The sequence below is a fragment of the Carlito syrichta genome, unplaced genomic scaffold (assembly GCF_000164805.1).
Source record: "Carlito syrichta isolate Samal-C Ts95f unplaced genomic scaffold, Tarsius_syrichta-2.0.1 Scaffold135122, whole genome shotgun sequence".
Classification (NCBI taxonomy): domain Eukaryota; kingdom Metazoa; phylum Chordata; class Mammalia; order Primates; family Tarsiidae; genus Carlito; species Carlito syrichta.
This window is the reverse complement of record NW_007079218.1, coordinates 33,854-104,781: the sequence shown is the minus strand read 5'-3', so window position 1 is coordinate 104,781 and position 70,928 is coordinate 33,854. Positions and strand designations below refer to the sequence as shown.

General features: G+C 50.6%; 1 protein-coding gene across 1 annotated transcript; it reads right to left on the bottom strand.

The window, feature by feature from the left end:
• Positions 1-11,275: 11,275 nt before the first annotated feature.
• On the bottom strand, positions 11,276-58,886 carry LOC103250798 (tetratricopeptide repeat protein 28). The gene is made up of 12 exons (XM_008049385.2): positions 58,846-58,886; positions 53,843-53,983; positions 39,696-39,840; positions 28,975-29,154; positions 26,360-27,080; positions 23,358-23,482; positions 21,424-21,655; positions 20,718-20,794; positions 19,149-19,172; positions 17,948-18,077; positions 14,804-14,911; positions 11,276-13,500 (listed from the first exon to the last, which is right to left on the bottom strand). Exons 1-12 carry the CDS (start codon positions 58,884-58,886, stop codon positions 11,867-11,869), a joined length of 3,558 nt encoding a protein of 1,185 aa, XP_008047576.2. The 3' UTR covers positions 11,276-11,866.
• Between the last annotated feature and the right edge of the window lie 12,042 nt (positions 58,887-70,928).

Genomic DNA, 70,928 nt, shown 5'->3' with positions numbered 1-70,928 from the left:
CCGTATGAAGAGCAGGCTGTGATTTTGGGGTCCGCAGCCCCCGGGGTGAGAGCCAGAGACCCACTGCAGTTCTCCTTTGCAGAGGGTTTCACAGACCAGGTTGCCCCATTGCCATCTTGCTGGAAGTCCCTGAATTTCATATGAAGCTTTATAGTTTCAACTTTTACATCTAGGCTTATGATCCATCTTTAACTGATTTTTGAGTTTGGTTTGGGACAGTTGTCAAGATTTATCTTTTTCCAAGAGATACATAGTTGTTTTAGTACTGTTTGTTGAAAATGTTGTCTTTGGAACCCTTTATTGAAAATCAGTTGACCATATATATTTAAGCTCTATTCTCCATTTATTTCTGGGCTTTGTTCTGTCCATCAATATGTTTATTTATGTTCCAGAACCACATAGTATTACGTACTGTAGTTTTTCAAGTTTGTTTTGACTTGTCTGGATTCTTTGCATTTTCAAATAAATTTTCAATTTAACTTGTCAGCTTCTAATAAAAAGTCTGCTGACACTTGCCTCTGAGTGTCAGCCTCCTTTCCAATCCGTGACATGTGAATAATAAACTTTACTTCTTGCTGCTTTTTTTTAAAAGTCTCGTATTTTTTTCTTGCTAATATTTTGATTGCAATTGTATTGAATTTGGAGATAAATTTGGAGAGAATAGCTTAACCATATTGTGTTTTATTCATGAACATGGTATATCTCTCCATTTCTGTATGTCTTCTCTAACTTCTCAGCAGTGTTTTAGAGTTTTCAGTGTAGAAGTCTTGCATGTCTTTCGTTAAATTTATTTCTAAGTATTATATATATTTTCATTAACTTTATTGAGGTATAATTTATGTAGTTATTTACAAATCCTCCCCTTTAAGTATATAGTTCAATGTGTTTTAATTCTCTTATGTTTATTGATGTAATGGTACACAGAATTGGTTTAGATTTCATTTTCCAATGTTTGTTGTTAGTATATAGAAATATAATTGCATTTACTTTTGGTTGTGATGTCTCTTTCTTACATTTCTTTTGATCTTGAACAGTACATATTCCCTGTTTTTTCCTTTATGGCATTTGCTTGTTGAAGCATTCCAGCCAGTGGTCCTGTTGTCGTCATCTGTAACGTGGGCCCTAGGCACATGTGCTATATCGATCTATATTGATATAAATAAAAGTAAAATTAAAATTGACCACACTAACCCACTAGCCCCATTTCATTAGCTCAGTAGCCACATGTACCCAGTGGCAACTATGTTGAGCAAGTTTTCATCACTGCAAACAGTTCCACAGAAAAGCAAAGTGTGGTGTAGTGGGGTGGCCCCAACTTCCAGTTTTGTCTTCCTGTTTTCTCATGATGCTGTATAACTTATTTTAATAATCCTTGTATTCATAGATAATTGGAAGTTATGTGCATATATCTGAAGGCCTAATTAGATGCAGATTAAACTTTTGTTTCAAGACCATTTCTTAGTGTTGCTATATCCTTCGTATTGTGTTGCAAAGAACTAAGAATCGACCACTGGGTTTTGTACCTTGGATGTAGCTATTGATCTTATGTTGGGGACAAAACTCTGATTGGAGGGAGTGGTTTAAGAGAGAAGGGGAAGAGCAGAGTCTGAGACACCCAGTGGACCTATAGGGACTTTGTCCTGCAAGGAGAAGCGAGAAATAGAGTATCAGCTGGTGGGGATACGGTGCTGAATTGAAGAGTTAGTGCCTGTTAGTGTGCTGTTGGGAACGGTTCCTCTGAGGGGGAGAGCCTGACCATGCAGGAGTGGAAGGAGAGAGTTTGTCGTGCACTGTTCTTCGGCAGGAGCGAGAGAGAGAGAGTCTGGGCGCGTGGCCATGGAGCGGGGCCGGCCGGCTCCACAGCGCTAACAGGAGGCAAGGCGGGACGCGGTGGGTGGGATGATACTCGCGTGTCTCTGTGTGTGTCGCGTCACACCGTCCACGGCTCTGAGGACGGCGCTGGCCCTGCATACATGGCTGCAGATGTCCACATCCGTGTGCTCATTTATGTCTCAGATAAAGCTCTTCTTCCTTTGCTGTCGTTTCTGTCTTCAGTCTGCTGGACTCATTTCTGACGTGGTTCTAGTATGCCATCGTTTCGAACATCTATGATAAGGCCAATAAATTGCGAAAGGAAAAAGAGTCTCACTTTTGTTGCCCCAAGTGGTAAGTCACTAAGCCTAGACCTTCAGGGTGGTCTGCAACTTGGCTGCTTTGGGCTTCCTTGGTCCCTGCCCTAGTGTCTCTGCATCAGTTCTCGCTTCCTTTCTGCTTCTCCTCGCCCTGCTTGCTGGTCGTTTCAGCACCTCTGTCACTCTGGCCTGCACATGGCCACACTGGCCCACTGGCCTCAGTCTACACGCTCACCTTTTGGCTCTTGCATCAGCTTCAAGGCCCGATCTTAGTCTCGATTGATTGAATGAGAAAGGAAATTGGCCAATTCACAAGGCCTTTTTCTGATGTCTTTTTTTTTTTTTTTTTGAGTTGAAGTCTCACTCTGTCACCCAGGCTGGGCGGCACAGTCATGGCTCATCGTAGCCTCAACCTTGTGATCCTTCTACCTCAGCCTCCCAAATAGTTGGGACTACAGGCATGTACCACCACACCTGCCCAGCTAATTTTTTGATTGTGGAGACGAGGACTCGCTATGTTGCCCAGGCTGGTCTCCAACTCCTGGACTTAAGCCCTCCTCCCGCCTTGGCCTCCCAAAGTGCTGGGATTATAGGCGTGAGCACCAGGCCTGGCCCTTTTCCTGAGGTCTGACCTCCCCCAGATTTGACTGGCCAGCCTTGCAACCTTGACCTTGCTGTTGCCCATCCAGCCGCAACCGGGAGGGTAGAGTCCTCCAGTAGAAAACACAACTGCCTGGTCTCAGCCCTCAGGGCTGGGCCAAGGCAATTCTTAGGAGGGGTGGGGACACAGTGGCTGGCATTTTCATGTATCAAGCTGTTATGTGTATCACAGGAGACAGTGGCATCTAAGTGAAGTGCATAAGCTTTATTTTATGTGCTTTCTAACACTTATTTTAACCTTGCTTGTTTATTTTTTATTGGCTACATTCTGTTTATCACAACATAAACTCTCAGCAAATGTTTGTGGACTGAACGACTTGAAATGATAGATAAGAATTGCCTTTTTTCTTGATCACTTATCAATTTTATTTTATTTTGCATTTTTGATTCTACAAGAAAATATCTATTTCAAAAAGCTCAGCAGAGGAACAACAACAAAAAATCAGACTTTTGGCAAAATGCGGCCAGGTGAATCCGAATTCAAATTCATATAGCTGTCCCAGTTAATGAAAGGGTAGACTTTGAGTTCTGCTCCTGGGAGTCAAAGTTATTTTAGAATTTAAAAATTTTTTATTTAACATAAGTATATTGGGAATATTTATGTGCTTAAGAATATTATTATTCCCTAAAGCCCAAATGCACAACTGCTACAAATTTAATAAATATCTTGAGATTGGATAAGATTCATTTGCGAAGCAAAATGTGTCCTTTATGCCGACGTGTCCTTTTAATGTATCTGGAGCCAGATGTTTGGCCTCATTTGCTGGAGTGAATGCTGCCTTAGCCTGTTGGTTCCCTGCTGTTCACTGTCATTTAGGAGCAACAGAGGCTGGGAGCCGCACGCTCTCTGGGAAGGCAGAAGTAAGCCTTTACGCTGAGAAAGGTGCTCGGCTGCATCCCCTGTCCAGAACATCTGAGCTTAAAAACAATTCAGTGACTTTAAGTGTTAGAACCTAAAAGTAGCCACAGTGGCCAAGAGCAGTCTCCCTTGTGCCTGTCTTTTGTGATAGCTATCGGCTGAGGTCCTGAAGCACATAATAAAATCTTCATTAAGGGCCATTCTCTACTTCTAAGCGAGCATCAAAAAAACATGTATTCTGTAACTGAATATACAAATTTTTAGGTGGTAACAGAGAACATGACTTGTGTTTCCTGAGGTAGCGGGGGGCACACTATTGTGCTTATAAGTTTCTTGCATTATGCTTCCTTAAATTTGCACACTTTTCTTTTCTTTTCTTTGGAGACAGGGTCTCACTCTGTCACCCAGGCTGGAGTGCAATGGTGTGATCCTGGCTCACCTCAACCCCAACCTTCTGGGCTCAGGGGATCCTCCCACCTTAGCCTTCTGAGTAACTGGGACTACTTGTGTGCACCACCATGCCTGGCTAAGTTTTGCATTTTTTGTAGAGATGAGGTTTCACTGTGTTGCCTAGGTTGGTCTCTAACTCCTGGGCTCAAGCGATCCTCCCACATCGGCCTCCCAGAGTGCTGGGATTACAGGCCTGAGCCACTGCACTCAGCCCACACTTTCATTTAACCTATAGATTATTGTACTAAAGCAAACATCACTTTCACAGTATTCGCAGGGTATAGTATAGTGCTTATATGGTCTCTTTAAGAAATGACAGAACTACTCAGAAATCCCTTTTTCATTGACATACCTATTTCGTTGTTCTTATAACAGGAGTATAATAAATTATGTTTCTTGTCTAACAGCACGTAAACCATCAACTCATCCACTCTAGTTCTCAGGGTGGTGATATTCTCCCTGGCTTAATGCTTACTGGTTTTCCATATGTGAATGTGTTTATAGATGCCCTTTTAGGATCAGAGCTTAGGCCCCTGAGGAATACCAGTTGTGTATACATTGGCAAAGGCTCATTAGCTCCCAAGTTGCTAACCATAGATCTGCTTTCAGTGTGTGTTTTCTTTGTTTTAAAAATAGAGATTTACTGTGTGTGGTGATGTGCACCTGTAGTCTCGGCTACTTGGGAGGCTGAAGTGGGGAGGGAGGTTGAGGCCAACCTGTGCAACATAGCTAGACCCCACCTCTAAAACTAAATAAAATACAGAGATTTAATGGCCATTGCTTTATTTAGGATTTTTATGTCCAGGTCTATACATGAAATGGGCCTAGAATTTTCTTATACTCTCTATTGGTTTTAGAATTAGGAATAGTATCATGAAATGATTTGGATACCATTTGTTATTTTTATATTTTCTTAACAATTTAAAAAGATAAGGAATTGAGTGGACCCTAAAAGTTTGATGAAATACATGTAGAACCATCTGGGCCTGTTACTTTTTGGTGAATTGGGTAAGAGCAAGGTTATGAGTGCCATTTTAGTTTATGTTTATTTCCTCCTTACATCAATTTTGGCGTTTTATCTTTTCTTCAGAACTTTTAATACATTCTCTAAAAGTTTGTGCATCTAACTTGTCATTATATAGTTGCTAACACCCCTGTTCATTTGTTCTTAAGTTCATCATGGAATACCTTGGCTGTATGGCCTGAGCTGTGCGTTGCAATGCCTGGGGCATCAGTGTCTCCCAAGCTGTCTCCCACGCTGTCCTGTCCAGCGGGTCCTCCTCCTGGCACAAGGCCAGCGGTCCCTGCCTCTCCGTGCCTCCACCGTGCACGTGTGCCTGAGCCACGGAAGGCTTTATGTCACATTTTTACTGTATTGGCATAAAACGGTCCATAGCGTTTTCTGACTTTTCAAGCTTTGCGGCATCCTTAGTTACACCCCTTTTCTTTCCTTCCTCCTGCTTACCCTCCTCCGCGCGTGCGCACACATCAGCCCTCCCAGAAATCCGTCCTTTCTTGGCCTTCTGTCTTCCTTTGCTTCTGCCTTTTCTTATCCTTCTTCCTTTTTTCCTCTGGGCTTATTCTTCTTTTTCTAACTTTGCGAATCGGTCACCGAGCTCAGTAAGCGCTTTTTATTCTTTCCTAACATACGCCGGGAAAATACTATCATGGCATTGGCTGCGTAGGACCGGTGCCCTTTCTGGTTGGTTAGGGTTCTTACAATTACATAATTTGAACGTTATCCTTGAATATAAAAATTTAAAGCTGTAAAAAAAAGATAAAAAATTTAATGCTCTACTTTTTAAAAATGTGTGTTCCACTAGTTTTTATGGATTATAATTTTATTCTTAAGCTATCATATAATTTATAAATTTCCTCAAAGTTGCAATTAAGCATAAATAAAACCAACTATGTATTTTATTTTATTGGGTGAAAGTGCAATTGTTTGTAGTCCACTGTGCAAATTCTATGCTCGTATAGAACAAATAAGAAGCACCTGTCGTTGCTGAAAGTAAGCCAGGAACTCCCCAGGTGACTCTGGGAGCACCCACCAATGCTGACGCAGTGTTTTCTCATTTATACCATGAGTTCTTCCATGGCTTGTGTGCTGTTTGGTGCATCTTAAAATGAGTGAGTGGCAACTTTTTGCTTATTTCCTTGTTACTGATGTCTTAGTATTGTCTTCTGATCATGAGAACCAATGACACCCATTCTCCGATACTTGCTGAGACTTGCTCTGTGGCCCACACGAGGTCTCTTTTCACAAATATTCCGTGTGTGCATGTGAAGACTCGGATTCACTGCTGGAGACTGGTTTTCTAGAACTCCATTTCATAAGCCTATTTGCTGAATTGCTTAAACCCACCGTCTGTGTTATAATTTTCTGTCTGCCTCATCCATCAATTATTGAGAGCGGTGGGTTAAACTCTACCACTCTGATAGTATCAATCTCCAGACTTGCGGTTCTGTCCATTTCCTTTTTATGAATTTTGAGGCTATAAAGTTAGCTGCGTACAAGTTTAGAATTTTAAATTTTTCTAAGTTTACCATTGGGAAATGGATCTTCTTTGTATTAGTGCCTTTTATTTTACTATCTAGTTTGCTAGTCCTTTTACTATCAGCCATTTGGGGCCCAGATGCTTTGGTGGTGTTTAGCTTTGGTGGTTTTTTTCAAATGGCATCCAGATTTTTAAGGAGCACGTGGCTTGTTGCCATCATGTGTTAATCTGCTTTTTAATTGTTTGATTCACTTGTATTTATAATGATTACTGGTATTTTTCCTTCATCTTAGTTTATATTTTTCCTACTTTTAATGGTTTTTATCGTTTCTTTTTCTATGCCTTTAGCTCAACCAAGGTTTTTAATAATTTATTTCTCTTTCATTAACTAGTTTGGAATTTAGCCATTTACTTCTATTTGTATGTGAATATACATACAGGTATTTATTTTTAAGATAATCTACCCTTTCTTCCCAAACTTACAGCACTTTTTCTCTTTTTTAGGGCAGTCTCACTCTGTCGCCCATCCTGGAGTGCAGTGGTACAGTCATAGCTCACTGTAGCCTCCAGCTCCTGGGCTCAAAAGATCCTCCTGCCCTGGCCCCCTGACTTGCTAGGACTATAGGCTTGAGCCACCTCACCTGGCCCCACACTGACAGCACTTTAACACCCTTGCTTTGCATATTATTGTCTAGCTTGTTGTTGCTACTGTGTTTTGAGTCAGGGTCGCACGCTGTCACCCAGGCTGGAGTACAGTGGTGCGTTTGTGGCTCATGCAGCCTTAATATCCTAGGCTTAAGTGATCCTTCAGCCCCAGCCTCCTAAGGAGCTGGGACTAGAGGCAGGAGTCACTGCGCCTGGCCAATTATTTTTATGTTTTACAGAGACAAGGTCTCTGCCTCAGCCTCCCAACGTGCTGGGGTTACAGGCATGAGCCACTGTGCCTGACCTTGCCTAGTGTTTTTTACCCAAACGAGACATCACCCTTGTGCAGTTGATGTGTGCTGACTTATTCGCTTTCACCCGGTTCCTCACTGCTCCTTCATGCTGCTCTCACTTTCACATATAGACCTGTTTTCCTTCTCTCTGAAATACTGACTTGGCTGTTCATTTACATATAGGGATCTAGCAGTGATGAACTGTTCTTTCTAAACACTTGGTTAACTTTCCAGCCCTCCAATGATGATTTAGTCATCCAAATAGCCCCCAGGCCCCGAGTGCCTCATGCCCAGAGAGGTGTGGACCGGTGCTGCTGTGCATGCTGTTTGCTCTCTGCCTGGCAGATGTGAGGCTGCATCCTCATACAGATGAGGATGGAGCTCCAGACGAAGACGCATGCTCAGGAATGGCACATGGCCACTCTGTGTATTGCAGAGAAACCTGCACAGTGTGTAGCGTGCACAGAAAGTAACTCATCAAATACAGCACTTAAAACCGAGGGAACTCATGCTTTAATAGACACTGAAATCACAAAGGAAGGCCAAGTGCCTTAGCAGTCTCGATAAAAATATGAAGTTCTTTTTACATGGTAAATTTCATAATATAAAAAGTTTAATGCCATCTGGAAACTGTGTAATTTACCCAAAAAAAGTCCACATAGGCCAAAGATGGCGACCACTGCAGGTAAGGAACGTGACTGCCAGTGGGGAAGGCGCTGCAGAGGGGGCTGCGGGTTCCTGACAGGGAACAGCTCTGAAGACTCTGGCACAACAAGGGTCCCGTTCACATACCACGTGTACACTTATTTTAGCTAAAACAACAAACAGGTGATGAAAATTATACAGTTTCCACTCTGCCTACTTACTAAAAGCAAACCAGATTATTGCATGGTCTTTTTCCAACCTGAACTGAAATGATCAAGGCTACAGTTCTCCTGGGGGTCTGCAGGGGGGTGGCAGGTGGGGAAGCAGCAGGAGAGACGCGGGCCAGGGACTTGCTGCCATGCTCACCTGCTAGAGAGTCGCTGGGACAGGACAGCATGGTGGCACCTCATCTCCTGCTGAAACTCAGCAGGCATCAGTGTGGACCATGAATTTTTAAAAGTGGGATGGAGGTGAGAACACTTTCATTTTGCTGCACTTCACTGTGCATCAAAATGTGAGCTTTAGTAGCTAATTTTCTCTTGGTATTTTGACTTAGCAAAAGTCATCAGTCGTTGAGTGGTTCACGGGTGAGAATTAAGACAGCCTACTCCCTTGTGGTGTGGTCACGCCAAGGTTTCTAAGGCAGGGAGGTTGTACTGCTCGTCTTCAGTGTGTCTGCGTCTGCTGGAGCAGCACAGGGCAAGGCATTTCCGCCTCCTGAGCTAAAACGAAGTATGCCCAATGCTTTCTGCGAATGGTAAGCAAAAAATCGTTTTGTAAATCTACCCACCTCCATGGAGTCCTCCTAAGCAGGCAGAGGGCTGGGGGCTGTCGGAAATCACTTGCTGCCATCCACTGGCCCCCGTGCGCTCAGGGCACACTGGTCAGTCTGTCCATTACCTGACACTCTTCCCAGACTGTAGCAACAAAACCACTATTCCCTCTGTCTTCTGTCGTCTGTACCAGGCAGTCATCCAACTTTATTGAAAGGCCAGGTATCAGGCATTTTAGGCTGTGTGAGCCAAGAGGCAAAGCAAGAATATTATACAGGAACTTAAATAACCATTCTAAGAGGTTACTTAGCTTATGGCCACAAAAGACAGACAGCTGACCAGATCCACCTCAAGGGTCACAGTTGTCAACTGGTCTGTACACAGAAATCTCTGTGAATTGTACAATCTCCCATAATTTTAAGTGCATTCCTTTTTCGGTGCAGCTCCCCAAAGTCACTTTTATTTTACATCCGTGTCACTCATAAACACCAAAACTGATAGTCCACATAAAGCAGCAGTGACCTTACAGTGATCTTTAGCTTGGCCCTATCACTTTATCACCTTTGTTTTCCCTTCATTGAAGCTTGTATCTAGAACATAAAAAACCCCACATATACCATTTGGCTCTTGAATGTGAAACCTAAAATAATAAAGTACATAGGACTAAAACCAGGTGAGAGTCCATGAGTCCTCTTAGCTGGCTTGGCAGCCACAGAAAGCGGTCCGGGTGGTGGAGGTGTTCGCTAGAGGTGGGCAAATAGGGTCACCCCCTCCTCCTCGCGGACGGGGGTACAGACCCCAGGCCTTTACTCCAGGGGTCCTTGGCACTTGGGAAAGAGACTGCAAGAGTGCTGCTGAGAAAGGGACAGCCTAACTGTCTGCATATGGGTTCAGATATCTGAGGTTTACTCTTATTGTTGAGGATCTGATTTTGCTATCTAAATACAAAATTCTATAAATTTGGTTTTATTTGCTACATGGGTATTTTATTACCATTTTTTCCCTACTAATATAAAGACATCCTCATAAGCTTATCTCTTTATAAAGTACTTCTTTTTCAGTGTGGGGATCAGGGTTAGAATGTGACATCCTTATTGGTGAAATGAAAAACCTCTATGTTGTAGCTCAAGGGAATAACAAAAATTGGATAAATATTATCCTTTCTTCTTTTCAGAGGAGTACACTGAGGAACAGGGGAGAAGATCAGTGCATACAGATAAGGGGAGATCCTGCCCCAGAGTCAGACTCCACCTGGGGTCCTGATGGTAGCGTTCCTCCTGCCAGGCCCCTCGAGTCCACTCCATGTGTTGCTGATGTCTGGGCCAGGTGGCTGCCACCTTTGTGTGATTAAACCCTTGCAGTGGTAGGATTTTAACTTTAGAGTTACCTAAAAGATATTCATTTAAATTTTCCAGCTAAACTTAGGATTAAGATGATTTTCAGCATTTCATTTCTTTATTGAAATAAATTAATGGTTACCCCTAACTAGACTATTCCTCTGTCTCGTCCAAAGCTGGCAACAATGTGAGCATCCTGGCCTCGCTGTGGGGAAAGTCCGCCTTCATCTTCTATGATAAATATCTGTTATTCGGCAATCATGTGGCTGTCTATCGCAGGAGAAGGCCCCCTGCTTCTCCAGGACACAAGGCTTCGGCTGTGGGGGGCTTGTCCTTGAGGCGCAGACGTGCGAGGAGGCTGGCCACGGCAGATGTGAGGGTCGAGTGCAGCTCACAGAGATGGGGTGCTGAGGTTGTGGGGAGCTGGCAATGGATTTAGAGAGGTCTTAGGGGCCTGGAGCTGGGAACAGAGAATGACGTTAAGCAACTAATACAAGGGAGGGAGTAGGAGCTGGAAGGCTAGATTCTGGTTAAATCTAGTTAGCCATGGGATTGTTTTTCTTTTTTTTTCTTTTTTTTGTTTTTTGCTTATAAGGAAACTGAGTGATTTCAACTTTTCCCTCCAAACTTGATAAGTACTTATTGATGACTGTTCAAAATTTGACATTTTAAAAAACATTTTGAGCTTTTAAAAATAATAGCTATAAATGCAAAGTACTATTAATAATAAAACCAAGTTGTTTATCCATGTACAAAAAAGGTCACTAATGTTTTAAAAGCACAAAGTTGCATTTTAAATCACAATTGCATAGTTCTAAAATGCCTGGATAAGAGTTCCATTGATTTTCCTAAGAAAATTCAAGTTCAGTTGACAGAGGGGCCCGAGGACGTCTGCAGGGCTCGATGGAGCCGAGCAGAGTTCCGCATGGAAGCGCTGCCTCAGCATGAAGTATTGCATTGTTGCTGTGATGTTACACGATCGCGAGACCAGAATTACTATAACTTAATTACAAATCATTGGCATTTTAAAAACCATTATTCTGTTTTTGGCTAATATCACACTTTCATGTAGAATTCAACTTAGAGAGATTTTATATATCCCACCCCCAACCAGCATCTGAAAAACCTTTAAAAAAGCGCTATTTGTATTTCTGTGTATAAAAGGTACTGCATATACACCTCTTAGCAAAATATGTGCTCCCGCTCCTCTCCCCACCCCAGAACCATGACCATTTTTGTACAAAATCCTGTTGAAGAATCGTATCAAAGATGAGAAGCAGAGAGTTCAAAGGTAAACATTTGGTGAAGTGTGTGGAAAATCACACGAGCCTCTTGCACCAATCCCACAGAAGTCCTGGCTTTTGGAGAATCTGGCCGGGAGGCCAGAAAAGCCACCAGTGTGTGGTGGTGGCCTTTGGATGTGGAAGTGCCCTTTGTCCAGAGAGCACACTGTTATGAGGTGCTGCTGGGGGTTGTGGGGGGTGACTGCACTCAGACAAGGGAAGAGGCTGACATGAACACTGAAACCCTGTCTGTGGGCTGCTGTGCTCTGAGTCAATGGGCATAAAAAGGCTTCAGCATTTGGAAGAAGGAAAAAATCTTCCTGGGGACAGGAACTTGTAGCCATTTCCAGAGGGAAGTCTCAAAGGGCGTGTGGGGGCTGCAGCAGGAGGGCTGGCGGGCAGTGGCAGTGTGCTCAGTGTGGTAGTCTCCGTGCGCCAGTGTCCGTTGGGAGGGGCTTTTTGTGGTGCTTCGCCGTGTTGCGGCAAAGACAGCTCCTTGAGTTCAAGCTTATCTACTCCCTCCTCCTTCTTGTTGTGCCGTGGTGACAGATTTAACAGACTGAGGACATCTCTTTTGGAAGTCATCGTTCCGGGGGTCCCGTGGAAGATCTTCATTGGTCCCGAGGAATGCTGGGGCGTGCTCTGCCAGAACATCTTCAGGTTGTGGACGGCCTGCACTTTTTCGTCAATGGCTGCCATTTTCAGTTTGTCTATGTCTGGAGCATCAGCAGGGCTCGAGCGAGTGGAGCCAGCTGAGGAGTAGGATAGAGCTGGGGATGGTGCACTACCAGCAGGAGACTGATGCCCTGAGCTTGGGGACATGTTTCTCGGAGATTTGGAAATGTGAGCACTGTAAGGAGAGCTGGGGTACTTCAGTTTAAAGAGAGGCTGATCCATCAGGGAAGTCTGGGAGTCAGAGCCAGGCGATGGCCGGCCGCTGTGCTGGCTCGGGCTGTCTTCTTTGATGGACATCTCTGAGGTGGTGGGGCTGCTGTATCCAGAACTCACCTTGGGTAGGGATGAGCTCCTGGCTGGGGGCTTTGGCTTAACAGGAACTGGTGACGGTTGACTCTTCTGATGAGAGAGCACGGGCCTGCTGAACGCACTTGTTTCTGACGCTCTGAAGACGGCAGCACTGTTTGGCACAGAAATGCCATCTTCTGGGTTATGACTCTTGCTCGCCTGACTGCCGCTCCTCTGAAGACGTTCCACCGCAATAAGATGGCTTTGCGTCTCCTCTAGAATTTTCTGGGCTAACTCTTGAGGATCAAGCTTTGGGTTGTTTTCTTCTTGGGATTTCACAGTACTATCTGTCTCTGTGCTCGACTGGTCTGATTCTCCTGTATCTGAACTTGCCAGTTTTCCAACCTTTTGGAAGGGTGAGTTTGGGCTGGGAACGAGGGTCATTTTAACTGGAGAGTTTGGAGTGCTCATACTTCCTTTGGAGCTGATTGAGGCCTTCACACCCGCAGCTGTCCCAACTCTCAACTGCTTCTGATCCGGTGAGAAGCATGTCTTTCTGTTTTCTTGGTAGGGTGCCAAAGGCTCAGTACTGATGATAGAAAACCCTTCGTATTCCTCGTCGTCTTTGTTGCCGGCAGGGCGGGTCTGGGGGGACAGCTGGCTCCGGGGCAGGGTAGATCGCTGCGAGTAAGCATTCTTGGACCGGTCATGGTCCTGCCGTGCTCTAGAACCCCCACCCTCTGACCCACCCTCAGGCTTGGAGACAAAGCTCATTGAGGAGGCGATGGAGCTCAGGCTGTACACGGAGATGGCGTCTGAGGCGATGCTGTCTGTGCCCGTGGGAGAGAAGGGAGGGTGCTGGTAGCCCAAGGGCAGGGCATTGGAGACAGACTGAGCCGATGCCAGAGACTCCAGGGAGGATGAGCTGTCCAGGCTGAGGCGCTTGGGCAGCTCGGTAGAATCTGAGCACAAACACAAGTGCCCAAGGGCTGTTAGAATTCTATATGGTTTTGATGCTTCTTTCAAAATTATAAAAATCCTTAGGTGCACAAAAACTAGTCAAGATTTAAGCAAGAGCTACTTATATATACTGCTCGAGTTAACCTCACAATCCTGAAAAGCATGGTCAATCTCACATGGGTCAAAAACACCCTGGGAAAGCTTATGGCCACACCTGCCTTGGACCTCTGCCACCACGGCCATCTCCACTCTGCTCCATCACGAGGGGACAGGGAACAGCAGCAGAAGGAGCCCATATCTGCCTCAGCCAGGCCTGTGAGCAACCTGGGCCATCTCCTGTCCTGAGCCCCACCCACCCTGCCACCCCCTCCAGCTCCTCGCAGTTGACCTCAGGCGTGGTCTACACTCACCCTCCCAACTGCCTCTCCTCCCACTCACCTAACCCACACCATCCAGGTTTTTGTCCCCATTCATTTTTGTAAAGGTCATCTATGAGGTCCACCCTGCTCTCACCTCCCCAGGCTCCTCCTCTTTTGACCTCTGAACTCTGGAGTGCCCACAGGACTCAGTCCTTGTCCCCGCCAACCCTGCACTTGCAGGCACCCTCACCCTGTGATTCCATGCACACTTGTATCTCCACATCAGCCTCTCCTTAAACTCCAAGCTCATGCAACCAGCTGCCCTAGGTGGGCGTCCAATGGGCATTTCACGACTGAGTGTGTCCAGGCTGGAACCCAACCCATCGCTCTGCCACTCTCCCAGTCTCCCAAAGGCAATCCCATTTTGGCGTCTGTCCCAAGAAGCCACGGCCTCTGACGGCCTCTCTGTGGCGACGCATGTGAGTCTTCTGCCTGCAAGCCATGACGGCCATCCCAGCCAGCATTAACTCTTCACATGGAGCTGGCTCAACCCTTGAGAAAGGCAGCCAGGCCAGGTGTGCCCCAGGCCCCTGTGACCCAGTGCCTGCTCCTGTCAGCCTCACTCATCCTCGAGGCCCCACAGGGGGACACCCTGTCACCACGTCGTGTCTGCTGCTGCCCTCTCACCTTCTAGTCCCTCCCCTGCTTTCATCTCTTCATGGCACTCGCCAGTCCTCGCACACACTGCGTATATTTTAGCTGTGTCCCCCCCACTGAGTGTGAGTTCTGTGAGAGCAGGGAGTTACTAGTTTCTGCTCTTGAACTGTCCCTAAAACATACACCGAAAATGTGTGTTCACTTTCTCCCCCCTCCCGGGACGTGTGCTACAGCCTGCCCCTGGGGAGCATGCAGGCCCTGGCAGAGCTGGTGCTGGGCAGGCTCTTACCAAACAGAGCCAGCAGGGACTGCAGCGCAAAGTGCACGGTTCGTCGGTTGGCTTGCTTCCCGGTTTTCAGGATTACTTCCTCCTGACCAACTTCACAGAGATCAAAACCTAGAGGAACAAAGAATAGAAACATCTGCTTCCTCAGGGAAGATTCCACATCCTGAGCATGATTAGAGCTGCAGGGCCCCTCGTGCCGTTTCATGGGAACACCCGCAAGGCCTGAGCAAGCGTTCCAGGCGGGCCGCCCTGTGCACATCAGTCAGTCATGTGAGTGGAGAGTCGGGCCACCCTGTCCAGAACATCCCCTCGACGCAGCCCCCACTTGGTGTACGTGTGGGCCTCACTGCCTGGTTCTCCTCCAGCCCTTCATAATGCACTATGGAGTGCTCTTGAGAACTGAGGACCAGAACTTAGTAACACTCATTCACATTTTTGTTGTTCTGCGCATTCTTTTGCAGAAGGACAGCTTATGTAAAGACTGTCCTGGACAAAAACGAGCCACTCCATTCAGCACTGGGGCCAGTGTCTGCAGCTGGTGGACAGGAAGCTGGGATTCGAAATGAGCTCTCAGACAATGGAGGCTCTGCTGTGTTGGCTGGACCACGCTTCAGGGACCTCAATCTGCCGAAGCCCGAGGGTGCTGCTCCCTGATTCTAAAGGCTGAAGTGAGACTAAGGGGCGTACAACAAAGGGCACAGAGCTTCTTGAGCAAGAGGCCGGCTAACGAGCTGTTGACACAGCACTTGGCCTCCTTAGGAGACATTACAGAGGCACCAGCACGTATGCCTCCCTGGGGAGAAGCCAAGCCCAGACGCCGTGGCCACCGACAGGGACCACCAAGTGAGGATTTGGGAGTGGAAGGCACTGAAGACCTTCACTCGGCCTCCTTCGGTGGATCACTGAGCTCTGCTTGAAACTGTAAAACAGAGTGCTTGTGATGCCACGCCCTTTTCTCTGGTCTCACATCGCTGCAATAGCAGGGACTGGCAACTCTCTCCCGTCCATCTGTCGTCCATCCATCCATCCTTTTCATCTTCACTCAAGGAGCCTGACACTGGTCTGACACTATCACCTCCTTTGCAATTAGGCTCACTGGAGGAAGCACGTGGTGTTCGGGTTGCTGTGGGACACTTTCCTCTCTGAACTCAAAAACAGTCCCTGAAAGCGACATGAAGGACTCAGAGGATTCCGCATTTAAAAACAGATAACTAATAATATAAATGTCGTGTTTCCCTTAGAAACCTCTACTTTTACCAGCATGATTTAATTGGTTGCTCCGACGAACAGAGTCCTCTCAAGCTCTGCCAGCCTGTGACGCGGGTTGACGGGGTGTACTTCATGCTGTGGCCTGCGAGGAGGCGAATCTCTGAGCCTCGGAGCCTGGCGCGAGCGAGCCCCCTTTCAAGGTACCAAGCCCGCTAGACATGGCTTTCCTCCCCCAGCCCTTAGTCAAAGGGCTTATGCAAACACAGGCACGACGGTCACACTGGAGTGTCAGTGGAATCAGGGAAGTAATTAAAGTCACCCGCAACCCCAATACCAGACAGTGCCAGTGTTAAGATTTGGGGGGTTTCCTCCTGGACCATTTCCCTTGATACACTGGGCAAGGGACATGGAGAACACAGGTTCCCAAGTGAGGAGAGCAGGCTCTGTCACCCACACCCACACTCGAGGGAGGCGCAGGCCCTGCGTGGAAAAAAGTCTTTCCTCTGGAAAGAAGGTCTGGGTTGCATCTTGTTGCTGACTCCGCTGTGCCACTGCCCCACAGCCTGCCATAGAAATGAAGGGGGGACTGTCCTGGCGTGAACCTGGCCTTTCTCACGCTTGCCTCCATTTGCTGCTGACTACATGTATTTAGATATAAATTAACTATGTTGACCTAGGAAGAATATGCTTTAAATCCACAGAAAAGAAGCAAGTAGTACAACCCATAAAGGATGCCAAGTCTCTAATCCAAGGAGACTCAGAGCCTCTCTGGGCTTTGTGGGTGTCCCCCTTTACCCTAAAAAAAAATGGTGTGTCTGAAAACAAATAGAGCCAACCCTGAGTCAAGGTCGCTGTGGAAGGGCATCTACAACAAGATGGCCCGATACTGAATTCCAGGCTGCACAAGAAGGAAGAAAAGTCCCATTTAAGGCTTCACTGTCCTGTCACGTCTGGTGGCTCATCCCTGTAACAGTGAGGCAAGACTGTGTTATCTTCCCACGGCTGTCTACTGCCCTCAGATAGAATCCAGAGGCCATCCCCTCAGGGAGTGCCTGGCCCTTCCTTCTTCTCTGGTAAACGTCTCTCTGAGGCCTGCTCCAGCCCCGCCCCCAGCCTCTGCTTTAGCCTGTTGGGGTGCTCCTTCACCTTCACAGGTGCTCCCCCAAGAGACGGTGCCTGATAGGTTTGTTTGTGTTCTCCCTTTAGACTGTGAACTCCAGGAGGGCAGGGCTTTTGTCTTTTGCTCACTGCTGCATCTCCGGTGCCTAGAACGTTGCCTGGAACAGAACATGTGTTCCGAAGGCAATTGTGGAGTGAATGGCTCCCACATAAGGCCCTGGACACTCAAGTGGGGGCAGGAGGAGAGAGGCTCATGGCCTTTGTGTCCTATCAACAAACACAGTCATAAGTAAACAGTGAGATGTCAGGAGCCACATCTGCATATTATAAACAGTGAGCAAGGCAGAGGGTGTGTCCTGGACTGACCAAGGTCCCTGCCTCGTGCAGTCCTAGGTGCCCATGGCCAGTCCGAGGTGGTTTCGATAGTATTGCTTTCCTGTTAGTTTCCAGTAGCCAGTGATGGAGGCCAACACCGAAACCATTATTTTATGACTCTACTTTTAGTTTTCTTTAGCCCCTAAGTCACACTTGGCCTCCAACAATACTGGACTCTAGCAGATTGCTATTAAGGTAATGCATACAAATGAGATAAGATCACAATAAAGGGAAAATGGGACCAAGTCGGAGGGCCATTTGGGAATCGTGTGAAAGCACTAGAATCTTTGAGTTAACTGTTTTAAGACAGTACGATGTCTAAAAAAACACTGAGAAGAGAGCCTTAAGGGACTGTCAGCTTTACCCGACATAAACCAGGAGGAAAAGCATATATTTAAAAAATGGAATTAAAGGAACCGTTAAATCAAGGGTGCTCTGTCCTACCGAGAGCTGCCAGGAATTCGTGACATCCAGGGAGCCGCCACAGCTGGACGCTGATGGAGACCTGAATGGGGGCTGACGCGAAGTCCTGCTCCTTCTCGCCGGCCTGGAGCTGAACCAGCACCTGGTGGAGCTGAGGAGGGAGGGCAGGCGTGAGCGCCACGCTGCCCGGCGTCTCCTTCCCCTTCAGCCCACCTCAGGACTTGGCCCCAGGTTGTTCTCATCCATCTGTTGTTCATCACCAATGACCCTCTCACCTCATGTGTGTGCACTGGAGACTCTTTTAAGGTGCCTTCGTGCCTACTGTGCTCTCTGGGAAGCTCATGGGGCTGTGGGCCAAGAGCCTGTGTGGGGCAGGAGTGGCTGTGTGGCCTCCGGGCAGGCCAGCCCCCAGTCAGGGGCTCTGCTTCCAGCCCCACGTCTTCCCTCGGGCACAGGATTGCCGCACGGGGAGGGGCTTGGGGAGCGGAAGGGGTTGGGATAGGGGGCTGGTTCACCCCCTTTTTTTTTTTTTTTTTTTTTTGAGTTGAAGTCTCACTCCGTCGCCCAGACTGGAGTGCAGTGGCCGCTCCCGGCCACCGCAGCCTCGACCTGCTGGGCTCCGGCAATCCTCCCGCCTCAGCCTTCCGAGTAGCCGGAATTACAAACACTCACTACCACGCCCAGCTGATTTTTTGTAGAGATGAGGTCTCGCTGCCCAGGCAGGTCTCGAACCGGCGGGCTCAGGCAATCCACTCACCTCAGCCTCCCAAAGGCGGGGAATTATAGGCTGAGCCACCAGCCCGGCCACCCCTTTTTTTAACTTGTTTATTTAGATCATCTTTAGAATCTTGAGTTAAGTGGTGGAGAGGAACCCAGCGTTGTCTTGGAGCCTCAGTGCTGGAGGAGCACTCAAACATCCCTGTCATTCCAGATTGCAGTTTGTGATCTCTGCTCAGGGGTCTTTGTGTGGTTACGGGTGTCACCACTTAAAGTCGGTTCTGCCCCTGCTGTTTTGTGGAGCTTGAGAGGCCAAATCGAGGACACGAGAAGAGTGGAGCAGGAGAGGGGAACCAGAGCAGAGGCAGGGAACAGGCTGCGGGGGACCCAGCCCAGAGCTTGGCAGCCCTGTGGCTGGCGCGTTAGACAGCACGTGCACAGGGAGGGAATGGGGTGGGCGGGGCGAGGGGCTCACCTGGCAGTTGCTACTTAAAGCAGTACTCACCATTCCAACCATATTTTTAACAGCCTTCGGCCGGCAGATTATAAGGAAAAGAAAGAAAGAGAGAGAGAAGAGAGTTTAGACTCAAGCACAGGCTGTTATGCAACACGAGCTGACCACTGCTTTAGGAAGCATCACACCAGGCCTGCGGCTCTGACCGGGAGGGGGGAGGAGCAAGAATCAGCAGGGGACACGCAGGAAAATGAACAGCCACGCCCAGGCCAGACACATGTGAGCTGAGGGCCTCAGGCCAGCATCAGCCAGCCCCACCCTTCCCCACCAGGAGAGGCTCAAGTGGGAGGGGTACGGGGGGCATCCACAGGCTGCTCTGTGAACCCAAGTCCGTGGTTCCAGAGCGACCCAGGAAGGACTGCCGGCCATCCACCTGCAGCTGGGGGCAGCCGCCGACACTTCTGGGGTCTGACAGTGTAGCGGGCAGAAGGTCCCTGTGTTCCCACCAAAAGCAAGAGATTAAGTGACTGGCTTTCTGGCCTCTCAGCCTAGCCCTGTAAACACAAGCCCATCTAGCTTTTTCTTTCTGTAGATCACAGACCTCTGGACCTCCTGGGGTCAAGAAGCTGTAATAGGCCATGTTCTGGAAGTGTCTTCCTGATGCTGCTCAATAAGCAGGTGGAACACTACATGACCAAGAGTCAACAAAGGGGATAGGTCTCTGAGTGCTTCTATGTTCCAAATCCAAGCGAAAAACAGCCCCAGCTCAGAGGAGGCTCTCAGTACCACTCAGAGTATCAGAGGCTAATCCTAGATGGAGCACCTTTATTTTTATCTAGAAAGACTTCTGCCTAAAGTGAAGTATGCTGACCCACATGTAACAATGTATGTCACATTTTTCAAATTACTACACTCTGAGATGACCAGGAACAAAGGCTCTGGCTAGTCAAGGGCTGCCCCACCCTCCAGAAGTGCTCCCACCCACGCTGGAACTGAGCTTGGTCAGACCCCCGCTGGCAGTGTGGAGTGGTACAGAGAAGCCCCAGGGCCAAGCTGTGAAGGACCTATGTGATGCTAAGAATCAGAGTCCTCCAAATCCCCAAATGAGGTGGTCTATGTTTTCCTAAAAGAAAACACTTTAAAAACTGCCAGGCAGTATCTTGCATTTGAGTTGACCCTGTGTGCACCACTGTGCCTCAGTGACTGTTTTGTTTTGGGCACGGACATAGTCTGATCAGAGGATGAGCAATGAACACCTGCAGCCGTCCTGGTGGGCTGGCCTATACCTGTTGGCTGAGGGAAGGTGGCTGTGATGCTGTCAATCAGCTGAACAGCTGGTGGTGCGATGGCAAGGTTCAGGACACCACTGGATGAGGAGTTCAGTCTCCTCTAAAGGCCCTCACAGTCTGGGCTCAGTGCCCAGAGAGGAAGTGCGAGAACCTGCCCTCCATCCCAACGTGGGCCAGGGAGGGCTGCTGTCTTAATCAAGCCCTTGCCTTCTCCGAAGCACAAAGGCATGAGACTGCATGTGCCTGCAGCTCCCCTTTAGGGCCAAGGCTCTCTGCCTCCCCAGTTCGGCCCAAGCCCTAGGCCGGGCTCAGCTGTGCAGACGCCACTTACCCGGCTGATAAGCTGCTCGCCTGTCTCTGAGGCAGTGATGAGTTTACAGAGGGCTTGGAGGGCAGGGTTGGGCAGACCTAAACCAAGAAAAAGAGGCGGGAGTTATTTAGAGGGGCCCCTGCACCCACAATCCTGCCATCTTCCCTGAAATCCTTAGCATTGGTGGCAATTTTCAAAAGCTCAGCACAGCCGGACATGTGTTTGTGTGTGAAGTGGAAAAGGAGAGAGAGGTCTGTGAGGAAGGCGGGGGAGCAAAGGGGGCCTCATCTGCTGCAGTCCTCCAGATGCAGTCCAGGACCCCACCTTGGGGCTCACGCAGTACCACCCCAGAATCAGCACCCAACTCACCCTGGAGGGGCCATGTGGCTCTCTCAGAGTCACAGCTGATGGTGACAGTATCGGTAGCAGCCAGTGTCTGCCAGCACAACCTCACATCATCCTGAGCAGGGGCAGAGCTGGGCCAGTGCCCGCTCGGCCCGGATGCCCTGCCATTACAGATGGCAAGAGCAGGGATGAGTAGTGTGTCCTCCAGGTCAGGGAAGGGCGTGCCTGGGATGCCTCGCCGCTTCTCGAGACACTCATACTCCCTCCTAACTGTGAGACCCAGTGTCCTCATGAATGCAGGGGCCACAGCCTCCCACCCCTGGGCCTGCTGTGGGCCAGGCCCGCACCGCCCAGCCCTCCCGAGGCCCTGCACCTGGCTCACCCAGCAGGGACTGGATGGTGCTGCTGCACTGCTGAAGCCGGTCACCCGGGTCGGAGGTGGGGAAGAAGACGGCAGCTGGCAGGCCACTGGCCGGGGGGTCCAGCCGGAAGCCCACGGCGGTGAGGAGGGCCTGCCAGCCAGGGATGCCGCCCACCTTGTTCTCCACGCTCTGCTGGGATGTGTACATGGCGTTGCGCTGCCCATTCTGGATGCGCTGCAGGGACTTCTCCACCTGGTGGGGAAAAGGGGGCAATCAGAGACCCAGGCCAGCCCTGGCTTCTCCATGTGGCTTTGAGGGCACACAAAGCCCACATGGCCAGGCCTGAGGCTATGGTGCTGGGGCTTGGCCAGGCTTCTTGCACAGGCAGGAGCAGATGGGAAGGATGTTACAGTCAGGACCAGTGAGGACTAGTGTGCCGGAAGGATTCTGTCTCGCCTAAGACACCTCTTCATTCTGGGTCTCCTCGGGCACTGAGCCAATTGGTCTAAAGACATAGGTCAGGGGTCTGCCTCAAACCATGTAGCGACTCCTCCCCCAAACAGTATACACCCTGGTCCTGGTGCTCAGGGCTGGCAAGCAGGAGGAAACATGCGCTCACATCAGCCTGGAGGAAGTGAACGTTCCTGGGCAGGATAGACAGCCAGCTCCCTGGCTGCCCCTCAGGCTGGAAGGGCCTTGGAGACATTGTCCACTGGGGTCAAGGAAGAAGAGAGGGGCTGGTGAACTTGACCCACGGCTCCCACACCTACCCCAGGAGATAACACGAGGAGGAGAAAACACTTAAATGTGCCCACGGGACCTCAAGGCTGAGTAGGGGCAGCTGAGGGACCTGGCCTGGAAGAAGGATGCCTGATGGGTAGAGAGGGCAGTTGCATGACCCAAGAAAAGCAATCTAGGGTGGTAACAAGGAAGATGGTGACAGGGACCTGAGAAGGCCCCCAGTGCTGAGCAACAGAAAGGCTCTATGCGTTCCCAGACATAAGGTAGCGTCTGTGGAGACAGCTTCCCAGTGTTATGGCAAATGGCAAGCCTGGCCCGAGAGCTGTCGGGGTCTGTGGGCCACAGCATCCTCACTTGTTCACAGATCAATTCCTCTCAGGCCCGAGGACAGCTCCTCCAGACAGACCCTCAGTTTAAGAAATGTGCAAGATTCATCTGTCCTCAGAAGTATGCCAAGCGCTTCCATGCCCTGGCACCAGGGATCCAGAGAGCCCTGCTTTGACTCGCCCCATGAGCCAGAAGTCTGCACAGCTGGGGAACATGCCCATCTGGAACACAGGCCCCAGGCCACTCCCATCTTGAGCAGGGTTGGGGCAAGGGTGCTGCAGTGACCAGCCTGCATGGTAGCCATGGGTGACCGTCTGCGCAGGCCTGGAAGGCGCTTGGATGGCGCTCTCCATCCATGTGCACTTGCCCAGTTCCACAGCATCAGGGCGAGTCAGCCACCATCACACCACTCATGGTCAGACTCAGACTCTTTCTGACCGAGCTTAGGGGAGACCGGGCATCTGATAAAGTAGTAATTCTCTCAGCCACTGGGACTCTCGTGTTTGCCAGGAATTCATATTTTCTCAAGTCCTCACAATAACCTTGAAATGTCGAAGTTTCATAACCCCCTTCCAGATGAGGAAATTAAGGCTCAGCCCAAGTGGCTTGCCCGAAGTCACACGGTCTGGAAACAGCTGGGGTATAGGTCCCTGCCATCCACTGCCCCTCCTCCAGGGTCCTGGCAACGACTGCTGTGGCCACCTGTATGGCACCACACCCAGACCTGCATTCACTACCCAGACCAGCGGGCTTGTTACAGAGATGTCTGTGGAGGTGGATGGCGCTGCCCTGGAGGCCCAGCCATGATGCGCCCTCCAGCTGCTCACATCCCAGGCAGGAAACCCGCAGCATCCCCTTCCCATGGGGCCAAGCCTAGCCTCCTTACCAGGTGCAGCAGCACTCGCAGGGCGTCCCGCGCACGCTCCGGGTGTTGTAGGATCTCTGTGAGGGCCTGGCCAATGAGTGACGAGGGACTGTTCAGCTTCACGTCACTCCCGATGAGTATGAAACCTGTGGCAAGGACACGAGGACACCTCAGTGGGGCAGCCAGAGACCCCAGCCTGCCAGGTTTTGACGGCTCATGTGGGCCCCATGGTTGATGCAGCAGGGAGAGCAGGCCTGGGCAGGAAAGCTGCTCACAGGCTGGGCTGGGGGCATCTGACTCTCTGGACGGCGATGTGGTACCCTTGTGTCCCCTTCCTCTGTGGAACCTGTACATACCAGTTGGCTGTTCAGGTAAGTGGGGCCCGCTGCTTTGCAAAAAGGAGCCCAGGAGCCACTGCCTTCCTGACTGGCCATGAGTGAGTGATGGTGGCCCCATCATCCCCGGGAATGACCTGCCCTGTTTTCCCTGAAATTCACCTGTGTCTGTCTAGGCCTTGGAGGAGGGGACATGTTGGGCTGGGGACATGTGCTCCCCTCCTCTTTAGTGCTAGCAGAGGTGGGAGGCAGGGCGGGGCTGTTCCCCAGCTCTAAGAACCGGCCAACTGCACCAGCTGGGAAAGACCAAGGTGGCCCAGGGAGGCGGGACCCCTGTCCTGCTCCTTCCTGTCCTCCCTTCCCAAACAGGACCTGGACAGTTTCCTTAAGGCCCAGGGCAGCTTTGGGACCACCTGCCCCCACCTCATGGAGGGAAAGGGTATCTAAGAGAAGGAGCTGTTTTTAAAGGTAGCAGGGCAGCAGCATTAAAAATCATTTCTCCCAGAACTAAGTTGTGACTTTACTACTGTCTATCAAAAAACTAAACAAAATACGACATTTTCAAAATGCCACGTCCCTGAGCACACCATGAAGACCCCCGCAAAGGAGGGAGGAACGATCAAGCAGAGGAGCCGGCTTCCCACACACCCTGCAGTACATTCCGGGGGGGCCTGTGGAGCCCGAAGACTCTTCTGAGCATAGGCAGCGTGGGGAGAACAGTAGCAGAAACCACTGGGATCACCTCTGATTTCTGTGTCTCCTGGGAGCAGAAGCAGCTCAGCAACATGGCCAAGCCCAAGCCCTCTGCCTGCTGGCCTGCCCTCCATCTGGCAGGGCCAGGGCACAGCTGTGAGTTGAGGGAGGGGCGGCCAAATAGCAGAGCCAGTGCCTATTGGTCAACTTCTCTTTAGCCACGTGAGCAAGCAGGGCAGAGTCTATTTGCTTTTTGAATAGCCCTTTGAAAAATACTACTGCTGTGCTGTGTTTGTGTAGTCAACATTCTGCACTTCTCAGGATGGCCCATCTATCTGGCACCAGCTTGTGGCCTGTGGCAGCACGGCCTATGCCCTTGCAGCCTCTCTGTTTGCTGGCTGACGGGCCTGGTATTGCCACGGCGCCTCCTCAGGGCTCACTCCCCTTTGGATGAGCACTTTCAGATACTCTACTCTACGGGATGGAACCATCTTATCCATTGGTGGGTCTTTTGTTTTGCGCTGCGTTGTGCAGTGCCCTGGGGAGCGATGCGAGAGAGCACGGTTGGAAGGGCCATGAGGTTGTCAGCAAGGCAGCCCCATTGAAGAGAGGCCATTGGGGAGCAGAGGTCCGCTGGCACTCTGTGTACCTCGGCCTGGCAGGGAGGGATTCCTGTCTGGCAGACCCCTCTGGGTGGCTGCTGTTGGCACACCTGCCATGGGGCCCCCTGGGGAAGAAGGCTGTTGTGCGGAGCTGAGAGGCAGCTCTGGACACTGGCTGGGTCCTCCCTTCCCACCTGTCCTGGAGGAGCGCTCCCCATCCAGACCCCAGATCCACTGAGTGCATGCCCTGCTGGCATTTCAGAATGTTAGGGCCTCACGCTGCACAAGACATTCAGTAGGCGCCTTAAAAGTGCTATCAGTTGTGGACTGGGTGGTGTCACCAGCACCGCCATCATCATCCCCTTGTTACTGCTGAGGACAGTGAGCTTCAGGGAGCGCAAGCAACCTGTCTCGGGCCACACAGCCAGGACATGGAGCTAGCCCAACCTTACGTCTTCCAGTGGCCACATCAAGTCTTTCTACCACACCCGCCCTCTTCTACAGTCACAGTTTAAGTGGGGTGCCATAAAGTGGGCCACCCAGCCTGCACTCGTGTTGGGAGGATTTTTTAATTTAATTTTATTTTACTTGTGAGTTGGAGTCTCACTCCATCGCCCAGGCTGGAGTGCAGTGGCACACTCACGGCCACCGCAACGTGGACCTGCTGGGCTCTGGCGATCCTTCCACCTCAGCCTTCCAAGTAGCCAGAACTATGGGTGCATGCTACTGCACCTGCCTAATCTTTTATTTTACTGTAGAGACAAGGTCTCATCAAGTTGCCCTGGTGGGTCTCGAACCTGTGGTCTCAGGCAATCCACTCGCCTCGGCCTCCCAAAGTGCTGGGATTATAGGGTGAGCCACCGAGCCCAGCCGGAGGGGTTTTACACGCACTGTCTGATGGCAGATGGCTCTGCTGCTCGGTGCCCAAGACGATCTTTTTTTTTTTTTTTTTTTTTTGAGTTGGAGTCTCACTGTCGCCCAGACTGGAGTACAGTGGCCGCTCCCGGCCACCGCAGCCTCGACCTGCTGGGCTCCGGTGATCCTTCTGCCTCAGCCTTCCGAGTAGCCGGAATTACAGGCATGTGCTACCACGCCCGGATGACTTTTTGATTTATTGTAGAGATGAAGTCTCGCTGCCCAGACGGGTCTCACCTCAGCCTCCCAAAGGCGTGGGATTACAGGCTGAGCCACCGAGCCTGGCTCCCAAGACGATCTTAATACCATAGCAGGGAAAAGCTCGCTCAGCAGCAGCCAAGGCTCTTGGCACACAGGCTCTCCTGGAACCTGCAGGGCGGTCCTGCCCTGCCTCCCCGCCCCACCTGCAGAGTGCAGCCTGGGGTCCTGTGAGGACTGAGCCCCAGGCCACAGCAGGCACCCTCGCACACCCTCCTACCTGCCCAGTTGGAGGGGTGTGAGAAGGCCTTGCTGCCTTGCACCGCCTTCATGGCTTCCCCCAGGGCGGCGCTGGCCTTCAGGCCGTTCAGCAGGGATGAGTAGAAGGTGTGGACAAACATCTTGGAAGCAGCCACTGGCACAGGCCACAGAGCCACGAGGACACACTGAGCACCGGCAGCCAGAAAGGCCCGTGTCCGCGCGATGACCCCATCGGCTGTGACCTTGCTGTTAGACTCCTGGGAGGAGCCGAGCACCACCAGCTTCACCGGCAGCCGCAGGTCCAGGATGTCTGCGGCAGTGAGCAGCAACTCCTGCAGGGGTGGGCAGTCCGAAATGCTCTCCCCGTCGCTGGTGTCATCCTGCACCCGCAGGGACTCCGGGATTGTGTAGGGGTGGCCGAAGGAGCTCTTGCTGCTGGCAGGGTTGCCATCCATGCTGGGTGTGAGGACCAAGGCTGACAATTTCCAAGAGATGTGGGTGGCGAAGTGGACGCACTCAGCCTGGGTCAGGGCACTCATGACCCTCTCCTTGGTGGCCACACTGCCCACCAAGGGCTGGCAGCCCAGCAGCTCAGACACCATGTAGGCTTCCTCCTCGGCCGACGGCATCGGCCCCCACAGCCACCTGTCCATCACTGCTGATGGCAGCTTGGGGTTGCCGATGACAGCCGCCATAGATGTGGAGCTGGAGTACGCAGGCGGGGTCTTCCGCAGGTGAGACTAGGAGGGAGAGGACAAAGCAGACCACCAGTCACACAGAGTGGCCCGGAGGCTGGGCAGCAGTCGACCAGGCTCAGGGACGGCCAGCTCTGCTGTCTGCTAGTCTAGCCTGCCTCCACCTGCTTCCTGGGTCCTCTCAGACTAGTTGTTTGGCGTCCTTCTGACACAGGTGCTAACTTACTGAGAATCCCCCCTGCTCTGATGAGCTCTGGAAAACCAGGACTGGACAGGAGAGGGGCACTTCCTGTCTGTCAAGTCCTAAGAGGGCTGGGGAAAGGGACCCTGATGTGACAGAATGGACAGAGGCCATGGTGCTGGGACAGCCAGCCTGCCCCATGGCTCTCACTCTAACAGACCTCTCCGTGCAGCCCCTAGATAGAGGAAAACCCATACCTGGTAAGTCACGGACTTGGAGGAAAGACTTTGTTTAAATTGTGAAAAAAAAGCAAGTCAATCTCATGGGAGACAGGGCCAACCTAAGTCCTTTAGAGGCCCCAAATGCTGAAAAGATTATAGTTCCCTCTCACCTTACAGGCTGCAAAATTAAAGAATCATGGAATTTAAAAAGCAGTATGAATAAGCCCAACCAAATTCTAATTTTCCCCATGATGATACTTGACACTTTTGGGGAAACATCAAGTATCAAGTTATTTCCAAGTAACTCTATGGTGTCTCTGCTTGGTGATGCCTTAAACACTGGGTAAGAGGAACACTGGATGCCTGTCAGGTGACGAGACTCTCCCAAGACCCTGGTTAAGCTGGCAAACACCTCGCTTACTGCTGCCATCAAAGCAAAAGCTTCCTAAGGCTGCTACATCTAATGCCCAGAGTGCTACTGACAGCAGGGAGCTGCTGGGTGGCCCAGTGTCAGGCAGGCCCACTTCACCTGTGGGATTCAGAGTCAGTCACGGAAACTCGGCAGACCCGGAGAAAGTCATTTCTTTCACTTTGAACTGATTCTGTCTCATAAGAAAAGTACCACTCAGCACAAAAAAGTTCAAATTAAGATCTCCAAAAACCCTTGAGGCAGAAGTGAGCCCAGTTAGACCATGCCGATGACCAGGGTCAACAAAGAGGCCAAGTCAGTGGGCTGCCCATGCATCGGGCCTGGGGCCTCGGTTCTTCACCTGGCCTACACTTTCTACCATTGTGCGGAAGCCCACCTGATGGACGCCTGCCCGGCCAGCCATGGGGATTAGGAGTAGACAGGGTTGGAAGGGCTCTGAGGACAGCCAGCAGCTTGAGAGCATTGGAAAGTCTGAAGACAGAGCAATGCAGGTCCTTGTGGCAAGGACAGTCCCACGGCTGGTGCAGGCAGGGACACTGCAAGGGGAGTGCAATGTGGGCAGGAGCCTTGTGGGATCATGAGGGGTAGAGGGAGCCAGGGTTTTGAGGTCTCTGCGAGAGTTTGGAGAAGGGGAATAGGACTCAGGGTTGGGTCCAAAGTTTCTCTCATCAGGTGGGCAGGGCCAGGATGGCTGTGGGGTGAGACCTGTGACTGTGGGTAGCCCGCTATTGCCCCCTTGATTTTCACAGATGTTTCTTTCCATACTGATTTTTTTTTTCCTGAATGAGACCTGAGTCCCTGCCTGGCCTCTGAAAGCCACCTCACTTGTTTTCAGTTCTTTCATTGGCCTGTTGGGCTCATGACCCTGAAGTCACAACAAAGACACTCAGAATTGACACAAATCATGGCTTTCTGAGGTAGCAAAGCCCTGCCAGGGGTCAGGAGGGTTGTCCCCACCTTTGGGGAGACTCACTCTACCTGGGCACAAACCCTAGAATCAACACTTGAGAGGAGCTCACGGCCTGTGCCTTGGTAACACAGGCCAGGCCCACAGAGAGATGTGCCTTTTGACTGGAGGGCAAGGCTCCCCAGATGTGCTGAGCTTACCTTGGCCTGTGGGCTGAGGGAGCGGATGGAGGGTACTGCGACAAGGCCGAAGCGCTCATAAAGGTACTCGTTGGAGGAGCTTCCCTTCAGGAGGGCGAAGGGGATGAGGTAGAGCTCACCCTCCAGGACCAGGATCAGCTGCCGGTGCCGGCCCACGGGGCCGCTGGAGTGCATCAGGCCCTGCAGAGCAAGCAGAGGCTGACGCCGGCCCACAGGCAGGGCGGGCAGGGCTTCAGACTGCAGGACAGCTCCGGCGGCAGACGGGAAGGTGTCCGAGTGGCCAGGCCAGGCTTGAAAGTGTGGGCAAGGGGGGTGGGCTGGGGGCACTGCCCTGCAGGAGCTTTTCCCTCGCAGAGTGGCTCAGGCTGGCTTGGCGGGGCTCCTGTCTCCCTCCCAGGTCAAGGGACAGTTCTTGAAATTTGTGGACAACCTGGAGTGAGTGGGAGCCCAGGGTTGCCTCGCCGGTCAAGAAGTGGCATGGCCCACACAGACACTGGCAGACCTCACTAGATCCAGATGTGTCCACAGGAGACAGGGAGTGAGTACAAAGGGCAGCTGTCCCAGAAAAAGCCTTGGTGACCCTGAGGGCCAGGGCCAGAGGAGGCTGTGTGGGCACAGGCGTGCCCCGAGAGCAGGCTGGACTGGCTCCTCTCAGAACAGCCAGCAGGGCTCAACTGGAGGGGGGTCTGTTTTCCATTTTGATGGATGGACGAGAGGCTGGAAATTCAGAGTGAAGATGGCAAGTATGGGAGCTAGGATAACATCTCCTGGAGGAGAAGGGCGGGGCTGGGCTCCAGGACCTGCTGGGACCTCTTCTGAGGAGAGGGTGTCTCCTGGGTCCGGGCTTGGGAGGTGCCAGCCCTGCTTGTTCTCTCTGGGGACATCAGGAGAAGTCCAACATGCTGATGTGACACCCATCCCTCCTGAAAGGCCTCTGTGAGGGCACGACATTGCAGACAGACAGACACTTGCTCATTCCATCCTCTGCATTTCTTTCCAAAAGGACTGCAGTGGAGACCAGGGCTGCATCTCACCAGCAACCCTTGTGAAGGACAACAGGACTCAGTGCAGGCTGAGCGTGAACAAAGGGTGGAGGCAACGCTGCGTGGCCCCAGCCTCCAGGGCAGGAAGGCTGCTCTATGAAGCTGTGTGCAGCATGGATGCCACGGGCAGGCCGGCTCCCTCCCCTCACCCCCTGCCTGCCGAGGGGCGCTGACAAGTGGGGCACTCACCAGGGCGCTGCTGTGCCCGGGGATGCAAATGTGCGTGCCTGACCTGTCTGACATGCTGCTGTGGGCGCTTGGCTGAGGGTGGTAGTTAGCTACTCAGCTAACCCAAAGTGACACGTGCCTGGCAGGACGTTCAGTCTCTGCAAACCCCCTATGATCTATCTTTCTTTCTTTTCTCTTTCTCTCTTTCCTTTTTAAATTCTAGCTGCATCTAAAGAAAGCAAAAATAAAAATTATCAGGACGGTTTGTTTCTTGTTTGCTTTAAGAGCAGTCGTGTTTCCCAAGAAGGGGTAAATGAAGCGCTGCGATACGAGAAGCATGTGACTCTGACGCTGTCTGTGGATGAGCTTGGGGTTAGCATGGGGAGGGAGGGGAGCTGCAGGCAGCTGGGCCCTGAGATCCCCAGGGGCCACACCTGAGGCCCCATCAGCCCACAGGCAGAGGTGGCTATGGGGGCCGCTCTGGAGGGCAGTGCCACCACACGGCTGGAGTGCGCCAATGAGCCTGGAATGAGCTGCTCTGCCCTCAGTAATGGGGTCAGCAGCTGTGACAGTGACAACCGCCTGATGCTCAGCAAGAGTCATGCTGCCCAAGACACGGGCCACATGGGGCTTGAGCCACCTGCCACGTGCAAAACTGAACCCACTGTCTACCACTCAAGTCACCAGGCCTTGTGACAGATGCTGGCCTCAGCCCTGCATGTCCTCCCTGGGCTCCTGCCACCCAGGCCCACCCCCCCACCCCCGTAAGCTTCTGTCAGATGTCATCCCACAGGCCACTGCTTCCACCAGGACATGCCCGGCACAGGGCCTTGTGGCTGGGACTGAGCCTGGCACATGCACAGACCCCAGGGTGAGGGGAATGGGACCCCCGTCCAGGTAGTGTGAGAGGAGGCAGGCGACAATCGCGGTTGCTTTCTGAGTCATGGGCTTGTGGGGAGGGGATCAGATGCAGGCTGGGAGCTCCGGTTACAAGGCAGGGGGCACCTGCCTGGACAGGTTGGGGAAGACACTCTGGAAGTGGTCTTCTGAGTTTGGCTCTGTACACAAGCACTGCCCTTGCACCAAAAGATTAGCCGTAATCCAATGTGACTTTGAAAGGGGCGAAAAAGGTGACATCTCTATCCAAATTGTGTATCACTGGTTAGATGACAAGGAGAGACATTCAAGGAACTGCCACTCTGCCCTGGGCCTGTCAGCCAGGAGAGGGCACCTGCTGGCTTCTTAGGCCTCAGGCTCGAAAGGCCAAAGGGCCCAGGCAGCAGCCTACGGCAGCGACTACCAGAGGGTCTAACAGATTCCCCCAAAGACTCAGATTTCCTGACCTCAAGTTTCAAGAAATGGGATCTTTTAAAGCAGAATGGGACATGGAGACCGGGTAAACTAGAATCTGTCCCTTCTCCAGGGGTGCGGCCCTTCAGTCTCTCCAACGGACTGTGGCCCTGCCTGTTGTTCGAGAGCATCCAGCAGGCCCGGCCAGTGGGAGATGACAGGGATGCCAGGAGGTGAAGTCTTTGTACAGGGAGAGGGTGGGAGGGTGGTTCCTCTTGAATGGTGGGTGAGGGGTGCACTGGAGGCGACTTTGTGTGGCTGTGGTCTGTTGATTGCCTCTCAACCCCCAAGCCCTGTTATCATCTGCGGCAGGTGACGTTCCTTCAGCTTTCCTCCCATGAGTGCACGCAGCGCCAAGCTTTGCCAGTAGAGGGCGCTGGTGGAGGGAGGGACTGAGGAGCCAGGACTCTCCTGCCAGCCTGGGTCAGTGCAGCAAGGACATCCAGTGGGGCCCACTCTGCCACAGACCCAGAATGCTGTCCCTCTGCCACCTTGCAGTCCTGACCAGCTGGTAACCTTCACAGCGCTCCCCACAAGGAGACCAGAGCCCCCAAGCTCCCAAGGCCCCTACCCACCCCCCCAGGCGCCTGGCCCGACACACCCTCCTGCTGGAAGCTGCATGCCACTCCCGCGTGCACTCAAAGTGGAGCTGCTGCCCGCCCAATGGCTCCAACCTGGCTACGGCCTCTGTGTCCTATGGGCTGAAGCACACCTTCTCCAGTGTCTGTCCCTTCCCGGGCACCCTCCCTCAGTCCTGGAGAACCGTAAGGTTTCTTATATCTCAGTCACTCTTTCCTCCACATTGAACTTGCCCTGGTCAGCCCACTGTGTGGCTTGTTTCCTGATGGACCCAGAGGGAGGGTCCAGGGTCCAGCAGATCAGGAAGAAAAGGCACCTTCTGGGAAGAGGGGAGAGGCCTTGGCCATGGAGTCTGGCCCACCACGTTGGGGCACTCCTGGGATCTGGAGTTGTAGACAGAGAGGTGAATGGTGAGCACCTTGACAAGACACCTTCCTGCACCTTGGTTTCCAGACCCACAGAACAGCACCAACAGGACAGGCCTGGGAGATGGAGGGAGCCATGGCCAGCCCTGTGCCTGGCACCTGGGGACACTCCAGACAGGTCAAATATGGATTTACAGCTGTCTTCAGGTATCCAGAGGAAGTTGATACAGTCCCTATTATTCATACAATTCTTTCCTCCTGGGCCTCAACCATTTTTTCCAGTACAACTCATTCCCTTTCCTTCTGGCTTTACAAACATTCATCCTTTCTGGAGCATCCAGCTCCAAATTTTAACCCAGGGACAAAGAGAGACAGACGTCACCACATCCCCTCACCTCACCATGTCACCATCACCATCACCTGCAGCTACTTACTGAGTCACCACCCAGCAGTTACCCTGAGGTCACATTTCCAAGCCTGCGGTTCTCCCAAGCAACTTCCATGGATACAGAATGTTTGACTGGGTGGTGAATGCAGATTCAATAACCGTTTTGGTCAGTAGGAATCTTCATATACTCCCATGGTGACCAGGGGTCTTGACTACTCAGAAAGCGCTGGCTTCCAAACCCATGCTCCGTGTGTATCACTAGGGTTCAAAGGGCCAGCAGGCGATCTCTGGGGTACACCAAGGCACTTCCTTTTTACTGGAGGCCTCTCAGGGTTTCACAGCGTCACAGGCAGGGGAGTGAAAAACACTGATCACCATGGAGAGGGAAGGAAAACTCTGGGGTCCATGAGTTTTCAGGCTGACTAGACTTGGGGTGAAATGGCTTTACCCTCTACAGCAAGGATTGCAGCAGCTAAGGACTGCTGGGCATCAGGATGCCCCACATCTATTAACAGTACTTGGACTTTTTCCTGACTCCCATTTTTGATTGGGTGAATAGATCAAATAGAATGGTTTAAGGTAGAGAAACATTTTCTGTGATGTTTTCGAGAAATCTTTTCATTGGTCAAACATATAGTTTCAGCAAATATTGGAAGTAGCCCTCAAATCTACTGGAAATAGCCCTCAAATCATGACTGAAGCCTACCAAAATTATAGACACTATATTCCAGCCAGAAATGGAAAAGTAAAAATTCAACCCATTCAACTGTATTCTTTAGCCAACAAACCAACAGGCTAAGAGTCTAAGAGCCTGAAGAATTTAAAAGGGCAGGGTGGAGGACATGAGTATTGGAGAAATGTGACCAGCGGCCAGCAACAGTCAGAGGGGCCTGAGGGCCTTACCTGACACACAGGGTCCAACCTCAGTCAGAGGGACCATTCAAGCTGCAGGAGCCTTTGTGCCCAGGGGTACCGCTCTCTCTGTCTTGGCTGATGGGTAAAAATGAGCCTCCACCCTCTGTGGCAGAAATGCCTTGACCTGCCCAGAACCCACTGTGCTGTGATGGCTGCTTGCTGGACACTTGCTAGATAGAGCCCAGATGACACTCACTTGACAGCAGCCACCCAGGTGAGGACACCACATACCTTGGGGAGCCTCACTGGGTGCTCCTGTCATTGCTGTTAGTCGTACAGACAGCTTGCCAGGAATTGCCTCCATTTTTTCTCCTTCTAATCAGTTGCTGGAAATGTTTGTTGTCCTTGGGTGACATCCACCCTCATTTGAATATTACTGCAGATGTCTCCCTCAGAAATCAATTAGACAGCCTGGCAGTGGGGCTGCCAGTCTCCAGGGCCTCACCCACCACCCCACATTCAAGTCTCAGTCTCATTGTTTCTGTGGACAATAATTCTCGGTCCTCTCCACACTGCCCAATCTATTTAGAAAACAGGCACCTAGATGTCAGTCTCATTCCTGTTACATCTGTTCTAGGTGAAGTTGACTTATCATGCTACTCGATTCTCAAGGGGCATTTTACAAAACACCAAGGGACTCCTGTCCCCCAGAGTAGTAATTATAGCCACGACCAGCACATTCTCAGGGCTGAACCCTTAGCTAAGCCAGATCCCACTTTTATCCTCAGCTGAGAGGTCTGAGGCAAATTCTCTGAGCTCCAGTGTCTAGGGAGGCAGCCCACTAGTCTAAATGACATGAACATCAAGGTTTGTGGCAATTTCTAGGGTCTCGAACAGGTGGCTGCACAGTCTCATGAACTGTGATCAGAGGTGAACAAGGAAAATGTTTTTATCTGCTCAAAGTCACTCACTCTTGCAACTAGTTCTATAACCTTGGCTTTCAAGACTTTAAACATAAGGGAACCTAAATAAAGGGAAACAGAGATAAGAGCGACAGAGATAAGGGTAACTAGATCTAGTCCAAACTCCAAGGATTCAGAAAGGTCTCCAAACCTGGACCTGTAAGGAGCAACTTGACTAAACCCAGGGGATTTCCTACTTCAAGTCTGGTTGCTACAGCAGCTTCTGGTTGGATGACAGCTCCATATGCAAACTGAGGGCGACCTGGGATCTGAGCAGACCAAGGAGCCACGGCCTCCAGCAACACTGCAGGCCTTGCCACTTGGTGCTGCTGAGGGGAGTACTCTGGAGCAGAGCGCTGAGGTGGCCTCATGCATTTGGGTGTGGGGATGGAGCTGGTCTAGGACCTGTCCTTTCATGACAAGTGGGGAAGTTCAGGTCAGAGGCTCAGGTTGCTCTTATTTGATTAAAAATGAATGCCACAGACACATACACAGCCTAGTCTTTCACACTAAACACTTGCAACTTTTCTTTGGTGACATTTTCTCCTTTGGGTATCAGACAGGATTTGAGTTGATGTTTCATGATGGCTTATATGCAAATGTAACAGGGGCTTCCTCAGAGATAAGTGGACATGCTCTCCCTGTCCTGACAGCAAAGGACAGCATGTTTCCAAGAAAGAGCCATGACAGTGTTTCCCTTAAGCCAAAATAAATCAAAAACTGGTGCAAGGCCTACGGTCAAATATTATTCTGTTCCACTTTTCATACCCCCTGACCTAGTCCCTAAGCAACGGGACTGAGGCTAAACAAAGGCAGTTGTTCAAATAATTACATGCCCCACGTGAAGAGGCTAATCGTTTTAGTCTTGAAGTGTCAGTGGTTCATAATCTCGGACTTTCGGCTTTGATTTGTATTCTCACTGAAACTGTGGTGGGGTCTGGCTCTGTCTGGCAGCTGCCGGTGGCTGGGCTCCACAGCGGGCTGACGGTGTCATGCCGCCCTCTAGTGGCTGCGGGGGGCAGCATGGGTGTGCATGCAGTTTCTCAGCAGGAGGAGGACGATTCAGGGCCCCTCTACCTGGGCCGCAGGGGTGAGGAGTGACTAGAGCTCCTGGGAGGAGGGGGCTACAGGGTTACCCCCCTTAACCTTTCACAACTCAGCATGACCTACTGGCCTCTGGTGCTGGCCTGCCTGCCCACCTTGGCGCAGTCTGTGAGTGGTCAGACATGGGCACAGATCCCGGCCCAGCCTCTCAGCTGTCTCCTCCCAGGCCGGGATGGCGTGTGCCTGGCACATGTCAGTACATGTTTGCTGAATGAATAGATCAAATGGGATGGAGAGGACTCCTAATTAGATTCCAAGTGTTCAGTTAAGTGTTTTTATAGGAACACAATGGATCATTTTTATTAGCCAAGGAATCGCTCTCACTCTGATGATTTACTCTAATAGCTTTAAAAAGATTTTGCTCTGTTCTCATTTGAAGATGCCAAACTCTTGCCCTATGTTCAAACACCTGATTCACAAGATATTTTGAAATGTCAGGAACCCAGGATGGCTTTCACTCTAAATGCCTCACATAAGGCTGCAGCCTGAGGGCAGGTGCAGGGGCCATCACATCCTCCCAGCAACAGCTCCTGAGCAGATGCAGATGGTGCCACTGGCAGCCTTTTTTTTTTTTTTTTGAGTTGGACTCTCCCTCCGTCACCCAGGCTAGAGTGCAGTGGCACACTCACAGCCACCCCAGCGTCAACCTGCTGGGCTCCGGTGATCCTTCCGCCTCAGCCTTCCAAGCATCCAGAACTACAGGCGTGCACTACCATGCCTGGCTAGTTTATTGTAGAGATGAGGTCTCGCCAAATTGCCCGGGCTGGTCTCGAACCTGTGAGCTCAGGCAATCCACTCGTCTTAGACTCCCAAAGTGGATTACAGGCCGAGCCACCGAGCCCAACCTTCTGGCAGCCTTTAAGAAGCCACCACATACCTGGTGGTAGGGCCTTTTCCTTTCCCTCATTTATAAAGACATTGCTCTAATAATTTCCCAACTTGTTTCAGGCTTGGGTCCATAAATCTTCCCCTTTCCTAGCACCTCTGGAGGAAAATCAGGTAGTTCAGACACACGTCACCACTATTCCCCATAGCACATTTTTCTTCTCTAAGTCCTCAGGGAGAAACACTAAAAAACTCTAAAAAACTCTAAAAAAAACTAAAAAACATGGTGCAGACTTTATAAATGCACAGATCCCTTTCCAGGGTGACCCACGGCACCATGGCAGCTTCTCTCCTGGGAAGGCACTGCGATGGACCAAGGCAAGGCTGCTTCCGTCCTTAGCCCCCCTCTGGGTCTCTGGAAGTGGATTTCTGCCTCAGTACAGACCTCTCACAACAGCCACCGCCTTCATCTGGCTCAGTGTGGACACGCTGTCCAGTGAAACAGTGCTCAGCGTGGGACCCTGCAGGCTTGTCGACTGGCCCCTCTACCTGAAATGACCATCTGGTGGGCAGGGGGGAGGTGTACTCAGAGACCCAGAGTCTTTGAGAGCAGGCCAGTCTTCTTTCCTCTCAGAAAGCCCCCAGGTTTCGCCCAGAGTGGCCATGAAGAGCCTGTTCACTGACTTCTTTCCTGGGTCTTCTGCCTTCTATGCCAGATGAGACCCAACATGCACATTCTGTTTCAGACCCCTACCATCCCATAAACCCTACTGGTACCAATGTGCACCAAGCCCTGTGCCAGCTGCTGAGGACACAGTTGAGGGACAGGCCCTGCCTTCAGGGGACGTGGGGTGGACAGCAAGGTGGAGAATGAGAGACAGGCAAAGAGTTGGGTGCTGGGTCTAGTCCAGCACTGCCGTCCCTTGGGATCTGGGATCTGTGGGGACCTGTTCCAGGACGCCCTCAGGTACCAAAATCTTCAGCTGCTAAAGTCTCTGACAGAAAATGGGGTATGCTTGACATAAGCTTTGCACATCCTCCCGTGAATTTTAAGTCATCTCGAGGTCACATATACTACCTTGCACAATGCCCCCACATCACTTCATTCTTGTGAATTCAACATAGTGCTCAGCATGTGGCAAATCTGAGTTTTGTTTTTTGGAACTTTGTGGAATTTGATTTTTAAAAAATTTCCATCAATGGTTGCTTGAATCTGCAGACACGGAACCCACAGATATGAAGAGCTGACAGGATCAGGTATCCTAAGATACGTAAGGAACTGAGTGGTGGAGAGGGGGACGAAGGGCTCAAGGAGGGTAAGGGGAGGAGGCAAGGAAGGCCTCCTCGAGAAGGGGACACTTGAGCTGAGCATGACTGGTGAGAGGAGTCCACCAGCTGCAGAGACCTGAGCATTACCGTGACCTGACAGTCATGGCCAGTCTCTGACTTTGTCCTCTGCTCCCTCGCAGGCTCCCCCGGCCGAGTCGACAATAATGGAGCAAGTCATCAGGGTGCTTAGAAGGCCCAAGTGGGTGGAGAATGGAGGGTCCCAGGAAGCACTGGGCTCAGGGCTAGCAGGAGGACACAGGCAGGAAGTCACCAAAATGGTCTGCATGGGTACATGTTTCTTCCGCCAGGACAGGGCACATTAATCAGGGCAAGTCATTATGGCAGCTGGAGAGCCGCTGCAGGTGTGGTCACTCCGTTAGGAGGAGGATGGGGGAGAGGATGACAATCTTGAGAAAGGAAGGCCAGCCATGTGTGTGCAGGAACTGGCATTGTGGGGAGGGCTGGGCTGGGCCTCTGAGGTGATGTGACTGTGTCCAGGAGGCCCTGGGGCATGGGGGAGGCTTGGGGGGCAGCACAGCAGCCACCACTCACCAGGTGCACACTTGCTGCTGCTTCGGGTGCTTTGCACGTTTATCCAGCTTGCTCTAACCTGACACACTGGGTGGTGTCACCCTCACTTTCTAACGAGGAAGCAGATACTCCAGAAGGAGACGCAGCATGGCCAAAGTCACCCAGCCAGGAGAGGGCAGCCACCAGGTCCAGCCCTGCCAGCTCCCTGAGAAAGGATGTATATTCCCACCACTCCCTCCTCATCTCCCCAGCCAGGCCACCCAGAGGGCATTGGTGGGCATGTGGCCTTCCTACACACATCAGACAAACCAAGATGTGCCCCAGGAAGGCCAGGCAGGGAAAGGGACAGGCATGTTCTGGGCACAAAGGAATCACTGTCAAGTTGTGGTTTCCTGAGGACACATGTTGCTTCTGTCAGCTGGAGTGAAGAGAGAGCTGCCAAGGGGTAGCTCCAACAACTACGGGATAGATCTCCCACCTGGCTGCAGACAGCGCCAAAGAGGGCTACACGGCCTGGCTGGGATGTGAGTGTTGACCTCCCCATCTGCTGCTGGTTCCCGGGGTTTCCCTGAAGTCTACACCAAGGATCTGATTGGTCCACCTCTGGGACTCGGGAAGATCTCGAGCCTTCAGCCATGCCCAGCAGGGTAGGGTTGAAAAAGCCCTCTGGGAACAGCAGAGCCATGGCCACATCCCTGTGGCATCAGATTGAGGAAGGCAGCCGGCCTTGGAAGGCTGATGCCTGCACCGAGGCATGATCTTACCAACAACTCCTGCAGGTCTACAGCCCTGACCTCCTGAGCCTCATGATCATCCTGCCGGGCAGGCTGGGAAGGGAGTATCACTTCATTGTGTATGTGAGGTGTTCCCTTGGAGGGAGCAGACCTAGGACTTGAACCTAGGTCTGCCAACTTGAAGTACAAGGCTTCACCCACCAACTAGCAACCCACCAAGTACATGGAGGCAAGGTGAGATGAGTCCCGGGAAGGCCAGGTAGGGAAAGGGCCGAGGGAATCGCTGTCAAGATGTGGTTTCTTACATATGTGAAATTCACGCACTTTAGCTTTCCAGTGCTGACTGAGAAGCTGGACAGAGATTCGTGCTTTAGAAAGCCCCTGATAGTCTTGGGAGCCCATTTTTGTATGTACGGGGCATCCACATGGCACTGACTGGTAAATGCTGTATTCTGACACCAAGGAGCTCACGACCCTGGGACACTTACCCCTTCCATGGGAGCGATGAGCAGGTCATATAGGGCACGGAGCGGGGGCTTGGCGAACGAGCTCTGCCTTCTGGGAAGTGACGAGGTCCCATCCTGGGTCGGCGACATGGTGTAACTGAACAGGCTCGTCATGCTCTGACAGCTCCTGGGGAGGAAAAGACCGAGGGCTGGATCGGGGCCACAGGGCAGGCGAAGGCTCACTCCCGTCACTCCCAGCTGGGCCCCCCATGGGAAGGCGGGTGAGGCTCCACAGCAGACCCCAGTCAGTCTCCCTCCTGGCATACCCCCCTTCCCTTCCAGGTGACTGTCACACCACAGTGAGCACTGTCAGAGACCACAGGGTGAACCAGCTGCATACGACAGCTCGCATTTCTATGGAGTTTTTCTATACAATCAAATGTCCCAAAGTGCTGTTCAGAGGATTTAATTACATCCTGTGTGGAGCTATTGTGAGCTGCAGACGTGAGAACCATGAGGAATCAGTAGCAGCCACCGAGCTGACGAAGACAGTGCCCCAATACCAATTAATTTTGTGCGAAAGACAAAGCGCATGTTGGCCCTGCCTTGGGCTCTGAGCAGCCTCTGGGCACCTGCCTGAGCCCCAGCCTGGGCTCTGCTGCAAGGCATTGGAAGGCCCCAGTCCCACGGCCTCATCGGGGGTGATGCTGGGTGCTGCTGGCCAGGTAGGACCTGCAGTGTGGGTCAGTTCAGGTGTGGCTGTGTGGTTTTGCTTTGCTTTCCAATTTCTGTTCCAGTGTTTCTAGGCACAGTTTTATTATCACAGAAGCATTTTCAACCCCAAGGATCCCAAGTTTCATACGCCCAACATAGGAGTATCTAAATGAATTCATTCATTCATTTAGAAATCATTTCCTGAGCACCACCTGTCTGCCAGGCACTGGCAAGTCTCTGGGGACCTCTAGAGGACAGAAGGCACAGGTGAGCAGAAGATATGCAGGCAGGGGAAGCAAACTGGCTTCCAATGCAGGGACGAGGTTACCACATGTGTCCTCAGATCCTGTGCTGTGACCTGGCCGGTGTGGCCTCAGCACCCACTGGTAACATTCTCTGCATGCCTACTGAGCACTCTGTGACCTCAGCCTTGATGAAGATGCTGTATGCAGTTCTCGAGTCTCTGCCACGTAACCTAGGATCCTCAAGGGCAAAAACCATGCCTAAAACAGACATCCCTCCAGGGTCCAGTAAGTACTCTGGGCCACTGGTGACAGCAACTTGACTGTGGCCTGAGAAAAAGCCAGATGGCTGCTTTCTCTCCTGGGCCTGGCCAGGAGCTGTACCATCACAAGAAGTGACCTGAAAGACTCATTGGGGCTTCCACCCCCAGAACCCCCTCCGTGACCTCTGCAACGTTTCACTTGACCTAAAGCCTAGGGTTGTGCCAAGTCCAAGCACCCCTGGGTCCAGCCTGCTGCCCGAGAGGAAGAGGGAGCAGCAGGCCTGGGAGTGCTGGCAGCCTGTTCGCATCCGCGCCTTTGTCTCACTCACTCTGGAAACGTGTAATTACAAGTGACTGGGGCCACGGCACGTCTTGGCCATCAGAGCCAGTGAAGCACAGATAACCCTGGAGTGATACTCAGAGGCTCACTTAATTCCACAGAATATACTGCAAAGAGCAATTCTCCCCTGAAGGAGCGATTACCAAATTGCTCTCTGGAGGAGATGCTCTGTAGTGACATGCAGTGTCTGTCATGGCACTGTTTGTTACCACACACACATGTTCTCGGTAGACAGGGAGCACGGCCCTAAAGAGTCTGTGATGCATCCAGATGGTGGGTGGGCGGTAGCAGGTGCACTTGGTGCCCTCTCTTGTGACCTCTTGTTTACAACCTGGATGCCGACTGCTTAGACCAAGGGCTCAAATACCCCCACTCAAGGCCCCTGAGTCTGATGGTCCCAGTTGAATGTCTGGGAGAGTGCCAGGACCCCTGACAATGCTGTGGCTCCAGGTTTTCCTGGTGGCAGACGGGGGTGCTCCACAAACCCCAAGGTGGCCTTGAACTAAGGGAGACCCCAGCTCTAGCTCTCCACCAACCTGGGGGACGAGGAGACCAGGATAGTCCCAGCTGCCCAGGGAGATGCAGGGGCTCTTTCCAGGTGCCCCAACACTTGGGGCAGGAGGGCAGAATCTAGGCTGGAGATTCCAAAGGGCTATGCTGGGGGCAGTGGTGTCTATTGAATGCCATGACGTGCCAGAGGTATTTAAAGGGGGTCTAGGGACACTAACCTGGCCCACATACATCCCTACCCACAATGTGCCACGCACTATGGGTCCACAGGGGCCAGGCCATGAGCCCCTGCTGGCTGTAGCTGAGGTGGGGGAGGGGCGCCCAGGCCCAAGTCCCTGACTCCAACGCTGGTCAGCTGAGCTGCTGGGAGGCTTTCTGGGAGAGCACTGTCTGCTCTAAGCCACGAGGGCTGGTCTAGAGTTAGCACAAGGTGGGAAGGTCACTTCAAGCAGAGGAATATAGGGAAAGGAGCAATGTTGGGAATGGGGACTGGGGTGCCTGGGACAGTAAGCGTGAGGAGACACGTGGACAGAGGGCCAGGCCACAGGCTGGAGAGGAGAGTAGCCTGGCCACAGGGTGGGAGCCCTGAGGCTATCTGTGGGACAAGCAGACCTGCCTACCTCTTTAGACAGCAGTCTTCTCCTTCTGCTACTGAGCAGGGGAGGTCATCTGCTCTGCACTCCTCCCTGAGACCCTTCGCTTGTCTCTAGGATGGGACTCTGCCGAGCAGCCATGATCAGACCATATGCCACCCTCACCCCAGGCCAGCTTCAGTCAGAAGGCCAGTCTTTGGCCAGGTCTGGCAAACACACAGTCATTCAAGGCAACTGTTTGATCTGAGGAGGATTCCTGGGAGAGCCTCTTGGGCACCTGGTAGGTTCCCAGGCAGTGCAGATTCTTCAAGAACCAGACCCTGGTAGGGGCGGGGTGCCCAAGCTCACTAGTGGGGCCTGGCCTCTGAGCTCCAGCTGAGCCTTCTTGCCTGGTATGCGACCTTGTTTTGCTTTCTCCAGGCCACCTAGCCCACCTGCTCCCCACTGACACCTGCTGACCTCGGTCCCCCAGATGCCACATTGAGAGTGGGATCTCTGCCTGCCCCTCTCAACCCCATCTCTGGAGCAACCGTTCCTGGACACCGAGGCCACCGGCCCTGTCTGGGCAGGGGCACACCAGGCCACAGGGCCTCTTGCCTGGCCAGGCAGAAAGTTTCCTGGGAACACCAGTGGGGGTAGTATCTCCAGCAATATCCTCCTCAAAACAACAACAGTGCCCAGAAGTAGTCCGTGGGTGACTATGAAGCAAGAGGTCAACAACCCTGAAACCGGACCTCGAGGTCAAGCCGCACCCACACCTTTCTCCCTGAGCAGGAGGCGGCCATCGCCAGGGCCCAGTCGGAGGCGGCTCCAGAAGCTCCTCAGGTAGCTGTGTCTCCTGGTGCTCTTGCTTCACACCGATGGCCCTGGAGCCTTGCTGTGCCTAGACTGCAGGTGGCATGTGGCTGATCCCTACTGGTGGGCTGCCCCAGGAGATGCAGGCCAGGAATACAGAATCGGGGGGAGGGGGTAGGAAACAAGGCCAGGAGTGACTGATGGTTGCTCCAGAGGTGCAGGAGTGTGGAGATCTCAGGCTGAGGCTCAGAGCCAGGATGGACCAGGACACAGATGCCCTCTGGTCACACTGGTGGGCCTGAGGTCTCCTCACCTCCACAATCACATGTGCCACACCTTGTGCAGACTTCATGAGCTGGGAAGGGTGAGAACCACTGCATGTGCTCAGTTCTGAGCACAACACGTGAAGTGGCCCACTCAGCTATTCTCCTGGGCTCTGTGAGTCTGGAGAGCTGCATGCAGACATGTTCGCAATAACTCAAGACGGCAGGACAGCCAGCTCCTATGCCCTGAGCCTGCATGTTCTACATGGCCTGAGCAGACTGCCAGGTTGCTGAGCTGTGTCACCACAAGGCTCTGGAAAAGCATGCCGCTTTCTCCTGCCCTCTTTTCCTTGCTTGTAAGAAAGGATTGGCTAAAGTTCCTGGGGGTCTTTTCTGGCTTGTTGTTTGTTCTACTGGTGAGTCATCAAACTACAACTTGTAGTTTTAAAAAACAACTCCAAGGAGGCAAGCCCTCAGTCCCTCCGTGGCGCTTCTACAGCCCTTCCTGCATCTGCCCTGTGTGGGCACAGCTCTCTACTGCCATTCCTGCTCAGGAGAGCTAGTCCCACTCCTGCATGCCCCTGTAGTGAATATGGGTCAGGGTCTTGGTCACAGCTGGATGGCGGCAGGTCCCCTGGGCTCCCAGCGCTGATGGGTGAGCACTGGGGTGTGAGGGAGATTCGCTCCCTGTTGCCATCATCCCTGCACTTTGTCACAGCAGCCTGGGGTCCCACAGCTGGTAGAAAAGCGACCACAGAGTGGAGTGGACGACCCTCGAGGACATCTCAGGTATCCTATAGCTTTCATTTCTGGGGCCTTCTGCCTGGTAGACCTCTCTCGGCCTCAGCTCTCTGGAGTTTGCAGAGAGGACAGTGCTTTTCTGGCACTAGAACGGGAGCTTTTAAAGAGGGTGGAAGCCAGGCTCGGTGGCTCAGCCTGTAATCCTGCACTTTGGGAGGCTGAGGTGAGTGGATTGCCTGAGCCCGCGGGTTTGAGACCCGCCTGGGCAACTTGGCGAGACCTCATCTCTACAATAAATTAAAAAATTAGCCGGGCGTGGTAGCGGGGCCTGTAGTTCCAGTTACTTGGAAGGCTGAGGCATAAGGATCACTGGAAGCGATCGCCGGGTTCGAGACCCACCTGGGCAACTTGGCGAGACCTCACCTGTACAACAAATCCAAAAAATTAGCCGGGCGTGGTAGCGAGCACCTGCAGTTCCAGCTACTTGGAAGGCTGAGGCGGAAGGATCACCGGGAGCAGCCACTGCACTCCAGTCTGGGTGACGGAGTGAGACTCTAACTCAAAAAAAAAAAAAAAAAAAAAGAAAGAGGGTGGAGACGTTCTGCCCCTGAGGCAGGAATGTGAGCCAGCAGGGCCGGTGCCACAGTCCAGGGACGCAGGGGAGAGTGATGGGCACTTCTCCTGCCAGCACAGCCAGGCCTGGCATGTCCTCTCACCCTCTTCGGACACAGAGTCTGGCACAAAACCAGAGCAGAAGGGGTCTGATGTCTGATCTCCACATGGCAGGCAGGGTTTCCCCTGCGCCCTCCCACCCCCAGTCAGTAAAGATGGTGCTGACAGCCCATCTTCAGCCCCTCTCAGGGTCTCCGGGCTTCACGGAGGCAGCACCCCGAGGCTCCAGCAGGTGGCGCCAGCTCATCTTCCTCGGGCCAGTACATTGGCCTGACTGACAGCTCAGCTCTCAGCAGGACCTTCCCAGCCCCCTAGTTCAGCAGCTCATTTAGCGGATGATGCTTCTTCGTCCACCCCAGGAGCCGCGTCCATTTCTTCCGTGGCACACGGTTTGTGTAGCCGGAAAGGAGAGAGAGCAGCAGTGTCCAGGCAGAGGGAGGCCAACGCTTGGTCTCCACATGCGAAAACACAGAGCTACAAGTGATAAGTGAAGGGCCACCAGGGCAGTGGAGGAGACAGTGGCCCCCAGGCAGGAGAGGACTTGTAGCTGCAGAAGGTAGTGCACTGCCAGGACTGGTCTGGGCAGCCCTGACCCCATGCCTGCTCAGGTGTGTGGCAGTGCCCAGCAGCCCATCCAAGCTGGGCTCAGAGAGGGAGCTAACAGTGACCACACAGCAGCACAAGGGTGACCGTCACCCCAGCACGTGTTCGTCTCAGGTGTCATGGGGAGGGATGGAGAGATCCGACTCTCTTCCAGCCAGATGGGCTCTCTCAGACAGCTGGGCCTGGCCTCCCTGGGGCCCACAGGCCCGGCCTTTGCAGGCAGGCTCTCACCTCACCCCCGACCTGCTCTGCTCTGTGCCCTGACCTGGCTCCAGGGCAGTGTTTGCAGCAGTCTGGGCCTGAAGAATTGGAGCTCCCACATGCAGGTCACAGTGTTGACATGAATCAGCAGACAGTAATGAGAGGAATGGGGACTCGACTCTCCCTTGCCAGACTAAGAAAGGGCCCCTACTCACACCCAAGGCAGCCGGGCTGTTGGCCTGGAGAGAGGAACCAGCATACCAGAGCTTGGTGCACTATCAAAGAATCTCAAGAGACCAGTACTCTGACCCCATGGGTTGGCTGCTACACAGTCTGACAGGGCAGGCTCTGTCGGCTTTTCTGGGGAGGGACCCTAGAAAGGGTTTCACTTGAGGAAGGCAGGGTGATAAGGCTTTACTGCTCAGGTGCTAGGAGAGATGGCGGCACCTGCTTATCCGCTCCACAAGTTCTGACTGGGTACCTCCCAGGCACCTGCCCCTGGGCGAGTTGCAGGGGAGATGGCAGTGAACAGGGAGATTTGGTCCTTTCCTTCCTGGGGTTCCCAGCCTAATGAGGTCCAAGACAGCCCAAGAGTCACTGCGCTTCCATGTGCTCGCATGTGTGCATATAGTATTAAGGCTTAGACATGGCCCACAGAGCTGAGCCCTCCTTGGTGTGTCTTCCCACTTCTTCCCTGTGTCCTACCCTTCTGCTCCCCTGGGGTTCCACTCCCTACCAGGTACATGTGTCTAGACACAGGGCCAGGAACACACACCCTAGGGCACATCCAACCATGATATCCTCAGGATGACCAGGAGGGAGGGAAGAGAAGGGAACTAACTGATGTGGGTCATCTCCTAGGGAGGACTGGAGCTGGGCTGTGATGTGAGTACACCACGGGAATCCCCTCATGCCCTGGCCCCTCCACTGTTACCACCAGATAATCAGAGATGCAGGCTACAACCCTAAGGTGGTGATGTCACAGGCAGGTCCTGTCATTCCACCTGTCTGTTCTCTGGGGACCCATGACACCAGGCCCAGAACCCACACCTGGTTTGTACCCTCTAGCCTGAATGGCAGACCCTACACAGAGCACCAGTGTCTGGGGCCATCTGTGCCCAGGACCTGCCCCTGGGCCAGAGCTGTGCAGAGGCAGGGAGGAAAAAAGGCCTTCCTGGGTGGTGGAGGCTCACTCAAGTGTGGCTACCATCTCTCAGCCCCACTGCTTCTCTGTGGTCCTCACCTTCTCAGGATGCCTTTGTCAGGCATCTCACCTTCAGGCCCTGGGGATGCTGCTGCAGCCCCTCACTCATTTGCTGGCTCACATTCACTCAGATGAGCTCCCATGAGTGTGACTCTTGCTCTCCTGGGATTGTGCTACCCGCAAAGTCACTTGGCTCCTTCTTCCCTTCTCCCTCACTTCAGCCCTGACCAGGATGTTCTAAAATCCCCTTGGGCGCTGGGCTGAGCTGCACCTGTTAAGTAAGGGTCGGGAGCTGGACTGAGACTTGAACTGGAGTGGAAAAATTAATTGGTAAATTCATTCTATTCAAGTAGCCAGAGATGCCTCAATACCATTTACAGAAAGGATCCAGAAACGATCCAGGGACTTCCCTCCATGAACACCCTCACGCGAAGGGCTGTTTCCTCTGGGAGGTGCCCCTGTCGAATGCCACATCTGCCTGCTCACCTTCACTGCCAGGGGCCTGGCTCCTTGGGAGAAGGGCCACAAGGCCGGGCAGGCCTGGGAGGAGTCTGGGCTGAGCACAGCTCCTCTCCCCTGGCTCCTGGACATGTCAGGTCCATGCAGGTACCCTGCCCAGGTGAGTAGCTATGGCTTACACCCCCACTGAGAGGGCCTGGGCCTACCCACCACAGGAGCCACAACAGCAGGCAGTACTGACCTCTGCTGCTTGGCGCTCTGCTGCAGCCATGGACTCTCTGTTGTGATGTGCTCACTACCTTCTGTCTTTGGCCAACTCTGACTAATTACCAGTTCTTTGTGAACTAGTGAGTAAGACCCCACAGGTTTGTTTGGAGTGGGTGGGGGGCACAGGCTGAGACCCACACGTTGCCTCTGCAGTCATGTCTGGAGATGGTCCCTTAGAAGAGACTGGATGCTCAAGCAAGCCTTGCACAGGTTTTCCTGCTGACCCCATTTGGAGGACAGAGGCTCGAGCCAGGCAATCATGGGGTGCAGGCTTCTCGTGTGCTCAGAATGGAGAGAAGAAAGGACAGCCTGCCCAGTCGATGTGTGTCCAACACAGCAAAGCCCTTTCCAAAGGGCTCTGTACTCTTAGGCAACGTGTGGATCTCAGCCTGTGCCCCCCACCCACTCCAAACAAACCTGTGGGGTCTTACTCACTAGTTCACAAAGAACTGGTAATTAGTCAGAGTTGGCCAAAGACAGAGTACACTGCCTCAGAAGGTAGTGAGCTCCCTGTCCCTGGAGGAGTTCAGGCAAATGACAACTGATCACTTGGCAAGGGAGTTTGGTAGGAGAGGCCTAAAGGACTAAGGCACCATCTCTGGAGTCTGACAGACCTGAATCCTAATGCCAGCTCTGTTGTTTTCTTGCTAGGAGACTCTGGGTAACTAATTTAACCTCCCCAAGCCTCAGTGTCACAATAGCACCCTTCACAGCTGTTGTAGAGAATGACTGAGCTAACACACCTTGTAAAGCATTCAGTGCAGAGCTGGGTGCTTGGTAAGTAATCAGCAGACATTCACGGCTGTCATCACCGTCTCTATCATTGTTGTTACAGTTATTTAATGTCTGTCTCAATCCTGGCTTCTTTCCTTCTTCCCTCCCTCCCTCCCATCAAGGAGCAAGTATCTGCACCACATAACAAGAGGCACTGTGCTGAGCACCTTGGGGGGACACAGAGAGACAGCAGGTGTGATAGGGCCTGGGGCAGGGACGTAGCCTGGGAGGTGAGAGAGCCTGGACCAGATAATAAGCGCCAGCAAGAGGCAGAGCTCTCTACCCAACAGGGTAGATGGGTTCGTGACATTTGTTCGTGCCAAGATGGGTTCGTGACATTTGCTATGTTTGAGATGTACCTCAGAGGAGACCCTCTTGGGCCATGTCCCCAAGCCCAAGAAAAGACCCGGAGGTATAAAACGTCAGGTGCAGGTTCCTGCACCCTGGGCTAGGATGGGGTGCAGTAAAATAGAATGGGAGGGGGGAGATATGGAGAGCGGGGATGAGATGGCCTCCACACAGGCTCCCTAATTCAACTCCCCCAGGAGCTCCTGAGAGAGTCACATCAGAACATGCTCCTGTCACTAAGTAGTGGAGAGCCCTGGGGCAGTTTGCCTTGCTGAGTGCCTGGTTACATTAAACAGTAACTCTGTGAGAACATGAGCACCCAGGGGCAGGCAGTGGGGACAGACAGAGGGATGAGAACAGGAAATGGACATGGTCCAGCCTGCAGGTCTTAGTACGAGTTGCCAGAGGACATGGGATTACCAGGAGTGGAGAAGCCAGATGGATGTGGGAAGCAGAGAAGGTCAGGCACTCAGGTGCTCGGAGCCACCGAGCTGGGGAGTGCCTCAGGCCAAGGTGCAGCGGCCCTCTTCAAACTGGCATTCCCATAGAAAGCACTCAGGCATTGTTAAACCAGAGCCTCTGGCTCAGCAGGTCTGGGCTGACCTCTAAGCTGACTGCTGGGAAAACCTGGAGTCCAGTCTGTGCTCCAGCAGCGCTTGCTCCATCCATTTATAACTTTTTAATATGATCTTGTGGCATTTGTGTATGTTTTGGTAAATGTTCTTAAATCATTTCTGGAACACGAAAGTGAACACATAAGTGTTAAAGAAAATATTATTGATAAACTAAATTGCACCTTAAAATATCCTGGCAAGCTTGCAACACAGAGGCACTGTGGGGGCTCCTTTTGTGTCTTGAATGAATCACTGCTGCCTGACGAACCTGCTGGTACAGTAGTTCTGACAAGATCGCATCATCTCACATCTGCACCGGCTGGTCCCTGTGCTTCCCAGGGAAGAGCATGGCATGGAAGCATGTGTGTGCAGGATGTGGGGGTGCGCTGACCTGGCAGGTGGGGAAGCACATACACGGGGCCTGTGCCTCAAGACAACATGGACAGGCAGGGACAGGACAGGGGTTCCTGCCAGAGGCTGGTGACTGCACCCAGCAGCAGGAGTAGCTGTTGGCAAGAAAGTCCCTCCCAGAGTAGTCACAGTGAGGTGAGCAGGGTGGGGTGACCATAATGTGCTGTGTACCCACACTTAATGTGGCACAGATGGCCTGAAGGGCCAAGTTGGAGCCAGAAGCAACAGAGCCACCAATAAAGAGCAAGGGACAGGGAAGACTGGACACCAGCCATAAAGCTGGATATGGAGCCTTGGAGGCTCAAAGCCAGGCCCACTGCTATAGCTGCTATCAGACTGGGCCATTGCTGTGTCTACTCGGTCTTTCTGGTGCCTGAGAGAGCTAGCGCCAAGAGGAAGATTGAGCCATCCAGTCAGGTATCAGGGGAAGATCTGATTTTTTGGATCTTTTGAGTGGCTAATTTGCTGCCCCCCCCAAAAACCTTTGGCACCACAGATACCTTAGACTCTGGGTGGGAGAGAAAGGAAGCATGGATACAGCAGGACCCTCTAGTCCCTACCACATGGATGGCATCCTAGCAGTGACTCTCAGTGAGCATTACCACCTCGTTCTCCAGATAAGAAAGACAGAGGCAGAAGGCCATCCACAAATAAAGGGGAGAGCCAGGTTTCAAATCACAATCTGTCTGGCCACAGCAGATTTCTCCCCAGCACCATGAGCCTCACTGCAGAAAAACGCCCAGGCCCAAAAAGACAGCGGTCAGCAGGGCACCATGTGCACAGGGCCTCACTGTCTACACTGGAACTCTGCAGCTCTGCTGCAGCACATGTTGGTATAACCTTGAGACAGGGCCCATATGTGTGTTCATGAAACCACAACCACACATCCATGCAGATGCACGTACAGCGGGAACAGATTGACAGTTGTGTGCATGGGCTCCAGCTTCCTGGCCAGGTTGACCTTGGGAGGGCCGTCCTCCCTCTCTCAGGCACCACTCTCCACACTGTCCTGTGGTTCTCTCTTCCCTGTGCCTCTAGGAAATCCTGCTCGGCCACCTCATCCTTCCCACCTCCTTCCTCTCATGAATTTGGAGGACAGGGCTGGCTCTGGGAACACTACCCTGTCCCCACTGTCAGGGTCTGACCCTCTGGTGTTGGGAACGGGGGAGAGGGCAGGGAGAAGCCTGCGGGGGTATCCCCTGCATCCCTGACACTGCAGCCAGTTCAGACTCAGCTACTTTTTAAATTTTTTGTAGAGACAAGGTCTCACTATGTTGCCTAGGCTGATCTTGAACTCCTGGCCTCAAACAATCCTTTGCCTAGGCCTCATAAAGTACTGGGGTTATAGGGGTGAGCCACTGCACCCAGCTTTGTGTTTTCTGCTAAAGTGCACAGGCAAGAAGAAAAATAGTGGTTGCAGAGACCTCACAAACAACGACTGAACAAAGCCAATCCCTGGAACGGCAAGAGAGAAATATGTAAGAGCTAAGTCTAACTTGACTTGCATTAACTACAGCAGCCTCATTGCCAAGTCAGTCCAGCAAACCACCCAGAAACAAAGGGACCAAGGAATCCATGACATCACCAAGTGGGAGAGCCCCTGGAGAGGGGAGTTGGTGTGCTCTGGCATGCAGGACCCATGCACATGGTGGCTGCCACCTTCCCTTCATGGGCACCAGTACACTGCAAAAGCCAGTCACTATGAGAGGTCTCTGGGAAAGCCATTTCTTCACTGTTTTGTTTGGTGATAGGCCAGCACATCGTTTAGCCCAGACCCTGGCCATGAAGAGGCAGAGATAGAGGCCTGGGACCCCAGAGCAGGGCTGTGATGGGCTGGCAGGGCAGCTGGAAGGCATGCTCTGAAGCCCAGCTGTGTATCTGTGCATGGCAGGTTGCCCTCCTCCTGGGCCTGTGCATGCTTAGCTGTGAGGCACGAGGCCGCACTGGGAGTGTGCAAGAGTGTGCATTATTCTAACAGGACACCTTTTCTCTGTGGCTCCCTCGGCGGCAGCTCTGCTCCCTTGTGGAGGCAGCCAGAGCCCTCTCTTCTTGGGCTTCTAGGGAAGGCAGCAGAGAACACACAGTACTGCAAATGGTCCTGGGTCTTAAGGGCTCACTATATGGAAGCAGGAAGAATGTGGGCTGTTGCCCTCATCCTGTCCACTCTTGGGAGCCTCTAAAAGGTCAGGATTAGAAGGGCCTGCAGAGAAACATTCCAACTCTTTTGCTTTCCTGAGGTGGGACCAAAGTCCTAAGCCAGTCAGACCCTGCCAGTGGAGCTGGGTGCAGTGCAGCTGGGCAGCCAGTCTCCCAGCTGGGAGCACAATGCAATGTTTATGTGGACCAGCAAATGAATCCATAGCACTGTGTTCATGGGTGCTTGGAGGACAAAAACAGTTTTCCCAAAGTGAGCGACTCCACCATCCAGAATTCACACCACCGGGGGCCCAGGGTGGATCAGCCAGGGATTCATATACATCTGGCTTGACCCTCTCCTTCCATGGTGCCCGGGGCCTGGGGACTGGCTGCTGACTGTCAGAGTATCTGCGGTTAGGTCGCCATGGACACCTGATGGTCTGCTTTGGTGGCTCTCTCGCGTGAAGGACGTGAGGTGAGACAGGGAGTAAGGTGGGTGGGGCCACAACCCAAGGCAGCAACACCCACTGCACAGGCAGGCCATCCCTCCCAAAGTTACCCACCCATGTTGTCTCCTGCAACCACATTTAACACCGTTCTTCCCACTTTACTCAAAGCAGGAGACAGCTGCCAGTTGCACCAGGAGTCGGGTAGTGTGTTCTTTGGGTATGGTGCCTTTAATTCCCATGTTACAGCAACCCTGCAGGGTAGGGAACCTATGCCCACTCCAGAGATGAGGAAGCTGAGGCTGGCAATTGTGACACTGTCTGTCCAGTGCCACACAGCTGGCAAGTGGAAAGCCAGAGACTGGAGTACTTCACACTCTAGTTTACAACCATGTGTCACATCGCCTGGCAGAGTTGAGAATCCCTTGCCTCACAGGCAAGAGGTCGGCAGAGCAAGAGTGTGAGCCCAGGCCCAATCCTGGGCCTCTTCACACCTGGTAATGTCTCAATATGAAACCAAAAGCCACAAGCAACACTTGTGAAGCTGGTAGTGAGAAGGAACTGAATGAAGCAGCTTGAAGTTGTGGACTCTTCACAACCAAACTGCCAGTTCCTTCAGCCCGGCCCTTGGCTCCCTTCCCACTCAGCTCAGCCCTGGGAAAGTAAATACACGTTTGTCACCCAGACAGCACAATAATGAGAGGAAACCAGGGCCTGGAGTTGAAACAGACAGGGCACACAATGCCTGGCACAGCAGAGCTGCTGGGCAGGGGCTTCCTCCTACCAGTGCATAGCAACTTCCCTCTTGTGATCCAGGGTCACCAGCTGCTCTTGAAAGGCAGGCCCTTGGGCTGTGGCAGGGACCTAGAGAATCCATGATGTCTTTCTGGAGAGGTCTACCAAAATGTACTCACAGGTTGTTGCCAGGCAACCAAGTGACAGCAGGACAGGTGCCTCTCAACTGCAGTGCCTGCCCTGTCTGTCTGGACCCAGTTCCAGTATCATTCCTGGTAAGCTGTAAGTGTGTTGGCCTGGCAGTTTCCCTCAAGTTGCCTGAAGTGATCCAGGCCTATCTGGTCAAGTGTGGGGGAACTGAAGGCTCAGGGAAGACGGGGAGCTGCGTCTGGAGTACATTTCCAGGCCCAGTTTCTCCCTCCAACAATGCTGGCACTTCCACCCTCTCTGGCCTCCCTAAATCTTGGGCCAGGAAGTCAACCCAGGTGCCTGGCCCTGAGGTACTTGCAGAAGCTGCCAGAGAAGTCTGTGAAGTTGCTCTGTCTAGCACCTGCCTGGTGCTCGGGAAGTCAGCTGAAGCTTTGTGAAGAAGCAGTCAACCATCCCCTAGGCCTCCCATCCCAGTCAAATGAGGACTGTCACATCAAGCCTGTCACTGTTTTCTCACTGGCGCAGGAGGTGCTGCTGGGAAGCAGAGGCCCTGACAAGCACAGGGCTGTGGAAGCATCGTGCTTGCGTCTGCGAATGCATGGCATGAGCCAGAAGCCCAATCGGCTGGAAGAGCATCTGTGGAAAGCATGTTATCTGTGTTCAGAGCACCTTGCCCCGCGCCAGGCCGGGAAGGAGCCCCACACGCACCTGTTAAAGAGGTTATTGCGGCGAACCATCCGCAGAAAGCCAGTGGGGTCCGTGACCGAGTTGAGTTTGTTGTTCATCTCTTCATATTGCTGGTCCATAATGTCTCCTGCTTCACTCTCTGTCTCACTGCTGGCACAGGCCCTGCAGAAAAAATGGCAGAAAATGTCAATCAGATAAAGGACACAATGCAGCTAAAGAAGTCAGCTCTGAGGGCCTGTGCCATTCTGTCATCCAACAAACTCCCAGTGCTGATGACTCCTGATGCTGGCATCACCTTGCACCCCGCCTTGGTGTCCCTGAGGCCCTTTTCCCAAACCTCTTTTGTCCAGTGCTCTTGAAGAGATGAACTCTGGGTGGCTGTTTATGGACTGTCACAGCCCACCCTGCTCTCGGCTGGCAACTCCCTACAGGCAGGAGCAGAGTTGGCATTAAGTCCCAATGTCTAGCATGTGCAGGACACACACTGCAGGACGTGCTACCTGTGATGGGCTGGCCAGGCACTCTTTCCAGAGCAGAGCTGAGGTGAGTGCAGCTGTGTGACAATCCTCCCAGTACAAGCTCTAGTCCAGTCCGTTCCTGAAATAGTGTGCCTGGTGCCATCCTAGGCATGGGAGACATGTGGCCTAAAAAGGCATTTTCCAGATGAGGAGACACACATGCTCAAGAGGAGCAGCAAGACCAGGCAGAGTGGCGCTGTTTGAAAGCTAAGCTAGAGAAACACTGCTGGTGTGGCCCATTTTTCAAGCTCCGCATGAAGATGTGACCATTTTTGAATTAATGAATTCCTATTTTCCCTATGACAGACTTAATAGAACATCTCACAATGGGTTTCAAGTACACAGAAATACCCAGGAGTGTCTTGCTTCACCAGCATGATTAAAATTACTCAAGACTTATTAAATGTAAAGGCATGATAAGACAGACAGCCACCCCAGGGCAAGCGTGTCTGCAGGAACGTGTGCCCTCTGCAGCTATCCTCTGCCATGTCTCACCACTGATCATGCAGCAAAGGCACATCTCGGCATCGAGCCCTTGCCTTCCTCTAGCGTCAGGATTACATTCAGACTTTGTTGAGGTGCTGAATGCTGTTTAGTTCACAGATAACCCTAAGACCACAGGATAGCTTCTTTTAAAACTTCCTGCTGACTGAGGACCAGTGTGAGAAGTGAAGCGCGCACCAAGACCCTGGAGGCACAAGAAAGATATACAAGCCTCACATGCCGGGCAAGTGGGACTCGGGAAAAGGGAAAAGGACTTCCTGCCACTGAGAGAAAAGAGGCTTGGTGAATGGGGGTATAGGTTAAGGTGAATGTAACCCACTTCAGATGGCCAGGCTAGTAACACTTTTGACAGAGAAAGGTAATAAATGTCTTCCTAGGTCGTTCTGGAGGCCAAATGAGACTCTTTGTGTAAAGTTGCTATGCAAACTTGAATGCTTTATGTGAACACCAGCGCTGGTGTGATGGGCAATTTTATGTCAAATTGACTGGGCAGCAGGGTGCCCAGGTATTTGGCTAAACATTATCCTGGGTGTGTTTGTGAGGGCATTTCTAGATGAGATTAAAATTTGAGTCAGTCGACTGAGTAAAGTAGACTGTCCTCCTCAGTGGGCCTCATCCACCAATCCATTAAAGGGCTGAAGAGATCAAAAGAGCCTCAAACCAGAACTTACACCATTGGTTTTCCTGGAAGTGAGTTCCCGCTAACTGGTGCAGATCCTGGGGCTTCTTAGCCTCTATAACCATGCAAGCCAACCCCTTATAATAAATGTCTTTCATCTTTTTATATAAACACATGAATAAATATATATACACACCCTATTTATACATATTGAGCATATACAAAGATACTCTATCATGTATATGTGTGCAACACAAAAAATAATGATGACAAGCAGTACGTGTATGTGCATACACAGAGCCCGAATGAAAAAACAGTACAGGATGTCTATATATGTGTGTGTGTATATATATTTATACGTCTACTCTTCTATTGGTCTTTTTCTCTAGAGAACCCAGACAAAAACATCAAGTAACAGTCTCAGAACCATGCTGATGGCTGGTAAGGGGCTGGCCATCAGCCTGCTCTTCTTCCCAGCCTGCAGTCTGGAACTGGCTTTTCTAAAAGCGTGGTACCTGGCATGCAGTAGGTATGCCACAAGGAATTGCTGAATGAGTGAATGACTCATGCTGGAGAGCATTTATGATGTGCAAAGTATCCCTACACATATTTAATTTTATCTCTGTGACAACCCTGTGAGGTAGCTTCTATCAACTCTGTCTTATAGCTGAGGCTTGGAGAAGCCAAGGACCCTGGCCAAGGAGCATTAGGTGGTAGAGCCGGGTCTGTGGCAGTCATCCACTGCTCACCCCTCCCCCTTTAAGCTCTAAGCTTCTCACAGACTCCCTGCTTTTCTCTGCTGGGGTTTGCCTGCGAGAGGGAGGGGCTGAATACAGAAAGCAAGAGAATCTAGGAAACCTCCAGCATCTAGACAGATCACTAGGGCATCTGTCATGCTGGACAGCTTCTATTCCTCTCCCCGCCTATGGACAGCAGCAGAACAGGCGAGAAGGCGAAGGCAGGAAAGGCTCCCTTGAGAGCTGAAGGTCCTCACAGAGCCCTGGTAAATATCATTCAACAAGTTCTTCTGTCCAGGGACACATTTATCATCTGAATGTGACTGCCTGCTTGGAGCTGAGAAATCTGCTTGTCATTCAGTGCTGTGCAAAGGGGAGAAGGAATATCTGGACCTGTATCATCTCCATTATCTTGCAGCTCCACTCTCGCTGTCAGTTGCAGAGGGAGCCCCGGAATCTCCTGCTTAATGGGGTTGTTTCCTACTTCCTGACCCTTCAAAGGACCACAGGGAAAACAAACAGGCGATGTCACAGATAAGGCAATCTCCCATTTACAAAACAAGTCTCATCTACACGGCAGAGGCACAGCACATGCTCTCCTGCACCCATTTCACTAGGTGACCTTCTAGAGGTGGCACATCACACCTAGTCTGGTCACCACAGGCCTTAATTCAATTCACGTTGCTTCAGCAATGATACTGGGTGGGACTCCTGACTAAGAATGGCTGATAGTCAATTATGCCTACTAGCCAATCCCCTTTACTCCAATCTCTAGTACAGTTAACAATTATTTGTTTATTATTGTTATTTTCAAAACAGGGTCCACTCTGTTGCTCAGGCTGGAGTGCAGTGGCACAATCATAGTTTACTGCAGTCTCCTGGGCTCAAGTGATCTTCCCACCTCAGACTCAAGGAGCTGAAATTACAGGCACAAGCCACCATTCTCAGTTCTTTCCTTTTTTTTTTTTTGTAGAGACAGTGTCTTGCTATGATGCCCAAGCTGGTCTCGAACTCCTGACCTCAAGTGATGGATCATTCTGCTTCCGCCTCCCAAAGTTAAACCTTCCTGCTGACTGAGGACCAGTGTGAGAAGTAGAGTGCACCATGGCACTGGAGGCATAAGAGAGACACACAAGCTTCTTGCATGTGGGGCAAGTGGGACTCTGGACAGGGGCAGGCCACCTTCTTTACTGCCCAGCCCAGTTCTTTATCTTAAATGGTTTCTGTTCAAATTACTGTGTGGTTTCTTATTCCTTCTTTGATACAGACTGATACTTACTACATGTTAATTAAAATAATAATAATAATAATAATAAGTAAAAGTAAAAATAAATAAAGTAAATTCTGCTATTAGCAAATGCTGGAAGGGAATCAGAAGAGTAAGATACACTTTGGTGCCATTCATTCATCCAGCCATTAGGCTGAAAAACCCTCAGAAACATTCACTGTGCAACTAGTATGTGCCAGACTCTAAGCTGGGGCTGGGATTACTTCAAATGAAGAAACCTACTGTCCTTGAGAAGCTCCAAGAAGATGCTAGATAGGCATGGTAATCTCTGCAACACAAAAAATAAATGATCACAAGTAGTATGTGTGTGTATATACACAGAGACTGAATGAACAACCAGGAAGGATGGGGGGAGCGGGGAGAGACACACACAAAGAGAAAGGAAGAGAGGAGGAGGGAATGAATATGAGAATGTGGTTGAATAAACCAACAGTGGTTGTGAAGAAAGGGCCCCTGGAGCTCATGGCTTCTGGCCTGGTTTTGGCCATAATCTGAAACAAAGAAGAAACAATAGAGGAGCACTGGCTTTGCTGGCAAAACTGGTGGTCACAGCTCAGCAGAGAGGACACCTGGAGGGAGTGAGGGCAAGTGAGCTGGGTGGCAGGGCAAGAGCAGAAGAGGAGGGCGCTCTTGACCTACCAGCAGCCCAGCACTGGCAAGCAAGGCAGGCACCTCTCCTTCTCACTCTGATCACTCTGTACTCTTGCCACCAGCTCTGGACCCTTGGCTCTGCCTATTGTACTGCCCTCTGAATCTGATGACCACTCTCTATTTCCCTTCCTCCATGGCCATTTCTACTCCTGGACCCCTGAGGATGGTGAGGACTCTTTCTTGCTCCAGGCCCCTGACTTGGCATTTGCCCACCAGCCAGAGTCCTGTCTGCGGCAGGTGGAAGGCTAAGGTGTAGATCATTGCAGTGAGGTACCATCCTGATGAGGGCTGAGAGAAGCTGGGGAGTGGAAGCAACTCAGACAAGTGGCAGCTTCGCCACTTGCCCGCCTACCCTTCCTGCATCTGTTCCAAGGACCCTGCAAGAAGTCCAGCTCCCACCTGCCCTGGGGAATATAAATCATGCCATCACCAGGGGATGGCTTCAAAATACTGTACACATGCAGTTTCCCCAGAGAGACAAAATTGGCCCATGAATCACACACCTTGGAGTCGTGCCAGCGCTCATCCTGTTCTTGGGGACAGGGCTTGGCAAGAGGCTCCAGACAGGATTTTCATTTGCAAGCGCGGTCACCTGATCTCTCCAAGTACACACTCTCTGTCATCCCCGACAGTTGGAGCTCCATACAGGCACTTTTATTTATGTCTCAGCAGCCTTTTGCTAACTCATTCTTTCTCCATCTCCTCACCCCATCCCTAGGGTTCTCATGCGCTGATAGCCAGTTACCATTTGCAATCCAAAGCTGGAAACCATGGATGAAGAACTCCATCTTTAGTTTCCTGGGCACAGGGCAGTGAGGCGGCTCCTGTACCACAGCCCACACTCATGGGGGCAGGTCCAAGGCAGTGAAATGCTCCTTTCTAAGCAAGGATGTCTTTACAGTTAGTAGAATTGAGGAGGCAAGAGTCAGTCCATTTGCTGCCACTGCGAACAATCATTTGGCGCCTCCTGATTCTTGGGTCCATGCCAAAGTCCAGTGCTAGGGATTCTCCAACCGGGAAGCAGAGAAAGATTTGAAGACAGGAAAAGACACACAGATGACAAGCACCATGGACTTTACTGGGTCCTGTGTGGCCAGTCTGCCAGCAGCTCAAAGGGCCCATTTTCCCAAAAGCTGCTTCGCAAGAGTGTCAGAAACTAAAGGCTTGAGACTCTGGAACTCAGGATTCCCGAGACCTTTGAAACTTTCCCAGGTGAATTACTCACTAGTCCCTGCCTGCTTTTTCATCATGATTATTAGTAAACCTTTAAGATGAAAAGTCTGGGGCTTACTTTTAGGAACAGCAAGGAAAGGTGAAGCAGGGGTGGGGGGCACCCTACTCCATGGGCCGTCTCACATAGGGGAACCCCAGGAACTGAGAAGCTGATGAGAGTCTTTACAGCAGGAACACAGGCTACATGCTGGGATGGGGAGAAGGGGGCAGTGTAGCAGACAGCCGTAGAGCAGCTGCCCTGATCATAGAGTCTACCTCTAGAATCTGCCTCCCTGTGCCACAGGGGGTGAGTTCTAGCACTAGGTTAATGCCTGGTGATCCTCTTCCCCATTGCTGATTGTACCAGAGGTGGCTTTCTGCCTAAGTTTGGCTGATCTGATTCCTTTCCCTAAAATCTGAGCACTGGAAATCAAGGAGAGCTGAGCTGACTTCCTGTGGCTAGTAGGCTGTGGGTGAGCACAGGAGCCACACAGGGCAGCCATTTTCCCACTCTAGGATTAGGAGCCGAGAGCATTTTACACCTCCAGCTATAAACTGGAGGTGTTGCATGAGACAGCTAAGCAGTGGTAAGGCCTAGACTGCCTCTGCAGCCCAGGGCTCTGTAGTTTCCTTCTCTGTAACACACTTGTCTTGGGATTTCATGGGCCTCCTTGCCCCCAGAACCCCATTAGAAATTCTCCTCCTCGGTGACTCAGGCTGTAACCCCAGTACCTTGGGAGGCCGAGATGAGCGGATTGCCTGAGCTCACGGGTTCGAGACCAGCCCAGGCAACTTGGCGACACTTCGTCTCTACAATAAAAGTAAAAAATTAGCCAGGTATGGTAGTGCATGTCTGTAGTTCCAGCTACTTGGAAGGCTGAGGCGGAAGGCTCGCCAGAGCCCACCAGGTCGACGCTGGGGTGGCTGTGAGTGTGTCACTGCACTCCAGCTTGGGCAACAAAGTGAGATTCCAATTTTTAAAAAAAATGAAATCCTCCTCTTTAAATTAGGGAAGCTTTTGAGAGGATTGTTGTGGGGAAGGGGAGGACTGAAAAGCATTCTGAGAGACCCGTATGGTCTTACTGCACCAAACCACAGCTGCCAAGCTGCTATGGCATCAAACTTGTGGGACACATACGAGAATGGCCTGAGCAGAATGAGTGGGTAGAAAGAGTATGAGGTGACTTGCATAATGAACATTTATATACCTAACCCTGAATTGTACCCCACATATTTAAAATTTAAAATTAAAAAAAGCATGTGAGGTGCACATGAGAGAAAGATGTGCTAGAATCACCCACAAGAGCAGGAGCAACACGAAGGCTGCTCTCCACAGGAAATTCCTCCTAGCGAGCCCAATCCTACCATATTCAAGATCTCATGACCAGAGGGAATGTAGTATAGCATGCAGACTCTGAAGTCGAATCCACTGGTTCAAGCCCATACTGGCAGTGTCCCCCGCCCCCCCAGCATTCACTGTTGATACTGCCCAGAGGGTTTTATCAGTTTCTTACCAGAAGTCTGGTCACTATCAGACATTCCCAGGTCTCTGGAAATACACTCAATGAGACTAGATTTACTTCCTTGATCCTGTATGTCACTCTAGAAATGGTTTTTCTCCATATCCTCGCAAGACTGGAACTACAGGTGCGCACTACAATGCCCGGCTAATTTTTGATTTATTGTAGAGAAGAGGTCTCACCAAGTTGCCCAGGTGGGTCTCGAATCTGCGGGCTCCAGCAATTCACCTCAGCCTCCCAATCAACATTGTTAAAATGTCCGTCCTACCAACGGCAATCTACAGATTCAACGCAATACCCATTAAGTTACCAACATCATTCTTCTCAGACCTGGAAATGAGAAAACAGAAATTCATATGGAAACATAAAAGACCACAAATAGCCAAAACAATTCTTAGCAAAAGAAACAAAGCAGGAGGTATCACACTTCCAGACTTCAGACTTTACTATAAGGCTACAGTAATCAAAACAGCCTGGTATTGGTACAAGAACAGGTACATAGACCAATGGAACAGGATAGAGATTCTGGAAGCAAAGCCTCAATTTCTCAGCCAACTCACCTTTGACAAAGCCTCCAATAACAACCACTGCAGAGAGGAGAACTCATTTAGTAAATGGTGCTGGGAAAACTGGCTGCCCACATGCAGAAGATTGAAACAGGACCTCTACATATCACCACACACAAAAATTAACTCTAAATGGATTAAAGACCTAAACGTAAAACCCCAAACTATAAGAATCTTAGAAAACGCAACAGACACTCTTATGGAAATTGGAACTGGCAACAAGTTCCTATTCAGAACCCTAAATGCCCATACATTAAGAAATAAGATAGACAAGTGGGACCTCATCAAACTAACAAGTTTCTGCAAAGCAAAAGAAACCATCAAGAGAGCAGGGAGACAGTCCACACAATGGGAAAAAATATTTGCCAACTGTATATCTGACAAAGGCCTAACATCTAGGATCTACAAGGAACTCAAATGCACCGAAAGGAAAAAAACAAACAGCCCCTCTAAAAAGAGGGCAAAAGATATGAATACACACTTCTCAAAAGAAGATATATGGGCAGCCAACAAACACATGAAAAAGTGCTCAGCCTCACTCATCATCAGAGAAATGCAAATCAAAACCCTATTGAGATACCACCTAACCCCAGTAAGAATGGCCATCATTAATAAAACAAACAAAAACAGATGCTGGCAAGAATGTGGAGAAAAAGGAATGCTTCTACACTGCTGGTGGGAATGCAAACTGCTGCAGCCTCTTTGGAAGACAGTGTGGTGGTTTCTGAAAGAACTAGACCTTCCATATGACCCAGCAATTCCCCTATTGGGAATATACCCGGAGGAACTCAAATCATTCTACCAAAAAGATACCTGCACACGTATGTTTGTTGCAGCTCTATTCACAACAGCAAAAACACGGAACCAACCATGTTGCCCATCGAAGCTGGAATGGATAAAAAAATGTTATACATATATACACAATGGAATATTATTCAGTCATAAAGAAGGACAAACATATGAACTTTGCAGCAATTTGGATGAATTTAGACTCGATCATACTCAGTGATCTATCACAGAAACAAAGAACAGAGTACCATATGTTCTCATTCATAAGCAGACCTGAACAATTATAATATTATAAGAAAGCATTTGGCAGTAGTGGGAAATTGTCAGGGGAGGGGGCTGGGATTGGCAGTTGAAGGAAACTGCTAGGGGAGGGAGGGGCATACCTCATCAACAAGGGTACCTGCATAATCAATGTTTGCATATTTAACCCTGAATTGTACCCCACATCTTTATATTAATAAAAAAGAACAAAATATTAATTAAAAAGAGAAAGAAAAAGGCTGTGGCCTTTGGGATCCAGAACAATTGTGTAATTTTAACACAAAAGCATTTTGTGTGTACCCTACTTAATCTCATAGCCTGGAATTATCTAGTCTGTAGTTAAATGTTAAAAGGAGGAACGCAGAGTTTTTCCCAGCTTTTCTTCTTTCAGTAAACAGTGATCAAACAAATATTTCATTTCTGTTCACTGAAAAGCCCATGTGCATGACTGCAGAAGGGCTGGAATTGACTGGAAGGCCCCACCACTTGGTGTCTCATTTTTGAAATCTTTGTTGAGAAGGTGTAGGCAATGGATTCTCCCTGACAACATGGCTCTCAAACCTTCTGTGCTATCAACTAGGCTTAGTCACATCATTAAAGCTCAATTCAATTCACAAGAATGCTTTGTTGTGCAGGCTGAGTATCCTTTATCTGAAGTGCCTGAGACCACAAGTGTTTTGAATTTTGATTTTTTAAACAATTTTGGAATATTTGCATTATACTTACTGGTTGAGCATTCCAAATCTGAAACCCAAAATCTGACTTGCCCCAGTGAGCACTGCCTTTGGGTGTCATGTTGGTGCTCAGAAAGGATTTTGGATTTTTGGAGCATTTTAAATTTTGCATTTTCGGATTTCGGCTGCTCAACCTGTAGTAGAAAGAACAAAATCCCTGGAGTCTGGGAGACATGGAGTTGAATTCCATTCCTTCTGGACACTACCTCTGGGTCTTAGGTAAGCAAACCTCTCTTCTTTACTGGCAAAATAGGGATAACAATAGGATTAATGAAATAGTGTAAGTGTAGCATTTACTATAGAACCTGGCACCTGGTGGGCACTCAGTGAACTCAGTAGACATTTTTCTTTTCCAAATTCTGTGAATATGTGTTTATGTTAGGATGAGATATATGTACACTCACACATATAGATATCTTCAATAAAGAAAATCATCCCAGCTACATAGGATTGTTTTGAGATCCAAATGAGAGCATTTGTGGAAGCCTTTGTAAAAGGCAGACTGTGCAAATGACAGTTATCATTGTGTTGTTGTTAAAAGTACTTAATGGAATTTTTAGCTACAATACTTAGTAATAATGTGTGCTGTCCTTGGTAAAAATGCCAAAGGCTAGGAAAAAGTAGTCTGATCATTTAATCTTCTTGACTTTCTTTTCATCCTGAAAGTAAAATACACTTCTGGCAAATACAGTTATACATTGCTTAACGATGGGGTATGTTCTGAGAAATACATTGTTAAGCAATTTTATCCTTGTGCATATGTCATAAAGTATACCTACACACACCTAGCTGGTACAGTCTATTATACAACCAGACTATGTGGTAGGGCCAATTGCTTCTGGGCTACAAAACTGTATAGCATGTGACTATACTGAATATTGCAGGCAACTGTTAACACAGTGATAAGGATTTGTGTACCTAGATATATTTAAACATAGAAAAAAGTAAAAATACAGTTATTATAATCTTATGGGCCCACCATTGTATGTGCAGCCCATTGTTGACCCAAACAATGTTATGCAGCTGGTGACTATATTTAAAATTGATTCTATATTATTCAGCCATACAAAAGAATAAAATAACATCTTTTGCAGCAACTTGGGTGGAATTGGAGACCATCATCCTAAGTTATGCAGGAACAGAAAACCAAATACCACGTGTTCTAACTTATAAGTATGAGCTAAACTAAGCATCTACAAAGCCATAGAGAATGGTATAATGAACACTGGAGACTCAGAAGGGGGAGGAGTGAGGATGATGGGTACACTTAAAGCCCAGACTTCTTTGCCACAATTCAGTGCAACCCTGAAACCAAAAACTATTCGTACCCCATAACACTAATGTAATAAAAAGAAAAAAGTAAACATGTATATAAATTAAAAATTAATCTAAAAAATAAAAAAATTAAAAGAAAAAAACAAAGTCTAAAGGTAACCAGGTGAAAAGGTAAAAGTCCCTCTCTCCTCCCACAAGGCAAGCCCACCATATGAGCACACAGCCTACAGGACAGATGTGTGTTTGTGTGCATAGGAATGGGACCTCTTTGACTGAGGTGCCAGTACAGTAAACATCAGACACTAAAGGGTCAGGTACTCTGTTTCGCCTCCTCATGTCCAGATGCACACAGGAAATGGCTTTGAGAACCTGTCTCAGGACTTCTTTCCCACCTAGGTCAAGGATCACAAAAGGGTCAGAGAGAAAGGAGTGGAGAGACTGGTAAAGAGACCTCTTTGGAGAGAGCAGCTTGCTGGACCCGGGGATGCACCTCTAGTCCACTGCATGTGAGCTCCCGTCCCAGCCTCTGTGGGAAAGATGTGAAGGGGCACCATCTTCTAGAGAGAGAGTCGGCAGGGCCAGAGACTGGCCCTTGCTGAGCAGGGTCTCACTTTTGCAGCTTACCCCTGCCCTGCCAGGAGGGTGAAGCTGGGAAGGAACAGCTTATGCTACTAGAGTTCATTAGGATGAGTTGAGAATGCAAGAGTGTTTCCCGTGGGCTGAATATGGTACGTAGGGATAGGGGAGCAGGCATGGCTTATCTTAAGTTCTGCCCAACAAGACCACCTGGAGAGGCTGGAGGAGGTTCATCACTGGATGCCAAGGGCTGAGAAGAAATATGGAGGACTAGAGGTGCATCCCCGGGTCCAGCAAGCTGCGGGGCACCTCTACTGGGCCCACAAAAAACAGCACTCTACCCATCTTCTAAACCCAAAGTTCCCAAAACCATGCAGCCAAGCAAGAATGGTCCTGTTTCCCTCTAGTCCCTCACAATGCAGTGAGTGGTGAAAGAGGTAGGCTTATCCTGACCTCTCAGCAGGATCCCATCCCAAAGCAGGCCCGGGTGAATGTAATGCTCTCTTCTCCTTGGCAAAAATGGGAAAACCCTGGCTGCTGCACACGACACATTTAGGTTAATGATAAGAGGAATTTAAGTGGCTTCATAATTTCCTTGATAACACGAGTATATCCTGGGTTCAGTTTTTCCTTGTGGTCTAGGAAATCATACAGCCCTATAGGCACGGAGGGAAGAAGGCATCCTTGTCTTTTTTTTTTTTTTTTGAGTTGGAGTCTCACTCTGTCGCCCAGACTGGAGTGCAGTGGCCGCTCTTGGCCACCGCAGCCTTGACCTGTTGGGCTCCGGCAATCCTTCTGCCTCAGCCTTCCAAGTAGCTGGAACTACAGGCACACGCTGCCACAACCGGCTCATTTTTTGATTTATTGTAGAGATGAAGTCTCGCCAAGTTGGCCAGGCGGGTCTCGAACCCGCGGGCTCAGGCAATCCACTCACCTCAGCCTCCCAAGGCGTGGGATTACAGGCAGAGCCACCGAGCCCTACCATCCTTGTCTTCTTCCTTGATTCTTTCCTGGAATCAGGCTGGTTTTCAAAATTGCAGAAAGAACTGCTCTGCTCCTTCCCACTCCCCAGAATGGGGCCCTGTACTCAGTGCCACCATCCTGAGCAATAGTACTCTCAGCAGGTGGCCATTCTTGCCCACCTGGGAGGTTTATTTCTGCTTGGATAAATCCACAAATGACCAAGCTCCCCGCCTCTCAGAAGTGAAGATGAGGAACCTGAAGTGTCAAAACCACATCGTCCAGAATGGAATGTGCTCATTCACTAGATATCCTGACAGGTGCCAGGGTCTATGCCTTGGGAGTTGCCAGCCCTGCAGGGGAGCCAAATACAGATGTATCTCAACCATAAGCCAAGGCTGAGAAGGACACAGAGCTTTGGGGCAGGAGAGGCACCTCAGAGTTAAGGAAGACCCTCAAATGTGAGACAAGTTTAGGAAAAATCAAGGATTGGAGCAAGCAAGGGTGACAGAGTAGGATATTTTTTGGGGAAAAAACAGGTAAAACAAAAAATGAGGCAAGATAAAATACATAAATATTGTTGGATTAATCTTCCAAAATCAGCCTCTCAATTAGGCCTCGACTGCACAAGTCCACATGTGTGTCCACCACCCAGGGGACAGCGCAGAGTACTGTCCAGACCTCTGTCATCTAGTGCCAATCCAGCCTTCAAATCTCATTTCCCACTTCTGCCTGAGATAGGCATGCTCCATCCAAACAAGGCACACTCCGTTCCATGAACACACCATGCAGCACGACCCTCCCTGCTTTGTTCTGTCCACACCCTTCACTTGGCCTGCCCATCTTGTGGAAATCACGCCTCTTCCTCAACAATTAGTTCAAAGGCCTTCCCCTCTAGAAAGCTTTCCCTCTGACCGAGGTGAGTTCTCTCTTCTCTGTGCACCTCCAGCAGCACCTATGAGGTGAACGACTCCCAGATCCAGCCCACAAGGAGGCATGCAGTATGCTCATCTTTGTCCCTGGTTGGGTGGACAGGCATGGAGGCAGGAGCCCTGTTTGCACATCTATGGTCCTCATAAGGCCAAGAACAAGGCCTTGACAACAGAGAGTTCAGCACTAGGAGGCTACACGAGGTCTCCTGAGGGCCTCCCTGACCTTATCACCTGCACCTGGGGAACATCCTGCAGCACTAGCATGACATTCTCAACACAGCTGTGAAATGGCCTCACTGCAAAAAATCCCTACAAGGTTAGCTTCTGTCCCTTCCCAGGAGAACTGTCAGCCACTGGAAAAACAAAACGTGCTTTTAAGTAAAGAGTGGTTTTGCAGCAATTTAAAAATGCCTTTCTTCCATTTCCTTCCTAGAATCTTGAACTTTCTTCCTGTGAGGTGACCAGAGAAAGGAGGGATTACAGAAATAAATTCTTTTCAGCAGTTTGGGCCAGGTTCCTAGAGCACTAGAGGACACTGTACCTACCCCATTGGAGGCTGCCCCAAATCCATGGCACATGACTTTCCCTTTCCCTACCCTGGTTGAGGACTGCATAAGGGCTCACATGGCCCCATTTTACCTTATCAGGGCATGTGGGTGTGTGCATGAACGCATAACATGAGGCAGTGTGCATTTGTGAGGACAGGGGTATCTACAGCATGTGGTGGCAAGGGCACAAGATGAGTGTGTGTGAGGCATGTCATGTAGGGGGTGCATATGAGCACCTTGGTGTGTGAGGGTGCGGCGGGTGTGGCACAGGACATCCGAAATAAACTATCCATTCTGATCTGCAAGTTCCAAATCCAAAGCACAACAGCTGAGACACATTATTCATGGCAGCTGAAGTCAATGAGTATCAGGGCCCTTCTTATATAGTCTCACTAATCCTCATAGCACAGCTCGAAAGTAGGCCATAGTTTGTTAAACATGCCTGAAGGCAGACTCAGAGAAGTTCAGGCACTTTTCTGAGGTCTCACAGGTTATAAGTAGCAGAACTGGGCTCAGAAGCCAGGTGGGCTTGAATACAAACCAGTGCCTTCCCATGTACCTGCCGTCCCAGCCTCAAAGGGTCCAGAAGCTACCTGGACCAGGAATGTGTTTTCTGGAGGCAATCGGGGCTGAGAAGCTCAACATTCACAGAGGCATTTCCATTACCTCAGCCCTCTTGAGCAGCACCAGCTCCTATGCTGTGCATGCTTTTAAATTCCATTTGATTCTGTGGTCTTGTGAAAAACACAAGCCATTATAACTGGAAATGGTTTTCAAAGGTCACCATGAGGTCAAGCTCTCTTGTCCACCAAGAGTCAAGAAGGTCTCTGAGCGGGTCATCTGCATATACAATGTACATGCCACATATTATTTAGGAGGATTTATACATTGAGGGATTTGAGTTGCACGAAAGTATGGCGCATGGGCATGCTTTCTACCAGCCGTTAAAGGGAAACCTGCATGAGTCAGTGTTTAAAGATTTTTGTTTCCTACAATTGCAATAATACAATTTATATTAAAAGGCCAAATGACCCCTTTAACAAGTGAAAAAGAGACAAGAGTTTAGGATAATGAGAATATTATAGCCAAGTTCACACTGTGCCTGCTTACAATGGAAGTCCTATGGTTAGACCTCCATGGAATGCTGTGAGAAGGCCCCCCTCAGAGTTGTTATAAATACAACAAAACCTCATATGTCACAATGAAAATGCATATTCTAATACAAAGTGATCCTCTTAATGAGGAAAGCTGGAGGGGGTGTGTGTGGCTTTATTTATAATCCTCTAAAGCTGGGTAAATTGTACACATTTAAAATCTCTATGCAAATAGTGTCACCAAGAGGCCATTTCATCTGGGTGAGAGACCACTTAACAGAGAAAGTCAAGGTGCGACCAAGTGCTAGGCAATGAATGGGGGGAGGGGAATTATTTTTCATAAGGGACATTGTCCCTAAAAGCTGGAAGTGACTAAAATCACTCCATATTCTCTAGATCTCTTGTAAGACCATCTAAAACTGAGGAATAAATCCGAAGGAGAATGTGACTCCCATGCTTCTAGGAGGAATCATGGAAAGTCTTTGCATCTCCCATCTCTGTGAGGTTTTCTGAGCAGTCATGTTAGTTATTGTCTAAATTGAACTGTGGGTAAAAACAGTTTACTGTTTGCCTGCAGTGTTTGTTTCCTGAGAAGCTATCCAGAAACACTGGTTTTCTGAAACAAGTCAAAGTAATATAGGATTTTCCTTTGTTAATACTGAAATCTTTTACCTCTGGGGGGCGAACCCGTTCTTCCTCTCTCTCAGCAAAGCATATTTCCTTCTCGCTCTAATTGGATTTCTAAAAGGATCTGTTTACCCTTCCCTCTTCCAGATGCTCGAGATACAGCACAGTACAAAAAGCCACTAGCTAGTATTGTTCTTGTCTTTTTCTGCCACATTAACCTGGTAGGGGGTTTAATAGCCTGAGATTTTGAAAAGCTGTTGTCAAGTCATGAAAGCCCGCAAACGCAACTTAAATGATTATTAGCTAGTGGGAAATGTCCCCTGCATTCTAATGCTTCCATTTAAATAACAATAATAAAGAAAATAATAACAATAAGAGTAAACTCCATGTCTTTGCAGTCATGATTATACCCTACCACCTATAGTCCACCCAGACTACAGCTCATTTTATACAGGGCCTAGGGGTGAGGGTATGACTTTTGGCTTGGTGGGCACTCCTGATTTTGCAGTTGGCCAGCAGGGGTCGCCCAAGTCATCTAGCAGCTAAATCCAAGCTTCCATGACATTGTGGATAATTTTTTTAAACAATCTGAGGCATAGACAAAAGAGCCAAGGGGGTTCCTTGCTCTATTAAATGCCCTGAAACACATGTATTTGCCAAACAGAAAGGTGCAGAATTAATTGGAAAAGAGATGAAATTTGTATTCCTCAGCTCCCTTGGGGGTTTTATAATTAATAAATATTTGTTAAGACTTTAATAAGTATGAAGTACCATATATGTGCTAAACAAAACAAGCTTTTGCAGGCATCAGAAGATACTTACGCTGCATTCCATTTTAGATAAAAAGACATAGAAGTTAAGAATAAGAGCAATGATAATAGTGCCATGCAGTGACCCCTTATTATGTACCATACATTTTCCTTAAATTACTGCTTTCCTCACAATGTTCCATCGAAGTAGATGTTATTATTCCCATTTCACAGATTTTCATTAAAAGCAAAAAAAAAAAAAAGAAAAGTTCTGCAAGATTCAGTCACTTGCCCCAGAAATCCCCACCAGCAAGTGCCCAAATTTAAACTGGGTTTTATATCCAACTCTTCCTAACTCCCACACTGGTGTTCTTTCTATAGATCTACTGTATAGCCAGCATAACAAAATTGATGTATTCCCTATACCAAGGATGCTAGAGGAAACACTACCACAGGAAAAAAGACCAGCCATTTTCAAGAATAATTAATGAAGTACAAATTGTGTAGGTAATACCAAAAAAAAATTGTGTTGGCTATGGGCTTCTAAAATAATGTCTTGAGTGTTTTTATTTCCTTATGTATATTCAATACTTTATAAAACATCTACAGATGTGAAAATTATAGTAAATACGTTCTGTAGTCTTAATTGCTAAATGATTACAAAGTAACTAAATAAGAGGTGGCAGGTTGCCCTGTGGCTTTATTCATCTCTTTCTGGAGAGCAGCAAAATCATAGTCTTCTCCGACACAACAGGTTTCTATGGTTACACGAGACGTAAATATATTATATGTCCTGTGCTATGTGAAAGGACCAGCCAGGCGTTGTGTGTGCAGCAGACCCCCAGAGGGAGAGCACTCATGTGGATGGCACTCCACAGCCAGCTAAATATTTGTTTCTAGGTTTACAGTGGGTAGAAGCAGGAATAAAAGCTGTTGGTGCTACAGAA

Bases quoted from the DNA above. Each gene is read 5' to 3' on its own strand.
- LOC103250798 (XM_008049385.2), bottom strand. From the start codon at position 58,886: ATGGTAACTGGCTATCAGCGCATGAGAACCCTAGGGATGGG. The intron at 20,795-21,423 runs GTGAGCCAGGTG...TTCTTGGTTTAG, and splicing joins CACCATCCAGTCCCTGCTGG to GTCTGCCCAACCCTGCCCTC. The intron at 14,912-17,947 runs GTAGGACAGAGC...TTGTTCCTCTAG, and splicing joins CGAATTCCTGGCAGCTCTCG to GTTTTGATCTCTGTGAAGTT.